The 72089-nt window shown below is 38.2% G+C and overlaps 3 protein-coding genes across 4 annotated transcripts; 2 read left to right on the forward strand and 1 right to left on the reverse strand.

Moving 5' to 3' along the window:
* The first annotated feature begins 8522 nt into the window (after positions 1 to 8522).
* On the forward strand, positions 8523 to 10089 carry LOC145946910 (uncharacterized). The gene is made up of 3 exons (XM_083056662.1): positions 8523 to 8737; positions 8978 to 9061; positions 9517 to 10089. Exons 1-3 carry the CDS (start codon positions 8542 to 8544, stop codon positions 9729 to 9731), a joined length of 495 nt encoding a protein of 164 aa, XP_082912788.1. The 5' UTR covers positions 8523 to 8541; the 3' UTR covers positions 9732 to 10089.
* Positions 10090 to 29362: 19273 nt separating this feature from the next.
* LOC145946911 (uncharacterized) lies at positions 29363 to 35473 on the forward strand. 2 transcript variants are annotated; one of them, XM_083056664.1, is made up of 4 exons: positions 29363 to 29569; positions 34829 to 35030; positions 35125 to 35333; positions 35416 to 35473. In XM_083056664.1, the coding sequence occupies exons 1-3, from the start codon at positions 29540 to 29542 to the stop codon at positions 35331 to 35333; spliced, it is 441 nt and encodes a 146-aa protein (XP_082912790.1). In that variant the 5' UTR covers positions 29363 to 29539; the 3' UTR covers positions 35416 to 35473. The 2 variants fall into 2 exon arrangements, with proteins under 2 accessions (XP_082912790.1, XP_082912789.1); XM_083056663.1 differs by lacking the exon at positions 29363 to 29569 and adding an exon at positions 34350 to 34681.
* Positions 31580 to 33640, reverse strand: LOC145946909 (uncharacterized). Its single transcript, XM_083056661.1, has one exon. It carries the CDS (start codon positions 33638 to 33640, stop codon positions 31580 to 31582), a length of 2061 nt encoding a protein of 686 aa, XP_082912787.1.
* Positions 35474 to 72089: the final 36616 nt, after the last annotated feature.

Here is a 72089-nt window from a genome sequence, read left to right on the forward strand (position 1 = left end):
AAGCAGTGGTATCAACGCAGAGTACTAGAGATAGAAGCAGTCGACGTTCGAGTGGCGTCCCATTGAAAAGTACTCTCTTATCGTATTTTGTTTGTCACACGCCACGTCATCGAAAACGAAAATCGAGTTTGGACATGCTTCGCTCGGTGGAATGACGTCACTGTTATTGGAGAATTTGTTGACGTCGATCGATGAAATCGGCTATTTTACATTCTCCAATAACAGTGACGTCATTCCACCGAGCGAAGCATGTCCAAACTCGATTTTCGTTTTCGATGACGTGGCGTGTGACAAACAAAATACGATAAGAGAGTACTTTTCAATGGGACGCCACTCGAACGTCGACTGCTTCTATCTCTGTCAGACATACGCAAGAATACCGAAACATCTTATACGCGACAACGCAAACCTGCTAATCATGTTTAAACAGGACGGTACCAACTTGAAACATGTGTACAACGATCACGTGAATACCGACATGTCATATGAGGATTTCAGTGAATTATGTCGTACTTGTTGGCAGCAAAAGTATGGATTTCTAGTGATAGATAAGGATAGCTCGCTTACGAACGGCCGATACAGAAACGGATTTAACGTGTTCGCGATACCGCAAAACAATTAGTCGTTGCCGATGTTCTGTCGAGAGAGGTGAAACACGAGCGTTCGACACTCTACCGACATGGCTGAGAACGATAATATTCGCGAACGTGAAAAGATAGCGAAGGAGATTGCGAAAACGAGTGAAGCAATCCGCAAGAAACATCGCGCTTTGAAGACCGGTAAGATCGATGACGATATCGCGGTCAAGACCCATTTTAGACCTATTATTGAGCCGCTACAAAAGATTGTCGACAACTCGATCGCGATGAAAAACGAGCCGGAAAGTACCGCAAAGATTAAAATCTTACCCATCAAGCGGTACAAGGAGGAGGAGGAGGAGGAGGAGGAGGAAGAGGAGAAGGATGATGCGACACCGAAAAAGAGGAAACGGTCAAACCCGAATCGCTCATCGACACCGCGTACATCGAATGCTTTATTGGATGAACTGATGATAAGCTCTACACCGTTCGCGACAACGAGAATCGTACAACCTATGATACCCGAAACACTAGCAAACGAAAATGTTTTCGAAACCTCGGGCAGCACGCTCGAAACATCGTTTGTTCGAAACACATTACAAACGCTGGAAGGTCAAGAAATGTTGCGACAGCACTTGGGACCACTGGGACAAGAGTACATGAGCACTCTCCTCGGTGGCGACAAAGAAAGGAAAATCGATCACGTGTACGGTGTCTATTTCGACAAGAATGAAATGCGTCTCGGTAACAAACGATTCGACATTGACAAACATGACTCTATAATTATAGACGAAGTGAAGTACATTGGTACACCAGGATTATACGAATTGATCTTCAAGAGAATTCCCGATGATGACATTTACACGGAGGATGATATGTATAAGTACAAGAGCATATTATTGGCGACGAACGCACATAAACGCAATTATGACACACAAGGCCAATTACGAAGCAACAGGGGATACAAGTACAAACATATAATCGCACCATTGATATCGATTGAAAAGAAAAAATCTGGAAAGGGAGTATTCATGCCTCACGCGATGGCACTAACCGACAATAAAATCGATTACATACACTGGGATGACCCCAACGAGCTAGTGGATCGGGTACGATTGCTGGACGCTTCGCGCCGAGCTGGCCACAACGCTCACGACAATGAGATCCTGTCGATCATCGAGGAACTTCGCGAAGCAGGCATTATTATAAATTGAATGGTGTCTCGACAAATCTAATCAGTCGATCAGCGTCACTTGTATCGGGAGAAAAAAAAAAAATGCCTATCAACAAATTTGGATTATTCGAACCAAGAAATGATGCAACCGGCACAAGCGATCATTGGGATAGATTGATGAAAAGTTACGTGCGCGGAAACGCTCTGTGTCGTGTCGCTACAGACTATGATGCAAGATCGCGCAAGATTCGTCGTGTAGCGCAACCTGAAGCTGACACTGATGCCGTCAACAAACTGTATGTGGAATCCTGCGTTAAAAGATTGATGAATCAACAGAAAGAATCAGATGAGAAGCTGACTTCGTTCGAGAAGGATGTGCGGGCAATACAGATTGTGATAAACGAACTTCAACGCGCGGCTAACGCTAACTCAGAAACGGCTATCAACTTGAATGAAAAGCAGTGAACGGGTTAGGAGCGGCTATCGAACGGTTATCGAACGGCTACGAACAATTATCGAACGGCTACGAACAATTATCGAACGGCTACGAAGGATTATCGAACTGCTATCTAACTACAATGAGTGGTAGTGGTAGTGAACGGCCTAGCAACAGCTGCGAACGAGGGTACGAACAACTCAAGCAGGGTTGCGAACGAGGCTACGAACAAGTCATTAAAGACTACATACAAGGCTACAAACAACTCAAGCAGGGCTGCGAACGGGTCAGTAACGGCTGCGAACGGGTCAGGAGAGGCTACGAACGGGTTAGAAACGACTGTGAACAAGGCTGCGAACGAATCAAGAACGATTTTCGAATGGGTCAAGAACGGAAGTAAACAACGCAAGAACGGCTCAAGAACGGCTCAAGAACGGCTCAAGAACGGATCAAGAACGGATCAAGAATGGCTACGAACGGGTTAGAGACGGCTACGAACGGGTCAAGAACGGAAATGAGCGTTAAAACAAGCAGCGACAAACGGCGATCGAGAAAAACCGACGAAGCGATGAAACAACATAGTTTGGAGAGACGGCAGTTGGTGAACGAAGTGCACGCGCCGGCGAGAAAAAATTTTCCCCGAAGACACGTCATAGTGCGGGGATACGATGATCTGTGGCAAGCCGACATCGTCGAGATGCGTCCGTATTCTCGTTTCAACAAAGGTTATCACTACATACTCACCATCATCGATGTGTTGAGCAAGTACGCGTGGGCCATACCACTCAAGAGTAAAGGTGGAAGCGAGACGGCTGACGCTATCGCCGAGATAATTCGAGATAGCAAGAGATCCCCGAGAAATATGCAAACCGATATGGGGAAAGAATTTTATAACGCCGACGTGCAACGGCTTATACGGAAACATAACATCAATCACTATTCTACATATTCGGTATTGAAGGCATCGGTCGTCGAGCGATTCAATCGCACGCTGAAGAACGACATGTGGAAGATGTTTACGCTGAATGGAACTTACAAGTGGATCGACGCGTTGCCGCGGCTCGTATCGGATTATAACGCGCGCAAGCACCGAACAATCAGCATGCGACCCGTCGACGTCACCCCCGCGATCGCTGATAAACTTTTAAAAACAGTATATAGTAACATAAAGATTGCCGCTCCGGCGAAATTCAAAGTAGGTGACCCGGTACGCGTTAGCAAGTACAAGAAACTTTTCGAGAAGGGTTACACGCCAAATTGGACGACGGAGGTTTTTAAGATTGTTAAAGTGCAGCGTACTAATCCCGTAACCTATCTACTCGAGGACTATCGCAAAACATCTGTCGCTGGAGCGTTTTACGAGCACGAGTTGCATAGCGCGAATTATCCGGACGTATATCTCGTGGAGAAAGTACTGCGCAGGAGGGGTGACGAGGTTTACGTGAAATGGCTGGGATTTGACAATTCGCACAACTCTTGGATACATAAGGATAATACAATTTAATTCATACAAACTGTATTTATTAATTACTCAAAAAATTAAAAAATATATATAATATGTACAACATATAAAAATATATAAGATCTTTATTAATACATCCTTTCCGTTACTATATGAAATACATACACATATGTTACATAACATTATATCACACATACATTATATTACATTATATTTTATAAGGGTATCTGGTAATGTCCCCATGGTAATGTGTCGGTCGAATCAGGTATGATATACCGCTTATCGTCGTACGGACTTAGAGCAATTTTCGTCTCGCGAATGGTGTATACTTCATGCAATTTCGATCTAATACATGACTGACTACGTGTCATTTCAATCTCTTCATTCAGGCACCGCGTATAATCGTTGAATGTTATCGTTCTCGCGACAACGTTACTTTTGACACCTTTAACCTTTTTTGTATCTTTCTTACCATCTACTCGCAAAGCGTACATTTTTGCTCTAAGTCCTACAAATTCAGTCATTATCGTACCGTTATTTTCATCTTTCATTAGACCTGGCACCTTTTTATTCACAAGCGGTATACCGTACGCGTTGTCAATTGGATAATCGCTCGTATCGAATCTAGCGATATCGCGTTTCATATTTTCATACACGTCTTCGCATTTAATATGATATATTAAACTATCTGTATCGGTGTACATTACCCGACATCTGTCACGATAGAGCGGTGACATGTACTCGTAGTGAAATTCATACAGACACACTTTCGATATATCGAGTATACACATACCAACATAGATTGGTTTGTTAAATTTTACTTCTAGTTTACGTAATTCTACAGCAATTAAATTTTCCGAAAAGACGCTCCTGCTATGGAAATTTGGTTTAGCAATCATCGCCTCTGCTCCGTATCGTCCGTCCCACTTTGTCAATAATTTTACATCGACACGATTACGCACATTTTCCATCGTTTTGCCAAATACCGCATTATTCATCAATTTGTATAAATTTTTTTCGAAATCATTTTTTGCTTGCGTTCTAAATTGCGTATTAAGTTCAATGTAACCGCGAAGCCATGTGGATTGAGTGAATTGTAATATGCGATGTATTTTTGTAACTTGAATGCCGTGATGCGTACATTGCTGCAGGTTACGGTAGTGTATCACGTAACGCTTTTTATCGTATAATGTCGCGAGCAGCTTATCTTCCCGCTTACCGGGTGGTTTATCGCGTGTCGGGCAAAACGGTAGGTCAGTGTGCGCGTCGTGAAGACATTGTGGATATTCTAAATCTACTTCGAGGATATAGCCTATAGGCGAATCGAGCGTGATAGATGATATATCAAAATTAGATATGTCATCGACCCATCGAAAATCGGCGTAAGGCAACGGTTGGCACATTGCCCATCCATACAAATTATTTACATCTAAATACATTAAATATGATGATGGTTTCGACGGATCATACGATTGCATGTACTTGTTATTAGCATGGGTGTATCTATTAGAACATTGACTTAAACCACCGCGTATTCCCCGTTCGATAAACATAACCATATCGATATCGGTAAGCAATTCGAATGTTATATTTGTGTGTTTTAACATGGCATCCCATGTATACCCGGGAAGAGTATAATAATACGCAGGGTCGAGTCCATAACTCGCGATGCAAGTGTCGCGAAAGTTTTCAAAAATATCTGCTAATAACATGACATCAATTTTTAAATATAGATCACTATATTCGCCTAGCGTTCTAAGGGAGAATCGGTTCCAGACGTTCTCGGCGTGCGCGTAATCGCTCTCGGATATTGTGCTACCGGTCAAAGAACTGTAAAATGATTCGCGCGGCGGTAAACATGTATCTTGCAATTTGTCGATACAATCTATATATTCGTATGGAAAGACACCCTTCCGTGTTAATAGATTGAAATTTTCTGTCGGTAAATTTTGAAATTCCGATTGTAAAATTTTTAGTTTCTCTTTATTCAAAAAAGATGCTAATTTATCAAGACTTGCAGCGAGAAATTTATATGAATCGATAAAACGTAATTTTATATGATTTTTCGAATTGTCTTGTGTCAATTTAACAGTCTTTGTAAATGAAATATATTTTTCCTTCGTTATCGGAAGTAATTCGATTTCCCCTTCGAACGCTGTAGCTATATCCTCGATAATGAAATGCGCGTCGTAACCGGATAGATTATGGAAAACTATTGGAATACAAAAAGTTTCTTTATAATTTAGATTGCAATTTGAGTGCGCGGGACCTCTGTATCGTCCAGTCAGATGGCAATGATCGCGTACGCGTGTATCGTCTTGTACGAATGGTTTTTCGCATATATGACAATGCGTTGCGCTGTGAAATTTTTTCCACTCGTCTAATGTTAAATTTACCATGGGAACATTTGTCGTTAAAACAGTCTTTATACGTAACGCTAAATTTTTAAGTTCTTCAGCGAACCATGAAACGCAATCAACGCTACGGCGAGAATTATACGCGGATAACGAGTTGTCGTACGAACAATGCATATAATAAGCGATGCTGAATACCTTGTGATGTTGATGTTGATAATTTGTCGCTTCTTCGGTCTTTGCCAAAACGCATTCCAAGTCGGCGTACACTACAAATGGAAGTCGCTCCTTTCTGTTGTAGTTGTCAAACGATAACCACTTGTCTTTATCGCTTGGTAACCGGATAGCGCAGTCGTTTATCTTTCCGCAGTCTACTGTATGTGACTGCAACTTGTTCTCCGATCCGAAATAGTGCAAGCATCTATGAATGAAAAAAAAAAAAATTACAATTTTATTTACAATTATATTTTAATATATAATTCGCAATAAATATACACACCGATCGCAGATATATTTCTTGTGACCATTTTTGCTCAATTGTGTATTCACAAGGCGGGATAGATTCTTAATCCACGCGAAATGTCCAACGCTGTTACTGTCTTGCACATACAGCAAGTTGACATGCTTGTCTTTCTTTTGCTCCGAAAGACGTATCGGGACGATGTTATTATTCTCAATACTATATACATTGATGGAGATATTATTTGCTAGTTCAAACTTTTTAATTTGATTTATGGTCATTGGAAATTCAATGTCTTGGAGATTCAGCACTGTCGTGTAATGAGGATATGACGATGTTCTCTCATTATATTTTGCAACTGGATGCAGAGCGGCCACCACTGACCACGCGAAACATGCATTGTCCGTTGATCGCACGTTCACCACCGCTCTCTTTGTCACAATTTGTCGCGGCAAGTTTAGATAACACCCTGCGCGCATTGAATTATACTTGTTTATATTTATAGTCAAGTTAATTATTTGTGACAACGCCCAACCACTATCGCGTTCTTGAAACTCTTCTAGCGATGCTAGCGTGGGCTCGATAACGCGGCGCTCGTACCACTCGTGTAAATCGGACGTGCGAAAGAGTTCATAGTTTTTTGTATTGACACTTTTGTTGGCGCGTTTATCACCGGACACAAACTCACCATTAAACACGGTGTTCACTTTTACATTAATGTGTTTTTGCATCACTTTCTGCACGTGTTCGATCACAATGTCTTTGGCATCTTCGAGAAATTGACGAGGTTCGATGTAATTATTGTTTATTACCGTACCGGTTAAGATGCGGCTCTCGAACGCCGTATCAATCTCTCGCCAAACTAGTCTTTCCGCGTTATTGTCGCCACTGTATTCACCACCACTGGATATAAATTGTTTCTGCAATCGAATTTTTGCACCCTCGAGTCGCGCGATTCTAGCCACCAAAGACTGTCTATTTCCAATCGAGAGTCGCGGACGCTTGTTACGGCTGTATCCTTCGAGCAAATTGATAAATTCCTCGCAGCGCAGCGCCCATGCAAAATATTCACCCAAGGTGGTGACTTGGCGGGACCGCTCCAACAGATCGCGTTCGTTCTGCTCGATGTTTTCCATTATTTCTTTTATTCACTATTATACCACTAACACTTTTAATACAAGAAAGTAGCCACTAAACTTTTTTCACCGCTACATCTATGCGCTTTCAAATCGTACTATGGTTTGACGCGCTCTCATCCTCCTTATATATTTCACCTAATTCTATCTTCTTTTCTAACATTTGGCGTATCTCAAAAGATAGTTTCCCGAGATATTGGTTTTATGGATAGAGGAGTAAGGACACAAGCAGCCGAACGTTTGCGCCGATACGTTGCATTCTTCCTTTAAAAATATTAAGAAAAAATGTTTCGCTATCTGTTTACGACCGATTTTCTGCGAGGGTACAAAGCAGCCGAACGTTGGCGCCGATACGTTGCATTCCTCCTTAAAAATATTAAGAAAAAAATGTTTCGCTCTCGTTTATGGAGGATTTTCCGCGAGGGTACAAAGCTGCCGAACGTCAACGCTTTTGCACCTAATCACGTTTCAACATGTTCGTCGCAGCGTTGGCCCTAAAATCTTCATTTCTTTCCTAATGTCCATAAAATGAAAAACATAGTTTTATGGATTCTAGAACGCTCCGTTGACAAGTTCGAGCAGCCGGACATCGGCGCTTCCGTAATAAAATTATTCTAATGAGGATACAAAATTGTCGATCGTCGGCGCTTGTTCTATACCTTTTTGGGAAAATGTCTAGGATCCCTCATAAAAAAAAAAAAAAAGTCGTAAAGATATCCATCTACAAATATTGCACTCAGAAAACTCTCCTCCCTCCTTTGTCGAAACATCCCCTCCACCCGCGTGACGTCAGCCCCCGCGCCTACGAGTTCCCCCGCCCCGCGTGACGTCATACCCCTCGCCACGGAGAACCCCCCGCGCCCCGCATTCCCCTCGGAGCCCCATGGGTTAGAATTGGCATAGTATACCTACTTACTGATGTTTCCGATCTTGCCACCTTTATGGGTCATGCTGATAAAATACACAGAGATCATTACAGGCAACCAATAGCAAGCAGAGATATACTGAAAATCTCCCGCTACTTAGAAGCAGTATCAGAAGGAAATGCACAAAATACGAATAATAAATCGATATCGGACAGTGATTCTGAAATAGAAGATAACTTAGTTGAAGTTAACAATAATAGTGATGAAAGAAGTAATGTTATTTGCTTAAATCATTATGTAAAACATAGAATTTATAATATTAAGATTTACATTATTTACATTTTTAATTAGTTTTATGTTGTTTTGATGCTTATTTATTTTACATTAAAGTATTCTTTTTGTATATTATTTTGATATCGTAATGATATCATGATAATAAAACGAGCATTACAATATTATAATTTCTATATTGTAATTTCGTAAATGTTTTAATAACTGCTGTTTATTATAGATATTTCATTATGTGAGACATCAAATCATTTCAAAAATTCTGACAAGCAAACGGATGAACAAGGTGGAAAACGGAAACGTAGTAGTAAGTAATTTTTCATATCTGCTTTCAATCAATAACTGTACGAATTACAATAATATACAGTTTCTTTTATTATGTCAATTTGTTCTTAAAAATGATTTACATATTTGTAATATAACTCTTAAAAGTTACCTATTTAATTAGTGCCTGCAAGTAATTATATTTTGTCATTCCTTTTTTATTATCGAAATACAGAACTTAGTTTTGTTTACATAATCTATAACATTTGCCAATATTTATACTAAAACTATTTATAATTGCGATTCAAAATTAAAAGTAAATAAGTAAAATAAAATAGCATTTCTATTTAAATAATTTATTATCGTTGAATATGGGATATAGGAATGATCATAGCAATCAACGTATTATTTTTATTAAACGTATTATGTCAAAGTCGAGAACAAATAGTATAGTTATTTCGTTAAATTATTTCAATAATATTCTCTATGCTCCTCTAGCATCTCCTTATGGACAAACAAAAAGAGTACGATGGACAGAATTTGAGAAAAAAGCAGCTCTTTCTGCGTTTGCACAACATATGGAAAATAATACATTGCCGTCTCTAAAAGAGATTCAAGAAGTAAAGAAAAAATATATTTCTCTGGCTCGTCGTACATCGCCGCAAATCAAAACGTGGTTGCATAATAAGCAGAAAAACCTGAAACAACAATAGTGGAAGAGTTTGCAATTTCGTACAAAACATTTTATTAACGCCTGTAAAGAAATTCTGATTTTTTTTAAAACAATATAAAACGTTTTCATATCACTTAAATTTTAAATTTTTTAATTAAAATTTATATAATTTAATACTTTATATAATATATATATATAATTTTAAATTAATTTTATATGTACTATACACAGTATAACTCTGATTCAATATCTTTTTTTTGTTTTTGTACACCTGTACATTGAGATATGCTAATATATAGATGTGTGCGTTAGTTCGTCAATGTTATAGATGTTCATAAGTAAATCTTATTCTATCTTTTGGTTTCAATTTAACTACCTCATTCTAGAAGGACCTTGTGAAGGCGTAGTTACTATAGTACAATATATTATAATAATCTGATCTCGTATATTATATTATATTAATTAATTTATCACATGTTCTTTATGATTTATATTATTGCTAAATTTTAAGGATTAAAGTTTAACTTTAAGGATGTTGCGAATTTAATCAAACATGATTGATGTATCAAGGTCCTATTACTTTTGCTGAAATCGAGAATATTAAGTTTTCTTATTTATAACTAGAGAAAAAGATATCAAATTTTGTGTTGTCATAAAAATAAATAAATAAACATGATTAATGTATCAAGGTTCTCTTATTTTTGCTGAAATCGAGAATATTAAGTTTCCTTATTTATAACTAGAGAAAAGATATCAAATTTTGTGTTGTCATAAAAATGAATAAGTAATTACTTAAAATAAGTTCTACATACATTGTGAGCAATGATTTTAATTACCATTCTGTTGTATAATTATCATTTTCTGTTGTATTACTATATTTATTACATTTTTTACTTGTTTCTTTATATGATTAGAGGTATTACAAACACATCTTAATAATATTTTCAGATTATTATAATTGAAAATTTTATATTACACTATATTAATACGTATAATTAAGATTATTATGTATTTCTTAATCTTTAGCACCGTAATTTTGTCATTTTAATGTACACAATACACATGTTTCTTTTGAATCTAATTGGAATTGTGAACACCTACACATATTTTTCACAAATTCAATATCTATGTAAAATTTCTATGAAAAACCATTCAAGAAAACAAAAAATGTATATTATTATCTTACATCACATATCATTATGAAATACTACATGAATATAACCTCTTTAATAAAAGATATTGAGTAATATATATAACATTCAGTTTCATTATTTTCATCTTTACATATTTATACATTATCTTTCCCTTCATGTATTTACTATGAAATACATATGAGATTTCCATATAAAAAATCTGTTACAGTTAGATACATATTATTTTGTTCTCTCCCTGCACCATCTTAAGAAATAAGTATAATAATCTCTTTCGCGCGGACGCCGAATTGAGATAGATTTCATGTTAAATTCGGCAGCGTTAATGTTAAATTACATGTTAATGTTCAAATAAATACGTCGGCAAATTGCAAATAATAAAGGCTCCACGCTGTTTATAAAACAATCTAGTAGCATAAATCGTGCGTGCATGATCGTATTCGTCGTTCTCTCGAATAAATCATAAATGGAATTATTATAAATATATAATATTGTATGTAAATGCAGAATGTCCTATACACGACACGTGACATTGTCATCATTTTCATATCATTTTCATATCGCCGAAAAAACAAAGTAATAATACTTTTTCGGCGCGATATTATATACGTCGCGTGTCTTTCGTCGCTCATCGCTCAAAGCGTGCGGTCTACCGTTTCGAGCGGCGAGCGATTAGAGACGCACGACATATAATACACGCCGAAAAAGTATTATCAATTTGTTTTTCCGGCGGTAGAAAAATGATGTGAGAATTATGACGATGTCGCGTGTCGCGTGTAGGACACCGCTGCATATATATATACAACAATGTATATTTACAATGATTTCATTCTAGATTTAGTAAAGAGAACGATGAATACGCTCATATACGCACGACTTTATGATACTAGATTGTTTTATAATCAAGTGGATCTCTTTATCATTTGCAACTTGTCGACGTATTTGTTTCAACGATCATGTAGTTTAACATTAATATTGCCTAATTTAACATGAAATCTATCACAATTCGGTGTACGTGTGAAAGAGAGAGAGAGAGAGAGAGAGAGAGAGAGAGAGAGAGAGAGAGAGAGAGAGAGAGAGAGAGAGAGAGAGAGAGAATGAGAGAGAGAAAGAGAGAAAGAAATAGATAAACAGAGAAAGGTAAGTATGTATAAATTAATCATATAGTACTTTTTGATTTGCGGATGATGCGTATAAATAAGCGACAGAAAATCTGTAACTCCGGCATTTTATAGATTTCCTGTCGCTTTATACGCATCATCTGTGAATCAAAAATTACCATATGATTAAATTATATATACATATATCTCTCCGTTTATCTATTTCGCTCCCTCTCTCCTCCTCTCTCTCTCTCACTCTCCCACTCTCCCACTCTCTCTCTCTCTCTCTCTCTCTCTCTCTCTCTCTCTCTCTCTCTCTCTCTCTCTCTCTCTCTCTCTTTCACGCGTACACCGAATTCCGACGAACTTCATGTTAAATTACGCAGTGTTAATGCTAAATACGTAAAACTTGAAATTATTATGTAGACAAGTTCCAAATGTGTGACAAATATTTTTCGGCGCGGTATCATATGTCGCGTCTCTCCTCGCTCGCCGCTCGAAGCGTGCGGTCAACCGTTTCTGATGTGCCGCGACATATGGTACCTAGCCAAAATGTACTTGTCATTTGTAACTTACCTACATGTAAATTCATGCTGTTTAGCAATCATGCTGTCTATTTTAACATGAAATCCGTCACAATTCGGCGTGAGCGCGAAAGAGAAAGAGAGAGAGATAGAAGGAAAGAGAGAGAGAGAGAGAGAGAGGGAGAGAAAGAAAGCGAAATAGAGAAACGGAGAGAGATGTAGGTATATATAATTTAACCATGATACTTTCTGATTAACGCGAAAGGCGTATAAAGCGACGGAAAATGTATAAAATGTGTATCGTAAATAGATTTTTTTTCACTTCATACGCATCACGTGTTAATGAGAAAGTATCATGATTAAATCATATATATCTCTCTCCGCTTCTTTATCTTACTCTTTTTCTATCTCCCTCTTTTTCTCTCTTTTTCTATCTCCTCCTCTTTTCCTCTTTTTCGCTCTTTCTCTCTCTCTCTCTCTCTCTCTCTCTCTCTCTCTTTCTCTCTCTTTCACGCGCACACCGAATTGTGACGAATTTCATGTTAAATAAGGCAGTGTAAATGCTATACAGCATGTTAAAGTTGAAATTAATATGTGGACAAGTTGCAAAGACAAATATTTTTCGGCGCTGTATCATATGTCGCATTTCTCCTCGCTCGCCACTCAAAGCATGCGGCCAACCGCTTTTGATGTGCCGCCACATATGATATCACGCCGAAAAGCATTTACCATTCGCAACTTGCCTACATTTTAATTTCAACTTTAACATGCTGTTTAGCATTCACACTGCCTAATTTAACATGAAATCTATCACAATTCGGTGTACGTGTGAAAGAGAGAGAGAGAGAGAGAGAGAGAGAGAGAGAGAGAGAGAGAGAGAGAGAAATAGATAAACGGAGAAAGGTAAGTAACATGTAAATTCATGCTGTTTAGCAATCATGCTGTCTATTTTAACATGAAATCCGTCACAATTCGGCGTGAGCGCGAAAGAGAGAGAGAGAGATAGAGAGAGAAAGAGAGAGAGAGATAGAAGGAAAGAGAGAGAGAGAGAGAGAGAGAGGGGGGGAGAGAAAGAAAGCGAAATAGAGAAACGGAGAGAGATGTAGGTATATATAATTTAACCATTATACTTTCTGATTAACGCGAAAGGCTTATAAAGCGACGGAAAATGTATAAAATGTGTATCGTAAATAGATTTTTTTCACTTCATACGCATCACGCGTTAATGAGAAAGTATCATGATTAAATCATATATATCTCTCTCCGCTTCTTTATCTTACTCTTTTTCTATCTCCCTCTCTTTCTCTCTTTTTCTATCTCCTTCTCTTTCCCTCTTTTTCGCTCTTTCTCTCTCTCTCTCTCTCTCTTTCTCTTTCTTTCACGCGCACACCGAATTGTGACGAATTTCATGTTAAATAAGGCAGTGTGAATGCTATACAGCATGTTAAAGTTGAAATTAATTATGCGCTGCTAATGCAGCGGAGTGGCAAGGGCATGTTAAAGTTAGTAAACGTGGACATAGTTCTTCCAACTTTTTTTTGAACGATAAATATTTCCCTGTCATCACAGATGCGTTATCGCACGATAAGGCGACAATATTTGGAAATGGTATCTGCAGTTTCCACATTTCACATTTAAATGCCTGAAACAACTTTTCTGCGCTTGGATCTTTGGCATCAATATCGATTAATTTGACTAATTGCGAGCGAACATCTAATGTCTCCGAATCAACGCATCGGACAAAAAAAGTCATCCATTGTCTGATGTTTCGTCAATAAAAACTGAAAACTTTGTATTTTGAATTTTATTGACGACACGATCCGTCTCAATCGGACACAAAACGTTTGTAATAATGCCTTTACATTTCGTTCGACTCATGCTCATGCTTTTCAATACGTCAGAATCTTCTCCTATTTGTTGAAAAAATGTAAGAATCTCTGTTGTATTTTGATGAGAAATGTTTTTATCAGCAATTAATGCTGCATATCTGATTTCCGCGGATTTTTTACGCTCATTAAATGGCAAAAGAGATTTATTTTGCATATTTAAATCTTCTAAATTTGATTGATTTTTTTCTAGATATTTTTTATATATATTTATGTGTGTTTTGGATTCTGCATGACGATGGATTTGCGATAAACTACTAGCGATAGATTTATCGCAAATCAAACAAAAAAATAAACTTTCGTCATGTGGCACTTCACGCAACCAAAGTTTAAATTCTTCAATATCTAACCATTCTTTTTGTATTATAAATATTGATTTACGCGATTTTTTTATTGGTATAAATCGGGAATAGATTGGCTATTCGAGCCGTACGCGGATGTCGGTGCGTCGATTCCAACGAAAATTAATTTTTCGTTGGAATTAACTAATTGTGCACGGGGCACACATTTTGCTTGGTACACCGCCAAGACTTTATTAAGGAACAATCTCAATTCGAGATTTTTAATTCCAAAGATCCCCTCTAACCCCCCTACAGAATTATAGGCGAGAAAAAGGCGTTATTTACAAATAGTTATTTTATTAAGGCAGAGAAAAATATAGGGTCGAAGGGTCTGAATAGCTCAGATGGTGAGAGCAGTCGCCCGGCAAGCGAAAGGTCTCGGGTTCGATTCCCGATTCAGCGACTTTCGGATCTATATTTTTCTCGCCTTGATAATTCTGTAGGGGGGTTAGAGCTCTATTCTATCAAAAGAAAATAAAGGACAAAAGATATATACCTGTCCTCTTCTACATATGTTCGAAGGACAAGGGTTCTCATCTTTTCGGTGCGCTCTGCGCTGCCGACCTACCCCCTCCACTGCAAGATGGCTGTCGCGAAGTGGCTGTCGCGCGTGAAATCTTGCATCACTGCTCTGGAGGTGTCGGGACCTCCACCCGTGTCAGGGGTCGTCTCGGTATCTGCCTAGGCTCCCCCCCGATCGCCCCCTCTTCCTCTTTCGGTTCGTCTTCGGAGGAATTATCGGATATTTCGGGGGTAGACACGTGTTCCTTCCCGGCTAAGTTCGCGGCCTCGAATCTAAGCAGTCTACTCCGGAGAGTGGGGAGAATCCCTTTTACTGACAATTCCCTAGCCGCGAGTTCCTTCTTTAGTTCGTCCACCTTAAGAGCGCATATCCATCCCAGGCTCTTCTTAGTGGTCATTGTTGCGAAATATCGCGAGAGAAAGAAATATTGTCGATAATCAACGCGCATCTCTCGTTATTAAACCCAGTATGGACGTCGCCGAGCGATAAGAGACGGAACCAGTACGCTTTAAATATTTGGCCGTCAGTAGGGATACTATGAGAGTTCTAACTCAGGTCCTCTGAGGGGGGTGCGGGGCGCGGGGGGTTCTCCGTGGCGAGGGTATGACGTCACGCGGGGCGGGGGTATCTCGTAGGCGCGGGGGCTGACGTCACGCGGGTGGAGGGGGATGTTTCGACAAAGGAGGGGGAGTTTTCTGAGTGCAATATTTGTAGATGGTATCTTTACGACTTTTTTATGAGGGTTCTTAGACATTTTCCCCAAAAAGGTATAGAACAAGCGCCGATGATTAACAATTTTGTACCCTCGTTAATATAATTTTATTACGGAAGCGCCGATGTCCGGCTGCTCGAACTTGTCAACGGAGCGTTCTAGAGTTCATTAAAACTATGTTTTTCATTTTATGGACATTTTATCATTAGGAAAGGAATGAAGATTTTAAGCCGACGCTGCGACGAACATGTCAAACGTGATTTAATAGGCCTCTACCTATTTGCGTTGACGTTCGGCAGCTTTGTACCCTCGCGGAAAATCTCCCATAAAAACGAGAGCGAAACATTTTTCTTAATATTTTTTAAGGAAGAATGCAACGTATCGGCGCCAACGTTCGGCTGCTTTGTACCCTCGCAGAAAATCGGTCGTAAACGAGAGCGAAACATCTTCCTAAATATTTTTTTAAGGAAGAATTGCGATAATTTTGAGAGGGATGGGGGTTGAAACTTATGGAGAGAGTCTGTCTCCGCGTCAAAAAGTCTTTAGCATTCGACGAGTTAAAGTGTCGAAAGTGCGAAGTGTCAGTGGCACAGTGTAGTGAGTTAAAAAGAAATGGAAAATAATAATTTCGAGAGAATATTAGACGAGTCATCTGATGAAGATCACGAGTTGTCGGATAACAATGTAGACGAATCTGACGAAGATCATTGTTGTTGAGTGACAGTAATTATATTAGTGATCGCAGTGAGGACCTTACGGATATTCACGACAAGGTAGTGTCTAATTCACAAATCCTTGCGCTAAACGGACGTACAAAAGTTTGCGCCATATACTTTTATTATTCTACGGGTGGTGCTCTGGCTTTATGTACTTCATGTATGATCTCTATTCAAGATTTCGGACACATGTATGCTGTACGAAAGCATGTGATTAAATTACACAATGCAGTGGATTGTCGATGGTGTTGCTATTGTAGAAAATCATTGTGTCAGATATTTCCATGTGATATGTGTCCTATTTGCACAAAATAAACTTTTGGAGATTGTGCTGGGACACTTAAAGTGAGAATTCTACAAGTGTTGTGAAAATGGCGAGTCAGAAAAAATCGAAGGTGTCTTCGGTGGTACAGTTTCTACGAAATCGTGAACTCGGTGTACAGAAACCCCAAACAAAAGATTTGGCCCATTTTATAGAAATTCATGAAGATATTTTAAGAACAACTGGAGGTTTATCTAAATGCTTCAGAGCACACAACAATATCAAATGCTTTCGACGTCGCTATAAAAGCTGTGTGGTTTACTTTAAAGGATCTGAGGACCCATATATTGGTCGAATGGATATGCCATCACCATCGGCATTATGCGAATCATCGGATTATGATTTTTCGGACCAAGATATTGAGGAACCATTAATTTTTCAGACCGAGATATTGAGGAACCATATTCTCCCTAACCTGTCATGGAGGTAGTATGTAATACTTGTAAGTATTTATTTAAATAAATTAAAATATTTATAAATTAATAAAAAAAAATTTTCTGTTATGCAGAAGGGATCCCTTGCTGTCCCATAATGGTCCTCTACCGCCTCGCTGCCACCGCCCCACCACCTCGCAGCCGCTGCTCAACCGCTTGCCGCCGACGCATTAAAAATTTTTATATTTTGTATTTTAAATTTATATTGTTTATCTATTTATCTTATTATTTGTATTTTTCTTATATATTCATATTATATTATTATATTTTTTATATTTTTATATTATATTCATATTATATTATTATATTCTTATATATTCTTATATTTTAAATTTTAAATTCACATACACACATATTCATACGCACACACACACACGCACACACACACACACACACACACACACAAAATTATAAATATTACACATACCTATTTTATGAATAAAAAAAAAATTATTTTAAACATAAAAACACATATTTTACTTTAGAATAATTCCTCTCCTTCCTCCCATTTATATTAAGAATATTATTATAAAAGAATTATTATTATTAATATTGGAAAAAAATATTTTAAAAAAAAATCTCCTTTGCATGCACCTCGCGCTATCTCTTTCTTCTCTCTCGCGCTATCTCTCTCACGGTTCCTAGTCTCGCGCTATCTGTCACTCTTTCGTGTACCTCGCCGCGACATATCTCTCCTTCACATGCGCTATCTCTTTCTTCTCTCTCACGCTACCTCTCAATCTCTAGCCTGGCGTTTCCCCTTCCCCGTATGACGTCAGACCCCGCAAGGACCCCGCAACAAGTTATGTATGAGAGCTGCTTACGGGTGGGAGAAAGATGGAGAATGGAAATGCATGCAAAAATTACATCATAATTTAGACTTTAAAAACTCTTTATTTATATATTTTTTCTTACATATTATGGACTAAAAATGAAAGCTGCCAGCTCACAATCGATGAGTTGATGTTTATTGAAGGCGTCGCTAGCGCGTATTACATTTGATACTTCTTTAGGATTCTCGTTACATTGGACGCGATATTTGAAAATTGTGTAAATTTAACATCGACTGGCTCGGTAATTTTAACCAATCGATCAAAAGATACATCAATGCATGGATCGAGATCGAACATACGGTGTAACGTCGATTCGATCATCATCATGCATACATTTGAAGATTCGAGACTTATGAGTTTGGCGTTGTTAATCGTATGAACTCGCATTGTTAGCGGTCCAACGCTTATAAAACTGTGGACATCATTAGAGTCGTTCCGAAGAAAATTTTAAAGTATCATCGAATATGAAATTTTTATGCTTTTATTCCATATATTCCTACAATTTTTTGAAGATCTTATATTGAAAATTATTGTACGGAATTCACAAATTTGACATAATAACTTTATAAAAGCGTATTTATTTCGTTTTTAAATCGGATTTTTTTTATGCAAAGAATAATATTATAAAATCGTAAATCCCCTTACTAATCTTGATCATTGAATAAATCTCACCATTTATCTACATTTCCCTTCAATCAGAAATTTATATAAATTTAAAATCATACTATATTATCGTATGCAATTAATTACAATTGCGATTTAGTGCGATTATTTATATTTATAATAAAAAATGGAAAAATGTTTATATTTGTTTTATTTGAATATAAATGCATAACGAGAAGACTAGAGGAGACCGGGGCTAGTAGGCTCAGTTCAAAGATATTATAAAATATCTCTTTTGTTATAAAATATATTTTTTTTTGTTTTGAACACGCGTTTAGATTGGTCATCACTAATTAAATAAAAATATATTATATAACTAATTTTTATCAGATCTATATTGATGTTTTATTTCTTCTCATATAACAATATTGATATGTGTGCAATTGAAAACTATTAAAATCATCAAAAAAGCCCGATCTCTAAAAGTTAATAAATTATATAATTTTTTTCCGTGATTCACGTATATGGCACCACTGTGCGACATCTATACAATCTCCGACACCGCAAAGGTTTTACCCGAATAATCTATATCACACACCGAGTCGCAAAGGAAACGTATAAGGATACACAACATTATTGTATGTAACTGATACGCGGTGTTTACCGTGCCGCGCGCGAGCTTCAATGGAATGCGTGCTCGAGCCCGCGCAGCGGTTCTCCGCCTCGAGGGAGAAACAATGTATACGCGATGGCACTCTAAATTCGGGGTTTACTCGTCTCGGCAAGAACCGTCTCACAGGAAAATCTTTTTCCCAGCTCAAAATATATCAATAAATACAGGCGGGAAATACACATAGATAACAGAAAAAAATCTTGAGGAAATAATAAGGCAAACGAAAAATGTTTGGGAAATACGGAACGGCCGTGTGATGGCGATAGCCAACGCAAAGAAATCTCCTATCTCTCTCCTGACTCCTCTCCTTATCTCCGTCGCTTAAGCCAAGTCTCAAATTTCTTAATTAACCGAAGTTAAAAATAATTTTCCCTTGGGCCCCACGTTGGGCGCCAAATTTGCAACGGACTTTTCTTCCTAGTGCCGCGCAACTTCGTCACTTTTCTCGGTATCTCTATACACAAAAATTCGACAGATTGCTTAGGCGCCAGGTACGGTCAGGCCGCACCACTCAAAATAACACGATAATTAATTCTACGATAGTGACGGCTTAAGCTCGGTAACTCAGTTTCTTAATTGGCAAAGGGGCGGGATTCTTAATGCGGGGAATCGTACTCGGGGCTTCGGAGAGAAGGAGAGTCATTAAATCAGCAACTCGGAATCTTTCAATAAAAATTAAGAAAATATATTTCGTATAAGAAAATGGATTAATGCTTCATATTATTCATTTACGGCCTCGTGACTCGGTAGATCCTCGACACTCGAGGTATTACAAAACAATTGTGGTCTGATATTTATCGCTACCAAGGGGAACATATTATATTTCCCGTATTATATTTCAATCGAGGAGGCGAGGGAGAAAGACATCTCCCAAATTACAAGACTCAAATACTCGATACAAGACAATCAGAGAGACGAAACTCGATAAATAATTAGACTAACATTTATACACAAAATTCTGGACTGTCGACTCGGTACGACTCTCCACGGAGAGAGAGAGGCGGCGCAATTCTTACATTAATGGCGAATCTCGGTACGGGCCTCGCGTTTTGCACACTCCCGAGTGCTCGGTAACGAAAGTAATTAACAATAACCTAGGTAACAATTTTTGCCGTGTTACTAGAGACGCGAGTCCCCGCCGAGTTCGCTCTTACCGAGATTTCGAAAGTGGTGGCCTTACAATATATGGAGGTCCGTCAGTGTCTCACGTGGTTCGCACGCCGCAGTCTCGTCGAACAGTGTACGACTCACGGCACGCCGGTAGCCGGCGTCGGTGGCGCTGCGCGCGCCGCCTATAATCGATCCTTGATCCTCTGTCGACGATAGTCGATCCTTGTGGGCCTCGTGGCCCCGGTATTTTCGGAACTGCTCTCGGTACTTTTCGGAATGTTGGTGCGGATAATGTAGCTGCTCGCTGCACGTTCCGAATAACTGCTTCTCTCCTTCTTTAATGGCTGTCGACTTACTGGGGAACCCGCCGAGAGGTGATCAGTCTCCGACGGTTCCGCTTTCTTCGGGACGATGCCGGCGGCCCCACTGGAGTAGCCATCCCTGTCTCGAGATGTCGGTACCTTTTTATGTGCTGCTCCGCTTAGTTCCGTCCGCTATCCGAGGCTGTAAAACGTATCCGGCAGTAACGGGTCCTTGCGTATTTATTCTATTTATTTGACAATAAATACCTTACTTGATCGTGTTATCCGGCGTCCCCGAGCGCACCGCTTCCACCCAGGTCGTCCACTCTTGCTGCAAATTCCGCCATCCCACGATGGCTGCTCCCTTTGATACATTAGAGCCTTCTCCGACCACTCACTTCCACTCGGTAAACCTACGGGACTTAACTAACTAAAGGCGAGTCGACGAAGAAAAGTTCGTCGCTCGCCGACCCAAAATTCGTTTCCTCCCTCTCGACCCTTTCTCGGCCGGGCCGTTCCGGCCCTGTGACGGGCGTAAAACCGTCACGTCACAAGGTGTAACCGAAACCACGCATGCCGGCCTTAGCCGACCAGAGTGGCCGCATCCTCCATGTTCCCTACACATAGACAATGGGAGCAGGGATGACCGGCAATTATGCCAATCACCCCTGCATCCAACTAATGGTCCAAGGACCACCACTGGACAACGACGATAACGAACGCCACCTCATTAAAAGGACGTAACCGGACCTAACATACCCGCGAGGCGAGTCAGATAGGCCGCAGTCCTTATCCACATTAAATAAATAAATAACCACGTACAAAAATGGACCAACTAACGAAGGGCGTAACCAGACCATACAGACCGGCCGAAGCCGTCAACATAGGCCGCAGCCCCCATAACATTAGACGAAACATTACATACCGAGTATGGGAGAGGGAGGCAGACCCACGTCCACCGGGTTCACCTCCATATCCCCCTGCTCTTCTCCCTCGGTGGATGTGCCCTCGCAAGAACCCCCATCCGGGCGTCCCGAGGCCTGTCTTTTATCTTGAGAAGCGGCACCCATCCGCTCCTCACCGTGCCTTTTTGGAAGGGCGGCCAACTTGGCACACACCCCTAAGCCCAACCTGTGATTGGCAAGTTTGCCCCTGCCCGCGCAGACAACGCAGTGTGGCGGCGCCGAACAGCCGGCAGCCCTATGCCCCACCTTGCCGCAGCGATAACAGTCCCCTCGATCCAGATGAGGAAACTGTATCTCAGGGCCGCGTGTCCAAACTCTAAGCAACGGTAGCATTGTATGGGGCGGCGGGCCAACGGAACTACTGCCAGTTCCGACTACACCACACGAAGCCTTTCCTTCGCCACCAACTTGCGCGCCACCTTAGAGGGGCAGCGTAACCAAATTGTGCTGACGTCAGTTTTTGGGGTACCTCGGACTAACCCAGCCCGGATGTTCCCAAAATCGCATTCTCGACGTCAGCAGCCTCCCTCAGGATGTCCTCGCGAGAAGAAAAGGCCATGACACCCTTTAGACGCACCTCCTCCAGTCGTACCGGACGTGATATCCAGACGTATCGAGACCCGTCGAAGATCTGCCTTAGCCGACCAGCAAGCTGGTCCGCCTTGGCAAACGCATCCTGACTGGGTATTTGCATTAGCGAACCCCCGGTTACCGTTCGACACATCCCCATCCCCGAGATGCCAATCTTCTTAAGGTCGATCCACTCCTTTGCCTCGGACAGAACCGAGGCATAGGTGGGCCGATCCTTCCCCCCCCGACCACAGTCAACGCCACCGCCGCCGTGGACAAGGGACGAATACGGACTCGCTTGCGAGGAGCCCCCGCATCCGAAGCCGCAGCGCCAACGCGCATTCTTTTCTACCCTGTACGGAGCCTCCTGGCTCTCCTCCTAGTCCTCCCCCCGATCCCAGGGGCATCCGAGGACCCCTCCGCAAACGCAGAGGGCACAGAGCCCCCATGAGCGGGAGAAGCAACGGGCGCAATAGAGCCCGTAACACTGCCCGTCGGACCCAAAAATCTGGAAACTCCTTCAGGAGGAGGAGCCCCAGCCTGAGCACCGACAGGCTCTAGTCGAAAAGCGGCCGCCATCGTCGAGACAATATCGCCTCTGAGATCGACAAGTTTTCGATCCAGGAGCAACGAGATCTCCTCCGCAAACGGGGATCTATCCGCTATGGCAGCGGTCAGAGGAGGCCCTTCCACAAGCAATGGAGGGGGCTCTCCTTCCCCCTTGCCGGCTCCACGCTCTGCAACTCCCCACTGTAAAGTAGAGCATCGTATTTTGCCCCCAATGAAAGGAGGCTAGCCCGAAGGGCTCCTAGTTCACCGTTAACACGGTTGACCTCCTTGTCCTAATATGCGCCACCTTAGGCCCTCATTTTCGGACCATAACCCCTTTACCTGCGAATCCGCAGCAGCATATAGGCGTTCTTCGAAAGCTCCCACGATCTCATCCAGCCTGGAAGATGAGATCAAAAGCTCCCTAGCCAAGGAGTTATCCAGACCCTCGGATACCTCAGATACTTTTTCAATCTGGCACACAAACTTCCGCGCCAGATTCCGTAAATCCAGCGGGGAGACGTTCGCAAGACCCCCGCGAAACGTCTCCCGAGATGGAATATTCCCCCGGCTCACAGCGGAGAGGACGGGACCAGTGGACGGATCCAAAATCCTCTCAATCTCTTTAAGCAGGATCTCCTCTTTCTTGGCAACGTTAAGCCGCTCCTTGGCTTCGGCAATGCCAACATAATCACCGGTCTTAGCCGAACGACCGCGTTTTTTTAATAGAGTGGAGGTTGTACTCACCCTTATCCGCTTGTTTCTCCACTACTGGCTACGGAAACGTGTCGGACGAAATCACCATCGGAGCCTCCTCATCCTGGCTCACCGATGGTGAAATATCCGTCGACGGTCCGGGAAGCGGCGACTTCTTCCCCATATGAACCGCGAGCCTTTCCAGAACAACAAAGGGAATCTTCCCGCTGTCCGCCAAACACCGTAGTGCCGCACTTCGGGGTTGCTGCTCTTCCACAGCGCTTTGAGCGATAGCCACTTCCTCTGGCACCCTCGCTGGCAAAGTACCAGATGGCTCGACGTCTGATGACGACGAGGAGGTGGCCGGGACAATACCCCCCGGTCCTTAAGCATCCGTGACTCTAAGGCAGTCTTCTCTTGTTTCTTTTCCATCATGGTTTCTGAAACATTGGTTTTCTGTCAGGGTTTTTCTTCCCTTAGGAGATTCTCTTACCAGACTAACGGAGTCTCCACTCCGGGTGTTTTTTCGGTGTTTTCCTTCATCTAAGCTCCGGTATCTCGGGCGCGCTAATGCCCGTACATCTTAGACTCGTCTAAGATGCCTGTGAGGGGATCTATCTATTTATCTATCTATCTATCTTGTTTTTTTTTCGAATCCTGCATAGAACACCCTCTACCTCGGGGGAGGCTTCGGGTAGTGCCGGACTCTTACCGACTAAACCCCACCGGTGGCAACCTTGCGCTTGCGACGACACCCCGGAAACTGCTCTCGCATAACTTCCGGGATGTCGCTTCGCGCCTTTTTTTACTCGCTGGGGAAACCTTTTATAGGTACCCATGCCTCCGGGATGAGAACATGGGTTATGTGGGACTCATTCTGCTTATCCCAAGAAAAACCGAAGTTTTCCCCGTGATAAATCACAGAATATTACCGCACTAAAACCCCAGCGGGTGTCCTTCTCGGGCGTTGGTTGGGGGGCGCCCGGGATGCTGGTATCCCATGCCGTCCGGACGCCCCCCCGCCCAGCCTTCTCCAGGGAGATGCCTTAACCTTGCGGCCAAGACATCTCCCCGTCCGTCATCGTGCGGATACCACCGGGTTGTGACGCGGAGCGGACACCGGCTCCACGTCACGCCCTCCCATTGGTATTGGGGGGCGGGGTCGGGGCTCGAGTGTTCCCGCTCGAGCCCCGGCCCCCCGCCCTTCGGCCGCGGCCCCCTCCGTCCCCCACAAGGTGCAGCGGATCCGACCGTCAGCCGGAGGGCCCTCCTCGAGGTTCGGGCGACTCCCCAGGACTTACGCCGTGGGAATCCGCCCTTATCCCTCCCTCGAGGTCTCCGGGAGCAGAGCGCCAGACTTAAACGTCCAGCACTCCCCCCCGGTGACCTTATCCCACCCCAGTACTATCTAGGGCGAGACGGGGCCCGACCCTCCCCCGGCCTCCACCACAGCGACCTCTTCGCCTGGGCAGCCAGGAGGGGTCGTCCCGGGATTCAGGGAAGAGAACAAGTCTCCCCCTTCTCCCGCTCTTTTTCCTCTCCCTTTCCGTCTTCTCCTCCTTCTGCGACATGACTTTTTCGACATGACATGTCCGGTGAATACCTGGGTCATCCTGTAGGACACCCCTCCTCTGGATCTGTCCAGCCAGTGGACGAGATGAGGTCTAATAGCCTCGACGGTCCTCTGGCCGGGCAAGCTGGGGTGGAATCCTCCAGCATGCCCCGCCATCTGTCTATGAGGACTCGTCTGGCTTGTCCCCTCACTGTACGTCTGATACCGTCGGTGATGAGAACTCCTGCCCGCTGTAGCTCCTTTATCCTGGAGTATACCTCTGAGTACATGCGGGCCAGGAGCTCCGCAGGGGGCACTCCGGAGAGCACCCCCACTGCCGTCCAGCTCACTGTCCGGTACCCCCGGCATATGCGGTTGGCCGCCCGGCGCTGCAATTGCCTTAAGGCGTCACGCAGGCGTCGAGTGGCCCCCACCTTTTCTGCCCAAACGGGGGCACCGTACATGAGCATGGCGTGCACGGTACCAGCGTACAGTCGACGAACATTTTCTGCCGGTCCCCCAAGGTTTGGTAGTAGGCGGCCCAAGGCCATGGCCGCCCTTTCTACTTTGGGGGAGATTCGTCTGAAATGCTCGCCGAACGTCCACCGACTGTCCAGGTGGAGGCCCAAGTATTTAATGTGGGCCCCCACCTCGATCGGGGTGTCCATTACCCTTATTCGGGCTCTTGGTGGCGCCCCATGTTTTCCGTTGTGGAAAAAGGCTGCCTCTGTTTTAGGGGGCGCCACCATGAGCCCTACCGTCCTTATGGTGTTTATCACCCTTCCCGTGGCCCAGTTGGCCCTTACTATTGCTTCCCCCCAGTTTCTCCCTCCGGCTAGGAGTCAACAGTGTTGTCTGCATAGCAGACGACATGACAGCCGGAGGGGAGGGCAGTTCGCAGAACCCCGTCGTATGTGATGTTCCACAGGAGCGGACCCAACACGGATCCCTGTGGAACACACACGACATACTTCGTTCCGTCCTCTCCGCATCCCGGTCGTAGCAGGAGACTTTCCTACCCCGGAAATAATCCCGAACCATGGCTATCAGGTAGGGGGGCACTCGGTGATGTTCCAGCGCTACCCCTACCCGACGCCAGGGCAGGGTGTTAAAGGCATTGGAGATATCCAATGACACCGCCACCAACACCCCGCCCTCCTCCATGACGGATCCCGCGATTGAGCGCACTCTCTTGACTGCGTCAATTGTCGAGCGCCCAACCCGGAATCCGTACTGATCATTATTGAGGTTCGGGCCCTCCCGAGTCAAGTGCCAGACGAGGCGGTCGCAAACAATCCTTTCAAGGACTTTGCCCGCCTCGTCTAAAAGGCATATCGGCCGGTATGCGGAGGGCTGGTCCCGCGGCTTGCCCTCTTTCGGAAGGAGGACTATGTTTGCCTCCTTCCATACTGGGGGGAATTTGCCTTCCCTGAGACATGAGGTATAAAGGTTCCTCATATCATCCTGGAGATCCTTGTGAGCAAGGCGCCATGTCCTTCCTGGGATGCCGTCAGGTCCGGGCGCCTTGGCGCTCTTGATTTTCCTGACGACATCCCGCAGCTCTCCTCTAGAGACGTGCATCAGCTCCTCGTCCCATTCTATATTCCTCTCGGGGATTGGGTCATTGTAACCATCCTCCATTATTGGAAACAGGGTATCAATGACCCGTCGGACGAAGAGCGGATCCATGGTCTCTGTGACCGGGGACGCCACCTGTTTAAGCTTGCCAAGCACTAGCTTATAGGGGCGCCCCCATGGATCTCTGTCTAGAGAGGAGAGCAGTTCTCCCCATGACTTCGTTTTCGCTGCCCTGATCTCCAGTCTGAGTTCGTCCCTGAGGGACCTATAATCTTCCCATGCCTCTTCGTGTCCTTCCTGGTTGCGGCATCGGTTGGCCCGTCTTTTGGCTCGGACCAATCTTTGTCGTAGCTCCGCTATCTGTTCCGACCACCAGTAGGCTTTCTTTGGTGGCCGGAACTTGGTCCTGGGCATGGAGGCTTCGCACGCAGCCTCCAGGGTGCCCATGACCCAGCGGAGCTTGTGTCGTCCAATTCTTCCAGTACGCCCTTCTTACAAGGGGAGGCTACGACGTGATACCAATCGATTTGAACGAAACTCGTTGTAGCGATAGATATTGATGTCGAGTAATATTGGGTAAAAGGATAAGTTGCAATACTCAAGCGTTTACGAGAAAACCTAAAATGAAAATTTTGAGCGCGTTATAAGCAAATGGAATAGAACGTTTTTTCGAAGAGCGCGTGGTCCAGCGGCTAAGTACCAGACACGTAACGTCAACATTGCGGGTTCAAATCCACAAGTAGAGTGTCTAGAGAGAAAGAACGTAAATAAAAAGATTCATTTTTGTAAAATAAAATAAAATAGACGTATTAATCCATTAATCGTATTTATTGTGTGTCATAATAGCATTTTATTATTAAAAAAAAAAAGTTAAAAAGATTTGAACCCGCAACGTTGACGTTACGTGTCTGGTACTTAGCCGCTGGACCACGCGCTCTTCGAAAAAACGTTCTATTCCATTTGCTTATAACGCGCTCAAAATTTTCATTTTAGGTTTTCTCGTAAACGCTTGAGTATTGCATCTTATCCTTTTACCCAATATTACTCGACATCAATACCTATCGCTACAACGAGTTTCGTTCAAATCGATTGGTATCACGTCGTAGCCTCCCCTTGTTAGTCATGAGGGCGCACTGAATGGATGCCATGAAGGCATCTCCGTCTAGTTTCCTGAGGGCCTATCGCTTGGCACGGGACTCCTTGTCCCGGCGGCGGGCCACGGTCTCTCGGGGGATGGCAGCAACGGAGAAGGTTATATGCTCATGATCGGAGAGTGTCTCCCTCTCCGCCGCTACCCTCCATTCCCTTATGATTCTGGCTGCGAGGGGGTTCGCCCAAGTCAAATCGACTATTGAACCCTCTCGCATTCTGATGCACGTATTATGTGCGCCAGAATTTATCACATTGAGACCGAAGTCCGCCGCCCAGTCCAACACCATGCCCCCTCTCCTGTCCTGCCGCGGGGACCCCCAGACGCCTGATTTAGCGTTGAAGTCTCCCGCAACGATGATTGGAGAGAGTCTTCTGGTCAATCTGCCCACTGTCACGTCTGGGTGATCTCCCTTCTCTCTCTATGCCTAGGCTAGTGAGAAAACGGGCGCTCTCTATTTTTGTGAGGCAACCTGCTTACACCGGCTATACCTCTGGGACGCCGAGAGCTAGGACCGAAGTTACGGATCTAGGGAATGTTGTAGGTCACAGGAGTGGGGTATTAGTTACTAGTTGGGAGTATCGAATCTATTAGCGATATCTTCGATGTCGTTTAAAATAGTTATGACTTGATCGAAAGTTATTTTACCATTCAAATATTCATAGATCAAATTGAGTATTAATTGGTAAATTGTATTGCAAATTAAGCCTTGAAGTTGTTTATTCATCTGGATGATAATAATAATTCAGGGGCTAATTAATAAAATGAATTTGATATTTATTTAATCGTCTGTGAATTCGACGCTTATTTGAGCACCAGGGATATGAAGATTATCTAAGCAGACTATGAGTTGATCGATATCAATAGTTCCTTCTAAAACGTCAGTTAGTAGCCCGATAATTATATTTATAATTGAATTTGCATCATCGTTTGTTAATCCTTGGACGTCTAATTCAGTAGATCTGGGTAGCATTTGAATTAATTGGTAGAGGCAATGATGAGAATAATATATTTATAATGAGTTAGATAAGGATTATCGTGAGATAACATGAAGGGGAACTAGAGAGAGTGAGATATCAATATCCGATACGTCTATTCATTTGGTTTTAAATATGAATTCAAAAGGAAGGTCGATGGTTAAGGAGAATGTCTTCGGGCATACGAAGGATGCCTGTCGTCGACGATGGAAATAACGTAGGGTGTTGATGGGAGCTTTGTCACCAGGCACTATCGCTGGGTGCTCGACAACGAAAGGAAGTTGAGGAAATGGCAGAAAGTTGCTTGTGCCTACGGTAAAAGTATGCGTTGCAACTATAGGTAAAATGAGGATTGGACCACGTCCAGAGCGAAATTAATTCTAGAATTCTATTTAAGAATTCTTACGCGATATATTGTCTCTTGTTATCGATATTATTAGGCGAGAGAAGGTAATGAGAAGTTGTCTTCGGGCATACGAAGGATGCCTATCGTCGACGATGGAAATAACGCAGGGTGTTGAGGGGAGCTTTGTCACCAGGCACTATCGCTGGGTGCTCGACAACGACGGGATGCTGAGGAAATGGTAGAGAGTCGTATGGACTTACGAAAGGTACGTCCAACGGCTAGAGGTAAAATGTGGATTGGACGACGTCCGAGTGATATCAAGAGTACTGTTTCTACACGTTAATATTGCTAGTTTCTGATATTGATACCTTGAATAAATTATGGAAAGGTAGTTAGATTCTAATTTGATAAATACCGATTGACAACGGGAAACTGTTAGCTGCATGCAATGCTTAACAGTGGATTTCGTTTATTTGTTTTAGGAGAAGGTAGTGATTGAAAGAGAATTGTCAGTCTAACGTAACTTAGAATTAAAATTGGCGTGTTAAATAGTCTGGGTAATTATAAGTACTTACCTTGTGATAGACTGTGAACTTCAGGCAGTGGATCGTAATACGCTCGTTCGCCTTCTTCCCTTCTCTAGGACCTCGGTCGCGGGATGTTTAGCAAAATCAACGTATTCGAGTTTTGAAGCACAAGAGTTCTTTATTTAACTTTTACTTTATAATTCTATGCGCGACTAACAATTTGAGTATGTCGACGCAGTTGACGGCAAACGCGTGACTTTATACAGAGTATCGTAAGGCTACAGAAATTATGTACTGTAGAGCTACGGTGGGATCTCGATAATGAGATGCCGTAGAGTTACGGTGAGATGCTAATGATGGTATGCCGCAATGAAGTTAAGAATTAAGGGTTTATATACCCATTAAATCGAGAAAAATCTGAGTGTCGTGTGCAATTCCCTTTTGGTGGGGATTTCTAAGAAAGACGTTTTCTTGGAATATGTCACAATAAATTGTACTAAGAGGTCACGATACGGTGACCCGCAGGAGCGAACGCTCTAGGTGTCAACTATCAATTTACGAGTTTTAGATAATCTGGACCGGATATCGAAGTTAGGCGGTGAGCTTGAGATGAGGAGCGACGATTCCAAGAAGTGTCTAATTTATTATTCTTTTGTGGTTTGAACGCTAGCATCCGATAACGCGAGGGAGATAACGGACGGAAGCGGCTTGTCACCTACGATCGGCACTTAATTACTTGCTGATTATGAGCTGATTTTAGAGAGGTCTGCGCATAGATACATGTTAAAGTTTCTTGTAGTTCGCCAAATATTCATTTGTACGTTTATGGAATCATTTCTTATATAATTTATTTTATATTATTAGTTAGAATTCTTAATGATTGATAATTTATAATAAAACTTGAGTTTAATGCAATAGGGTAAGATTAGGTTATTTCTAAATTATAGAATTATGATTCCATAACGTAATATCGAGACTTTCTTGTTCTCGTTTGACTTAATTCTGTAATAAAATATTCTCTTTAATTATATCCACTTGGGCCTTATTTATAAGTCTCTTCATTTAATAATTTACTCAATAAATCTTAATAATCTTGGGTTCGTTATCGAAATCATTTAATGACTGAAATAAGGCTTCGTAAATATAATTGCGGATGAAATCTTAAAATATTAAGTGTTTGAACACTTTTAGTAATTCATCGAGTGCTTGTCGCAGGCTTGTCGTTACAATGCATCGCAAGATAAGGATTTATGGAACCTTCCTCATAATAATTCTGTCAGTGATTAAAATACTTCTAAAACTCATTACTATAAGTCTTAAATCGTTAAGTAAAGTTCGACAAGTTATTATGTTTCTGATTCCATAAATAATATTATTATATTGTTTAATTAATATTGAATATTCATATATAGGTGGGTTAGTCATGATTAAAATATATTCTTATTGCTAAGGGTTAGTTTCATATAATAACAACTGGTTAGTTGAAGTATACGCTCAGGGGTCTCGGATGACGTTTGATTGGTCGGATCGCTAGTTCCTGGTAGCGGCTAGTTAGAACTAGATAACTGGAGACCCTAGATTTGGTATGGTTAGTAATTAATAATATAAATGCTTGATTTTAGTCTAAACAATTATATGTAAAGAGGAAAATCATTAATTATCCTTAAATTTTAAGTATTGGCGCAGGAAAAACAGTAGCGCGCAAAAATATGGTTTCGCGAAAATGACGGGACGTTACACCTCCCCCCTTATTTAAGAACAAATTGCGATGTATTCGAAGGAATTTGTTCGAGATCTTTTAAACGATCTCTTAAATTCTGATATGAATTAATATCAGAAACATTATTAGTAGTTGCTGATTCGATGTTGGATGAGGCATTATCATTTGGTCTTGAAAACCCATTAATGATTACGGTAGGTTCCCTGGAGAGGTCTTCAGGAGCAGAAGGTGACGGTGGTCCCTTGGCTGGTTTTTTATTATCGGTCTTATCGACAGGTCCTCGTGCGAGATGAAGTAGTAGATGAGTGAGAGAGCTCCAAATGGCTCCAACCAAATGCATGCTCCATCCATAGGCGGAATGTAAGGCATAACCGTGAATAGCTGTATCGACGAAGACTTTTATGATGCGAATAATTATTAGAATGCCAAGGATTCCAGCAGTTGCGGATCCGAATGAAATAAATCCGGTCCATACTCGTGAGGCGGCACTCTCGGCAATTTTATTGAGAGAGGCTTCGTCCAATAAATTATACATGGAGACAGCGTCGGAGTTAATGGAGTATCCCGTAATTCCTCTTGCAATTGTATTTAGAAGAGCGGGTTTCTCTGCGGGGAACATAATGTGATCCCTCAGTTTTTCTATATCTTCTTCGGAGTATATTCCGCTGACAGCGAGGGCTCCTGGCGTCAAATAATCCCAGGTTAATGTCGTCATTGGTTTTAATTGTTGCGGAGGTAACTGTCTGATTTGAGGTTCAGGTGTAAATTGAACCCATGTATCCTCGATACGGTACATAGTTGGTAATTCAAAACTGCATTCCCTTTGATTTCCATATTTAGAAATTATCCGGGATTTCGGGGTGAGAAACAAGGAAGTGTTGCGGGTGGTTACAGGTAATTCCGTGTAACATTCCTTTGTTTTCCTTACTACAACATCTACAGGTATGCATTTGACGATGTGCGTGGTTTCCCCGGTTGTAACTGCCATATAGCCGGGTCCTTTCATAAGGCGATATGCGAATTCATCTGGTTGAAGAGTAGCGAAAGACAGGGCGTTGGTGATTACCTGTCTTTCTAATTCGCATTTTTGTTGCATAACATTATAATATAATGAAGTCATTTGTTGTCGGATGTGTTTTTCCACATACACGAATTTAGAATTCATATATGTGAATATATCCAGGTTGTCCACGGGGATGATACCTCGGCTGGCGAAGGTATCGCCTTGCTTTGTCTCTAGGATAAAGAGCTTAGGGTGCTCTGTGCGAAATAAAGTGTATCCGCACAAGGGTTGTTCTTTTGTCTTCGTAAGTGCGAACGTGACGTCCTGCGTAGTCAGACTATAAATAATTGGAGAAAGAGGGTTAGTTGAATTATCTGTAATTTTAGTTGCTAAACCCTCATAAAGAACGTCATATTGATGGAAATTGCAAGCAGATGTTGGCAAGGATTTCCAATACGAGTATCCGTTTTCGGAATCGATGCAAAATCCTTCGCTCAAGAGACAAATGGTTCCGGATTTTAATATTATTTTTCCGGAGTTTAATTGTACGGGAACGTGCGATGTCCTCAAGGAGATCTTGACGACGGCTTGAACAACGACGTTGTCCCAGGTTCCGTAAGGGTCGGAGTACTGAGTGCCTTTGCAGGTTCCGTCGTTATTAGTGCGTCCGGCTAAGGTGAGACTATGATAAGTAGTCTGATTAGCTCTTAGTCCGTGAATGATATTGCTATCTCCGAGAGAGAATGTTCCATCTTGGAATGCCCTTCGGCACACTGTATATCCGGTTTCGTGGATATAATCTGCCTTTCCGTTATGGACTGTGGAGACATGCGAGTGCATTCCGCAGTGGTAAATTGTCCGTGATATTTCCACCTTGCACTGGATGACTTCTGCATGATTGTAGTCCGAGAGTTGTAAGAGTTGCATGTAGACGTCAGTCGAATTGGGTTTCCGTATATCAAGATTGCATTCTCCAACATCGAGCAACGATACCGAAGTAATATTCAGGTGTTGTCCGCCACAATCGAATCCAATAAGAGCGTGAATCGGATTAACGAGAACGAGAATCGCGAAGTACGACAACATGTCTGTAATAATGCATAGTGAAGTATATATATATAGATATTCTTAATCTAATTGTTCGTGTATGTGATATTGCTTTAAAATTATGGTTATATGTGTATGTTTGTATTCCTATAGCTTTGTAATCAAGTAGGATATATATATATGTGATTATTATTGAATATATATATATTCTTATTCTAATTATACGTAAATATATATATATTGTTTTATTATTATTATTTTTTTTTTTTGTGTGCTTTTTGGGTTTTTTTTTTTCTTTATATATATATCTATATATATATATAGTATATGAGGTATCCTTTTGTCACCGAGTAAAGTATGGAATTATAATAGATTATATGCACGTTTTATTCTAAAATTATGAATATGTAAATTATTTTTTCCCTTTTTTTTTTATATATATATACTATATGTCTTATAACTTTATTTTGCAACTGAGTAAGATATAAGAATTGTACTTGGGTATATATGTACGTTCTATACTTAAGATATATATATTTCATTAAAATTACTTTAATTAGATCAGTTAGAACCAATGCGTAGATGTTAATTATTTAGGGTGAAGCTTATCGTAGCGAGGAATATATACTATATTAACTTACATAGATGCTTAATGATAAATAAAAATTCTCTTCTCTCTTTTTGTTATTATTTTTTCGAGGACGCTTTCGTATTTTGTTAGTTCTCTGAATCAGGCCGCCAAGCTGCGAGGGTCTGATATTGCATCCATATGTGTAGTTTTTCGCTGGGAAAGGTTGTGTTTTAACGTCTTTGGTAAGTTAGAAAGGGCGTGTCAAGTCGTAAACATATCATAGGTAGAAGTGTATGTGAGTAGAGGGGGAATGGGAGGAAAAAGAAAATGGTTTTCCACGTGCAGGTCAACGAAGAAGAATCGCACAGTCGCACTTTAGTTTTTGCAGTGGTAAGAGTGTTGTGAGAAAAGAAAAATTTATAATGGAAATTGAAGTCCCGTATTCGAAAACGAGGGTGGTGATCAGGCGATTACCGATAATTCTGGTGATGGAGTTTGATAAGGAGAACGTAAGTAGTTATTCATGAATGTGTATGAGTCTGTTTTATTATTAATGCTATTACCTCTGATATTAATGATATTTGATATTTGCTTAATAATTTGGAACGGGGCGATCGAGATAGGGAAATATAATAATTAAGGGTTTTCTTTCTCAGCCCGACGTTATTCTTTCTGTGTATCAATACACGAAGAAGGATCGCGAAGATCGGCGAGTGAGAGCCGAAGAGAGACGGCGCTGGGAGGCTTTCCTGGAGGAGGAAGGGGATGATATTTTCTCCCTGAATAAATTATTTGAGGAATGGAGCGAGGAGGAGAGATTGTTCAGAGAGAGATTTCTGATCACCGATGAGATGCTCAGTAAGTTCTTTAAAAATTTTTTTTTTTTTTTATGACGCGGTTTGTTAATATATAATTGATAATTCGATGTATGTAACCTTTATTTGTTTGTTAGAGGACGACTGGGATTGTGGACCACCGTGGAGGGTATGCTTGTGGAAGAACGTAGTGAAGATGAGTAGACTACGTGCTGAAAGAAGGGTGCAGAGAATGATCGATTTCGCGGCGCCGGTGAGGAGGTGTGAGGACGCGGGGTACGATGATTTTGAAGACGCGGAGTACCGTGAAGAAGTTTTACGCCAAGCGGGATTCTATAAGAATTAGGTAAGTAAGCTTTCTTTTACTTTGTTTTGCCTTGGGTTTATCTCATTGCTTGACATTACATTATTTTTGTGCATTGTTTCAGAACTGCCTTGATAGCGTCATCGATTCAGGTTATTCTGAAGAGCGCGCGCGCGATTGCAAACGTATATATTTTTAATAGTTCCTTTATAATAATTATTATCGCATGTATTTTACGTAATTATTAAAATTATGCTTATCGAGAAACTGCGTTATTTTATTTCATACTGCCTTCATAAGTACTTTATATACTCGTAAGATTAGAGGAAACACCGTAGAAGCATTTTATTGTTTATGATTAAGATTCATTAATTAAAATATATATATTCTTATGATTTAAATCCATATATATATGATTCGTAAGAAGCTAAGAATGCACTTTGTTATATTATTATCGTATTAATTATCGTATATATATATTTTGTGTTTTTCTTTTTTTTTATTTTTTTTTATTATTATTATTATTATATTTTTTTTTTTATTTATTAAATAGGACGAGCACTTTATTATCTACGATCAAGATTAAATAAATCAGATATTTGTCAGCCATATTTGCTTAAGACTAGTTATTTGTCGTAATGTAATTGTTTCGCCAGAATAATTATAGTAGTAAGATCGAAGGAAGCTATAAAGAGACATTTTATCATTTTATATATATAAGATTAAATAGATAGGACACTTTATCGTATTAGGATTAAATAGATAGGACATTTTAAAGTTACTTAAAGTATAGTATATTTTCCAAAATGTTTTCGTTCAATGTCTTCATTAAGTATTAAAATACTTAGAGTTAAAAGTAGTAATATAGAATATATATTTTATATAATTTTAACGATATATTATCATTTAATATATATATATGTATTATCTCTATAAATTTGAACACTAATAATGATTAAATGCTGCGTATAATTTTCATATTACGTTTTAGACTGTACGTTTAACGAAATGTAGTATAACTAGTTTACTGTATCTCCTAATTTTAGTTAATTACGCGGAATTGCATTTGCCTTGGACTTAAGTATTTATAAGGTTATAATAAAGATATAATTTATTCTATACTTTGTTATAGATTATTGATTTATTTAGTTAATAAATGTTAAGCTAGAGACCGTTTATAGAATTGTCTTAGTTATGACTAGATAACTCATCAAGGTTATAATATAGGTTACGTAGGAGTATGTAAATGTTAGAAAATAGATTTTGTTTTAGTAAATAGATTATTTGGTTATTAGGTTGGGGTTCTCAATTCAATTTCGAAGCCAGTGTCGTTATCGTACACCGAGAGGTAAAGAACATCCAGGGTAGCAGTGTCCAGAACTAGAAGTGCGATTTTGTTAGAATAGTATGTTTTAAAGGCGTTCATGAATTCTATATAAGCGATAAAGCAATCGTTACATTGTAAAACAGAGCGTTTTTCTATGGCTATTTCGCTGCTGCAGATTTGACAGTCGGCAGGGCTCATATCTCCGTCTATAACTCCGTGACCAATTATATGTTTATAACCCTTTGGGGTTGTGCGGTTATAGCATTTAATACAAAGTCTATTGCCACTTTCTTCAGCTTGGTAGCCAGATATTCGTAGGCATTTTATTTCATATAATTCTGGAAAGTGCTTTAACAAGGGATGTGGGTTGTATTTAAAATTCTTCCCGATGCACATTTTGCAATTAGTAAGTATAGCGTTAGTATTTATTGTTGTTAAAGTTTTTTTTTATGCGTATAAAGTAGAAATATTTAGTACGGTTGCTGCATTTAAGCAGAAATTAAGATGGTTTATTGGAAATGGAAAATTTGTTAATTAGTTAATTAATAAAAGATGTCAGGTGATCCGTAAAACAGTGTTGATAAAAAGGAGAACTGTTTCCACCTGAAGTTGATCCGGGGCCTTAGGGGCAGTTCGTAGTCACAGACGATGGAGAGCTGTTAAAGAGGATAACTGCTTTAGGCCCTGGAATAATGTTTCGTTGGCGCTGCCAACATCTGTAAACAAAGATGATACATGTTATTTTATCCTGGTTCAACATGTGCAATTTTTAACTTGTTAACGTGAACAATTCTGGGTTTATTTTTGACTAATAATTTGACGTTGCACTGCGGTAGAACTTCTATAATTTCATGGGGTCCGGTATATTGGTCGGCGAATTTTCCTTTTGCAGGTTCCTTTAGTAAAAATACACGTGATCCTACTTGAAAATTTTGTTCGTTAACTTTTCGATCGTAATAATGTTTACTTCGTTCTTTAGAGTTTATGAGGTTTTTGCGTGCGTCTTCTTGTGTGTCATGTATTCTGTTAAATAAATCAGTCAGATAATCTCGATAGGTAGTCTCTAGATTTCCTTCGACAGGTGGGTGAGCGGAGGGTAATCGGGCTATTCTACCGAAGATTAACTCAAATGGTGGGTATTTAGTTCCTTCATGAACACTAGTGTTATAAGAAAACATTGCCATGTTAATATGACTATCCCAGTCTCTCTCTTTCTGGACCTGAATTTTAAGATATTCTGTCAGTACATGATGTGATCTTTCAAGAGAACCGTTAGATTGAGGATGATAGGCGGTAGTTTTAAAGTGTTGTATATTAAACATTTTAGCTAAATTTCGTATGAGACCAGAGAGAAAATTAGTTCCTTGGTCCGTAAGGATGGCTTTAGGAGCGCCGTATATGCAAATGAAATTTCTAGTGAGCGCAATAGCAATGGATAAAGAATTAGCTTCTCTTAAAGGAACGGCTACAGAATATTTAGTCAATAAATCTTGCATAGTTAATATATATTGATTTCCAGAATTTGTTATAGGGAGAGGACCTACTATATCGAGAGCTACTTTGTCGAATGCGGCCCTAGGTGTATCTGTAATTACCATGGGTTGTCTTGTTTTTACACGTGTTAATTTCTTTAACTGACATTGACGACACCTCTGAATAAGATGCTGTATATCTTTTTTCATAGTGTTCCAATGGTAATAAGGTCTTAATCGGTTATAAGTTTTAGTTACTCTTTTATGACCACCGTGAGCGGAGGAATGATTCTCGATAATGAGCGTTTCGCGTTCTTCGGCAGGGGGAATTCGAACTAAGTTTTCGCAGACTGTAATGTGGATGGGTAATTCTCTCAAAAATTCTTGAATTTGGCTAATCACGTATCGCCATGGTATATCGTCGAAACGATCAGTTTTACTGATACTAAAGGAGGCTAAACGTAATTCGGTTACGGCATCTAAAAGGGAACGCATACAATTTTTTAACGTTTGTTGTTCTAAGCGCGAACGATTATTTAATCTTATAGGAATGGATATTAATGTTTTTGATTTAACTGTTTGTACATTTACTCTTTCAAACGTGAGGTTCTCATATACAGGTAGTAAATTTGCTTGTTGATATTCTTTAGCGCCGTTATCATAAGGAGTTCCATCCATTTGAATAAAAATTACGTGATCGTCTTTTTGTCTTAATAAACAGTCGCGGCTTTCGGTTACTAGAATTAAATCTGTTTCCCGTGGTTCTGCGAGTTGGAGTACTTCTTCATATATGTGATCTCCTTCGCGTAGGTCAATAACTGTTCTTCGTTTATTGTCGCCGTCTTCGCTGCTGTCGTCGTCACTGGAATATTCTTCTACTATTACGTCAGGTTCCTGAGGATGTGGATTAGGTGGAGGAGTCTTAATAACTTCGCAATAAATATTAGGGTTACTAGAAACAGGTTCGACTAATGATTCGTTTGGAGGTTCATCATACTCGTGATTTACGAATAGAGGAATGGCGAGATTAATAGGTGGATTTCTGGATAAAGCATCTGCATTATTATTTAAACTCCCTTTCTTATATTGTATTTCGTATTCGTATTCAGCCAATTTTGTTCTCCATTTCCATAATCTAGAGGAAGGGTCCTTAATAGAATGTAACCATACGAGGGGTTTATGATCAGTAATAATAGTGAATTTCTTTCCGTATAAATAAGGTCGAAAATGATTGACGCAATAAACTATGGCTAAGCATTCTTTTTCGATAGTAGAATAATTTTGTTCGGCGTTATTTAACACGCGGGAGGTATAAGCGATAGGTAAATCTTTTCCGATTTGCCCTTGACTGAGTACTCCTCCGACAGCATATCCGGATGCGTCGGTTGTTAAAATGAAAGGTTGAGTGAAATCGGGATATTGAAGTATAGGTTCAGAGCATAAAGAGCGTTTTAGAATGTCGAAAGCCTCTATTTGCTTTTGTTGCCAATTAAACGTATTATTTTTCTTTAGTAGGTCTGTGAGTGGTTTGGCGACCTTGGAAAATTGAGGGATAAATCGTCTATAGTATCCAGCTAATCCTAGAAATTGTTTTATGTGTTTTTCATTTTTCGGAGGGGGAAATCTAACTATAGATGCTATTTTCTTTGGATCGGGCCTGACTCCGTCATCTCCGATAATATGACCGAGGTACGCTACTTCGTGATGTAGAAATTCGCATTTATCGGGTTGTAATTTTAAATTCGCGTTTCTTAATCTTTGCATCAATTTATTAAATTTAATTTCATGCTCTTCTAGAGATCTGGCGTAAATAACTATGTCGTCCATATATACGAATAATTCATTACCCTGTAATCCAGAAAGAACGTTATCCATTAATCTTTGAAAAGTCGCTGGAGCATTTTTTAGACCGAAAGGCATTCTTTTAAATTGATAATGACCGTATGGAGTTGAAAATGCGGTTTTAGGGGCATCTTTAGGAGCCATGGGGATTTGATGGAAACCGGAGGCTAGATCGAGAACAGAGAAATATTTAGCGGATCCTAATTGATCTAAAATATCAGTTATATTTGGGAGAGGGTATGCGTCTCCTATGGTTTTTTCATTGAGACCGCGATAGTCGATGACCATTCGCCATCTTTTATTTCCCTGCGAATCTGATTTTTTGGGTACTATCCACACGGGGGAATTATAAGGGGATGTGGAATATTCGATTAAATTATTGGATAATAATTCATTAACTTGTTTGATCTCGTCTTTGTGGACAGGAGGAAATCGATATTGTTTCGTATGGATAGGGATCTCATTAGTAGTGGGTATGAAATGCTGAGTGGCGTTAGTAGCTCCGAGATTATCGTCAGGAAGATGAAATCTGTCGGCATGATTATGAATTAATGATTTGACATTATTGAACTCCTCGGAGTTTAAATGTTCTAATCGTAGAAGCTGCATGGTAGCAGATGTGCGATCGCGAGAAGCTTCGTCATTGCGAACTTCTTCGAGATATGAAGGGTTATTAATATATAAAGGAGAAGTCGTTACGAGCCCTCGGGTTGCAACGACTTGGGTAGAATTGTCTTCAAAATCTAATTGATCATTATGAATCACTGGGTGCCCTAAGGTTGCAGTGATATTTTCGTATCTAACCTTTTCATTGCATTCAGAAGAAGGACCGTCGGTCGTCTCATTCCCTCGGGTTTTGACGACACCGTCTGGGATCGTGGATCCAGACGTATCCGCAAAGTCAAAATCTTCTAATTCGGCAGAAGGGACCTCTACGTGATAAGCACGGTCAGAGGTATTAATAATGGGTAGGTAAGCTTTACCGTTAATATTAGAGACTATAGCTTCTCCGAGATATACATCTTTGTTATACACGAAGCGAGGTATATATCCGTATGATTTATCTGGGTTAGTGATATTAATGAAAAAGGGCGAGACGGATCGCGGTCCGACGCGGAGAAAACTTGCCTCTGAGAATGGAATTCTAATATCGTCGTAATGTAAGCATCGATTTTTATAATCGATAGTAGCGGCGCGTGTTTTCAAAAAGGTGTTTCCTAAAATTCCATCCTGAGGAAAAGTGACGGTATCGGGAATTATATGAAAACAGGTAGGGAGACCAAGAAAATTTATAACAACGGAGCCTAAAGTCGGCATCACTTCTGAAGATAGTCCCTGAAGAGCTAGGACATCTTCTTCGCGAATTTTTATTTTTCGATCAAGACAGTGTCGTTTTATGAGATTTACTCCAGAGCCTGAATCGACCATGAAGAGGCAGTCTCCCTGAAGGTCTGGGGATGAAAGGACAACAGTGGGTAAGCTATGGGGTTTTGCTTTTTCTTCTATTCTTCCAATACTGGTGATAAGGTATGAGTCGGGCTTAGAGGTCGCACTGTAGTAACTGGTGCGCGTTGGAGAAGAGAAGGGCGTCCCGGTTGAGCATCGTTCCGGCGGGCGCCAATTGTTACCGGAACGCTCTGGGCGTTTCCCTGATTATTGTTACTGGTAGAAGGGTGAGGAGGGGAAGAATTATTTCCGAGGGAGCGTCTGTACGCGAGCTTGCGACATTCGTCAATAAGATGTCCGGGGTTTTTACAGTAGCGACAGATTTTCTCGGTAGGGTAATTAGGTCCGGGTTGTCCTGGGATAAGAGGTTTTATAAAGGGGATATTATTTCGTGATGATTTTGATAGAGAGGATTGTTGTGGATCATGAGTTATTGTTTGTTGCAATGGTCCGGATCTATTCGAGAAATCAGCGCGAGGAGGAATGTTAGCTCTATGCATGGACGTAGCCCGTTTGCGCGCATTTTCTGCTTCTAGAGTTTTTGATAATTTTATAGCAGTCTCGAGGACGTGGTCGAGTGAGAAGGCTCCTTCTAATTTAACTCTAATCAACAAATCAGTAGGGAGACCGTTAACGAAACTAGTACTAACACTACGGTCGATGGTATCTTTGGTGGATTCGTTGATATCTCCGTAACAGTCGCTTTCTCCGTCGATTATAGCTGCACGTAATTCTTTTACTCTGGCTATATAATCGAAAATATCTTCGTTAGGTTTCATATAGATGTTTGCGAGTTCACCGCGATACTGATCTACAGATTTATTTGGACCGAAAATAGCTTTTAACTGTTTTGTTAATGAAAAAACAGAGTTATATTCTCTTCCTTCTACTGCGGAGTAAGCATGTCCTTGTAATTTATTAATTATAAGTTGCACTAAGTAATGTTCGTGATATTGTGGTATTAATTCGCGGGCACGTTCGCAGATTTTACTAAATTGAAAAACAGACATTTTGTGTCCGTCGTATTTAGGGATAGAATCGACTACGTCTTTAAAACGGATCGGAGAAGGTATGTCGACGGGACTAGTCGCATGAGTGTTTTCTGAAGGGAGGTAATCAAAATGAGCTCTTCTTTGATTGGATGCATCAGAAGTCAGACTATTATTAATACGTTGGTTTAAAATCTCTACTTGTCTGGGTAAAGCACTAAGGTGAGAGATTTGCTCAACTAAGGTAGTTAATATTGAGTCATGCTGGTCGTCTGATTTTTTTGTTTCGATTTCTCGTAATAGTGCTTTAAATTCGTCTGTCTTTTCCTGCAGTAATTTGTGTTGTTCTTTGAGTGATTTTTCTTTTTCTGTTAACATTTGACTAAAAATTTCAAGTTCGGATCGTGATACCTTCCTCAGCCTCGGAGGGAGGATTAGAACTTTGCGATCGTGTAGTCGGCATGGCGCACTTACCTTAGAGAGAAATAAGAGGCTGAAAGAAAATATATTAATAAGATTAGTTACAGTGTTCGGTCGCTTAATCGGGACCGAATAGATGTCGAATTTTATAGATTTTGCGACGGGGATCTGTACGTTCAATTGTTTTGTAATCAGGATATTTGCATTCGAATTCTATTGGCGTTGGGTTGTAATCGATACTCTTATTTTCGTTAGATAGTGGTTCGGGGTCGTTTGTATTATTAGTTAAATTGTATAATTTGGTAAATAAGGGAAGGGGATTTTGGAAAGAGGAGATTGTTTCTTTGATCTGGAAATTAATCCTTTTAATTTGAACTCGACGCCCGCCTTTCCTGGGCATGAGGGAAAATAAAATGTATTTGAAATTTTAACTTATTTCTCAACTGTTGCCACACTCTTCGTCAGCGACAGCGATAATTGTTGCCACACTTGTCAGCGACAATTTGATCAAATTTCAAGTTACACTCGTTATTCACTTTCGATTTAAATTTTTAGAATTTTAACGCGAAAGAGGATTAATTCCTGAGACCTTTACACAGGAGGATCCTTATCAGTCCTTTAGGCAATCCCACCGCTGCCACCAAAGTTTTTGAATTGTCACGTCTGGGTGATCTCCCTTCTCTCTCTATGCCTAGGCTAGTGAGAAAACGGGCGCTCTCTATTTTTGTGAGGCAACCTGCTTACACCGGCTATACCTCTGGGACGCCGAGAGCTAGGACCGAAGTTACGGATCTAGGGAATGTTGTAGGTCACAGGAGTGGGGTATTAGTTACTAGTTGGGAGTATCGAATCTATTAGCGATATCTTCGATGTCGTTTAAAATAGTTATGACTTGATCGAAAGTTATTTTACCATTCAAATATTCATAGATCAAATTGAGTATTAATTGGTAAATTGTATTGCAAATTAAGCCTTGAAGTTGTTTATTCATCTGGATGATAATAATAATTCAGGGGCTAATTAATAAAATGAATTTGATATTTATTTAATCGTCTGTGAATTCGACGCTTATTTGAGCACCAGGGATATGAAGATTATCTAAGCAGACTATGAGTTGATCGATATCAATAGTTCCTTCTAAAACGTCAGTTAGTAGCCCGATAATTATATTTATAATTGAATTTGCATCATCGTTTGTTAATCCTTGGACGTCTAATTCAGTAGATCTGGGTAGCATTTGAATTAATTGGTAGAGGCAATGATGAGAATAATATATTTATAATGAGTTAGATAAGGATTATCGTGAGATAACATGAAGGGGAACTAGAGAGAGTGAGATATCAATATCCGATACGTCTATTCATTTGGTTTTAAATATGAATTCAAAAGAAAGGTCGATGGTTAAGGAGAATGTCTTCGGGCATACGAAGGATGCCTGTCGTCGACGATGGAAATAACGTAGGGTGTTGATGGGAGCTTTGTCACCAGGCACTATCGCTGGGTGCTCGACAACGAAAGGAAGTTGAGGAAATGGCAGAAAGTTGCTTGTGCCTACGGTAAAAGTATGCGTTGCAACTATAGGTAAAATGAGGATTGGACCACGTCCAGAGCGAAATTAATTCTAGAATTCTATTTAAGAATTCTTACGCGATATATTGTCTCTTGTTATCGATATTATTAGGCGAGAGAAGGTAATGAGAAGTTGTCTTCGGGCATACGAAGGATGCCTATCGTCGACGATGGAAATAACGCAGGGTGTTGAGGGGAGCTTTGTCACCAGGCACTATCGCTGGGTGCTCGACAACGACGGGATGCTGAGGAAATGGTAGAGAGTCGTATGGACTTACGAAAGGTACGTCCAACGGCTAGAGGTAAAATGTGGATTGGACGACGTCCGAGTGATATCAAGAGTACTGTTTCTACACGTTAATATTGCTAGTTTCTGATATTGATACCTTGAATAAATTATGGAAAGGTAGTTAGATTCTAATTTGATAAATACCGATTGACAACGGGAAACTGTTAGCTGCATGCAATGCTTAACAGTGGATTTCGTTTATTTGTTTTAGGAGAAGGTAGTGATTGAAAGAGAATTGTCAGTCTAACGTAACTTAGAATTAAAATTGGCGTGTTAAATAGTCTGGGTAATTATAAGTACTTACCTTGTGATAGACTGTGAACTTCAGGCAGTGGATCGTAATACGCTCGTTCGCCTTCTTCCCTTCTCTAGGACCTCGGTCGCGGGATGTTTAGCAAAATCAACGTATTCGAGTTTTGAAGCACAAGAGTTCTTTATTTAACTTTTACTTTATAATTCTATGCGCGACTAACAATTTGAGTATGTCGACGCAGTTGACGGCAAACGCGTGACTTTATACAGAGTATCGTAAGGCTACAGAAATTATGTACTGTAGAGCTACGGTGGGATCTCGATAATGAGATGCCGTAGAGTTACGGTGAGATGCTAATGATGGTATGCCGCAATGAAGTTAAGAATTAAGGGTTTATATACCCATTAAATCGAGAAAAATCTGAGTGTCGTGTGCAATTCCCTTTTGGTGGGGATTTCTAAGAAAGACGTTTTCTTGGAATATGTCACAATAAATTGTACTAAGAGGTCACGATACGGTGACCCGCAGGAGCGAACGCTCTAGGTGTCAACTATCAATTTACGAGTTTTAGATAATCTGGACCGGATATCGAAGTTAGGCGGTGAGCTTGAGATGAGGAGCGACGATTCCAAGAAGTGTCTAATTTATTATTCTTTTGTGGTTTGAACGCTAGCATCCGATAACGCGAGGGAGATAACGGACGGAAGCGGCTTGTCACCTACGATCGGCACTTAATTACTTGCTGATTATGAGCTGATTTTAGAGAGGTCTGCGCATAGATACATGTTAAAGTTTCTTGTAGTTCGCCAAATATTCATTTGTACGTTTATGGAATCATTTCTTATATAATTTATTTTATATTATTAGTTAGAATTCTTAATGATTGATAATTTATAATAAAACTTGAGTTTAATGCAATAGGATAAGATTAGGTTATTTCTAAATTATAGAATTATGATTCCATAACGTAATATCGAGACTTTCTTGTTCTCGTTTGACTTAATTCTGTAATAAAATATTCTCTTTAATTATATCCACTTGGGCCTTATTTATAAGTCTCTTCATTTAATAATTTACTCAATAAATCTTAATAATCTTGGGTTCGTTATCGAAATCATTTAATGACTGAAATAAGGCTTCGTAAATATAATTGCGGATGAAATCTTAAAATATTAAGTGTTTGAACACTTTTAGTAATTCATCGAGTGCTTGTCGCAGGCTTGTCGTTACAATGCATCGCAAGATAAGGATTTATGGAACCTTCCTCATAATAATTCTGTCAGTGATTAAAATACTTCTAAAACTCATTACTATAAGTCTTAAATCGTTAAGTAAAGTTCGACAAGTTATTATGTTTCTGATTCCATAAATAATATTATTATATTGTTTAATTAATATTGAATATTCATATATAGGTGGGTTAGTCATGATTAAAATATATTCTTATTGCTAAGGGTTAGTTTCATATAATAACAACTGGTTAGTTGAAGTATACGCTCAGGGGTCTCGGATGACGTTTGATTGGTCGGATCGCTAGTTCCTGGTAGCGGCTAGTTAGAACTAGATAACTGGAGACCCTAGATTTGGTATGGTTAGTAATTAATAATATAAATGCTTGATTTTAGTCTAAACAATTATATGTAAAGAGGAAAATCATTAATTATCCTTAAATTTTAAGTATTGGCGCAGGAAAAACAGTAGCGCGCAAAAATATGGTTTCGCGAAAATGACGGGACGTTACACCACCCTTCACAATCTGCGCGCGTATTCCTCGTGCGACAGACTCGGTGAAAGGTAGACAGATATGACTGCGATGAGCCCCCAAGTCACTGCCACGAATCCTTTCCCCCTGGTATGCGTCGCCATTGGGGAAGAGTTTGTGGCTCCTCTCCACGTGATGGCCGCCGTGCCATCCAAACTAACGGCCCACCTGGGACCCTCTCGGGCATTGTACGGCTCCGAGAGGATCCCTAGGCCACAGTTCTCCTGCGCCATGTATTGTAGCAGGAGGTCTTGCGCCGGCCCCGAGTGGTTAAGATTGGCCTGTATTACTCACCTATGTGAACTTGGCATCTGACTTTAAGAAAATGGATTTTTTTAAAAAGCATTCGATTACGCTTCGTTTGCACCCGTTTGTACCGTCTTTGATTTCGTTTGTACCCCAAAGTTATTAAGGGTTGAAAAATCGCCAGCACCCCACTTTAAGATAACGTAATTTTTTTGATGCAGTTCGATTCAGCATCATTTGTACCCGTTTGTACCGCCTCTCGTTTCGTTTGTACCCTCACGGGGATGGAAATACCAAATTTTTAAAATAGGGGTAAGAGCCAACTGTTATTTTGAGAGATATTTTAATTCTGTAAACGGGTGCTGTTTCGTAATCGTTTGTACCCGTTTGTACCGCTTTTCGTTTCGTTTGTATCCCTACGGGGGTGGAAGTACCGGATTCTAAATGTAGGGGTAAGAGCTAACTTTTTTATTTTTAAAGATATTTGAATTGTGAAGCGGATGTTGCCTTCTAATCGTTTGTATATTTAATTGCGGAATCTTTTATATCAAATCTACGGTATAGATGTAAAAAAAATAAGTTGCAGGTTTGATATAAAATTAAATTAAAATTAAACTGAAATAAAATTCTCAATCTGAACTCAAACTAAAATTGAACTAAAAAATTAAACTGAAATAAAATTCTCAATCTGAACTCAAACTAAAATTGAACTAAAATATTAAATTGAAATAAAATTCTCAATCTGACCTCAAATTAAAATTAAACTCAAATTAAAATTCTCAAACTGAACTCAAACTAAAATTAAATTAAATTTAAACTTAAATTAAAATTCTCAAACTGAACTCAAACTAAAATTAAACTTTAATTAAACTCAAAATAAAATTGAAAAATGAATATTCTTTGATTAAAAATTTATGTCTTATTAGTTAATCATTTTTTACTTCTGCGGAACTAAATAACAAAAACTTAAATGTAAATGCTTTGACATAATAAAATAAAAACGTGTGTGTGTGTGTGTGTGTGTGTGTGTGTGTGTGTGTAAATTGTGAAGTGTAAATATATATAAATATATTAAAATGTAAATAATATGTTAAAACTTTACATATATTTTTTTATTTTTTTTATTTTTTTTTAGGTTTTTTAATTTTTTTCCTTTTAAACTTTAAAACTATTTTTGTTTCATAGACATTAAACAAACTTAAAATGAATAATTAAGATGTGGCACATATGTATAATAATAGTGTGTTTTATATTTTAATATATATTAATAAAGATAATTTCTTTTTTTGTAACATCATTCTTTGTGATGCCAGTAGCGGCTTTTTATCTCTACAGAGATCATTATGAACTTCCCATTTTTCTGTCAGCCTGCGTATGTTTGCAATATAATGCCCTACACTTTCTGCATCTGATGTGCCTTGATACTCTATAACGGAAAGCAATTTATACATGCAATCATGAAATAGGAGATCTACGGGTACGTGGCTCAATGTGAATGTTCCTTCCCAATCTGATATATTTAAGTTTCTTGCTAGATGTGTCGATTGTAAACACTCTGTATCAATAAAAAGCAGTTGACCACAAATAACTGAACATTCTATGTTTTCTCCGTCACAACGAATACATCTTTTGTTCTTGTAAATATATTTTTCATTTATCGAATGTTGTAAAGCGCGCATATTTTCTTTATAAAAGGGCTTGACATTAATATCTATAATATTAAAGTTGTTATTTTGTGCGTGTTGGCAATTCTGACAAGTTACATTTATGCTTAAGGAGAATTCGTCCTTTAATAAATGTTTTGCAACTAAATTACAGATATTATAGCAGCAATTCATAGTTCCATGTACAGGAGTGATAAACTTATTTAATATTAGTGCTCTTTCTTTATATATTTTTGTGGAAGGTCCACATGTCGATAATTTTTTAATAAACTGGAACATGTCACTTTGAGCTTCTTCTACATAACAATGGAAGTTTGTCCAATCATAATAACCGACTAGTAACGTCTGAGCAATTGCATCAAAAGGGCATGTATTAATAAGCATAGTAGAATTTTTTCCAAGAACTACCGGTGCTAAAGTGTTACCATTTTTTAATAAGGGTACTGAGGTTGTGAATTTTGGTTTTAGATGAATATTTTCAATGTCCGGGCACACAGTTAAATATTTTCCACGCTTCTTTGGACTATTATTTTTACCTCTCCAATTTTCCATTTTATTAAGATAGGTAAAACTTAAGTTAGCGCTAGTATCTTCTATATTACTGTCTGAGTCAATAGGCTTAATATCAATAGGCGCGATAGAATTATCAGACACGCTAATATCGTTCTCAGTGGTAATTTTAAAATCTTTCGAGCTATTTGGAGGATCATTTATGTCATCGGAAATGTCATTATTATTTATAGTTGTTTGGAAAATGTCTAAACTCCTAAACGACCTCTTCCTTGTTCGTTCTCACTCCCACTCACCCGCTATCACTCGCTCTCTCATTTTCTCTCTTTCTGACTTCACACATCGCATTCTCGCTCCCCCTTTCCCACGGCCCACAAATCACGGGCTATCTCCCTGAGGTAACTAGGCCAATCAAGTAGCAACACATCAATCATCGTGCGCACATGTCGTCTCTCAAAGGATCTCGCTATCATCGTTTCTGTACTTCGTTTTCTGGCAACAACGAGCGGTTCTCTCGCAGCTACACACGTGTGAACAAGAAAGTGAAACGGATCAAAAGGTGAATATCAGGAACTCTACAACGGATCAGTGCTATCTCTCGGACTCTCTATCTCCAAGGAACGATTATAGGATCTCTCATAATGACAACGGACTACGACAAGTGAATCTCAACGAACAGATCAAGTGCGACATAACAATCAGTGCGGCCATTACCGCTCTCCTCGGGCGGCCACGTGTCGCGATATCCTTCGGACTTCTCCATACATTTTTCTCGTCATAAAGACCAAAGACATTTTATTTTCCATTTTGTATATTCTAACGTTTCTTGATTGGCAGAAGGCTGGTATTCAGTGCCGCCGTACATTATTATAATAAATTAGAATTATATTGTTGTGTGAAACATCGCCCGTTTTGATTTTGTGGTTTCTGCCCATATTTCCGCCTCACTCCAACCAACCAGAATTCTCACCGGACTTTTATCTCAATAGTAGTATTGTTAGTAATACAGAAAGATTGAACATTAGATTTATTTAGATTAATATTATCATCGGAATTATCCGAGTTATTTTGTGCGGCATGCAAATTAGTACTTACTAGCTTGTAAAATTTTTACCGCGCCTGCAAGCGATTTAATGTGTGTAACAAGAAATTTGTCGATACGCGTACACTTAGCATCTTTAAAAACAAGTTGTTTTAATTCCCTAAAATATTCTTCGCTGCAAGCGGAAGATGCTATGCTGGCCGACATTATTGCTGTCCATAAAGGAAAGTGTCTAACAATTTTTAATAAATTGTTGCCAACTTGAGGACACCAGTATGGATTCGGTTTTTCGCCAGTATCACTTGGTTTACTTTCAATTTGTATAGATTGCAAAAAACTTGTTATTTTCATACCGCATTTATCATCTAAATCATCTATCAAATCTTCATTTGTAAAGTCTGTATCATAATTAGTATCATAATTAGTATCATACATTTTATCGTTTTTTATTAATTGGATTAATCTTCGTTGTGCAGTAAGGCATCTAATTTGTTCGTCGGTAATTTCCTCTTCAGTATCTGATGCGCATACAATTAAAATGTCACGACAAATCTGACGAAATTGATATTAATCCTATTGACTCAGACAGTAATATAGAAGATACTAGCGCTAACTTAAGTTTTACCTATCTTAATAAAATGGAAAATTGGAGAGGTAAAAATAATAGTCCAAAGAAGCGTGGAAAATATTTAACTGTGTGCCCGGACGTTGAAAATATTCATCTAAAACCAAAATTCACAACCTCAGTACCCTTATTAAAAAATGGTAACACTTTAGCACCGGTAGTTCTTGGAAAATATTCTACTATGCTTATTAATACATGCCCTTTTGATGCAATTGCTCAGACGTTACTAGTCGGTTATTATGATTGGACAAACTTCCATTGTTATGTAGAAGAAGCTCAAAGTGACATGTTCCAGTTTATTAAAAAATTATCGACATATGGATCTTCCATAAAAATATATAAAGAAGGAGCACTAATATTAAATAAGTTTATCACTCCTGTACTCGTACATGGAACTATGAATTGCTGCTATAATATCTGTAATTTAGTTGCAAAACTTTATTAAAGGACGAATTCTCCTTAAGCATAAATGTAACTTGTCAGAATTGCCAACACGCACAAAATAACAACTTTAATATTATAGATATTAATGTCAAGCCGTTTTATAAAGAAAATATGCGCGCCTTACAACATTCGATAAATGAAAAATATATTTACGAGAACAAAAGATGTATTCGTTGTGACGGAGAAAACGTAGAATGTTCAGTTATTTGTGATCAACTGCTTTTTATTAATATAGAGTGTTTACAATCGACACATCTAGCAAGAAATTTAAATATATCAGATTGGGAAGGAACATTCACATTGAGTCACGTACCCGTAGATCTCCTATTTCATGATTGCATGTATAAATTGCTTTCCGTTATAGAGTATCAAGGTACATCAGATGCAGAAAGTGTAGGGCATTATATTGCAAACATACGCAGGCTGACAGGAAAATGGGAAGTTCATAATGATCTCTGTAGAGATAAAATGCCGCTACTGGCATCACAAAGAATGATGTTACAAAAAAGAAATTATCTTTATTAATATATATTAAAATATAAAACACACTATTATTATACATATGTGCCACATCTTAATTATTCATTTTAAGTTCGTTTAATGTCTATAAAACAAAAATAATTTTAAAGTTTAAAAGTAAAAAAATTAAAAAACCTCAAAAAAATAAAAAAAGGTAAAAAAAATAAAAAATATATGTAAAGTTTTAACATATTATTTACATTTTAATATATTTATATATATTTATACTTCACAATTTACACACACACACACACACACACACACACACACACACGTTTTTATTTTACTATACCAAAGCATTTACATTTTAGTTTTTGTTATTTAGTTACGCTGAAATAAAAAATGATTAATCAATGAGACATAAATTTTCAATCAAAGAATATTCATTTTATGTTCAATTTTATTTTGAGTTTAATTAAAGTTTAATTTTAGTTTGAGTTTAGTTTGAGAATTTTAATTTAAGTTTAAATTTAGTTTAATTTTAGTTTGAGAATTTTATTTCAGTTTAATTTTTTAGTTCAATTTTAGTTTGAGTTCAGATTGAGAATTTTATTTCAGTTTAATTTTAATTTAATTTTATATCAAACCTGCAACTTATTTTTTTTACATCTATACCGTAGATTTTATATAAAAGATTCCGCAATTAAATATACAAACGATTAGAATGCAACATCCGCTTCACAATTCAAATATCTTTAAAAATAAAAAAGTTATCTCTTACCCCTACATTTAGAATCCGGTACTTTCACCCCAGTACTAGGGGTACAAACGAAACGAAAAGCGGTACAAACGGGTACAAACGATTACAGCACGCGCTTTCAGATTTCGAATATCTTTGAAAATAACAAAGTTAGCTCTTACCCCTATTTTAAAAATGCGGTACTTTCACCCCCGTAGGGGTACAAACGAAACGAAAAGCGGTACAAATGGGTAGAAACGATTACGAAACAGCACCCGTTTACAGAATTAAAATATCTCTCAAAATAAAAAAGTTAGCTCTTATACCTATTTAAAAAATTTGGTATTTCCACCTCCGTGAGGGTACAAACGAAACGAGAGGCGGTACAAACGGGTACAAACGATGCTGAATCGAACTGCATCAAAAAATTACGTTATCTTAAAGTGGGATGCTGGCGATTTTTCAACCCTTAATAACTTGCATCCCTTTGGGATACAAACGAAATCAAAGACGGTACAAACGAAGCGTAATCGAATGCTTTTTAAAAAAATCCATTTTCTTAAAGTCGGGTGCCAAGTTCACATAGGTGTATTACTCTACAGGTCATCTTCCTCGGAGCCGGTGTCCTGTCCGCCCTGCGCTTCCATTTCAGAAGCGGAGTCCTTTTCCTCCAAATTTTCTCTTAGCCTCTTCCTCTTTCCGCCTCTCATTGCTTGAGGGGTGTTTTCCTCCTCCTTCGCTTTCCTCCTTTCGGCGTTCGGGAGGGGCGTCGAAGCCCTAGTGGAAGAAGAAGAAGTTGTGGGTCTCCTCTCCTCCTCTCGCCCTTCTTGTGTAATGGGCTGGCTTCTACTTAATGTAGTAAGAGCCAGCCCTCTTGTGCCCTTTCTCACTGACGGGCATGATTTTCCTCCAGAGCGGTGTCCTGCTGGGAGATTTTTGTCCTTACATATTGGATATTCTTCTTTCTCCCGACAGGACCTCGCTTCATGTCCCTTGCCGCACCTAAAGCACTGCCCGCTGCGGTTTTCTTTGTTGGGGCACCGCTGCCTGACGTGGCCTCCCTCCAGGCATTTATAGCACTGGAGGGGCCTGTTTTCAAGCAGCTGTACCCCAACTATCGCCCACCCTATCCTTATTCTTTCCGCAGTCGCAATTTTGTTCGCCGCGGTTAGGAGGCATCTGGCTCATGCCGTTCCCATGCCATTTGGGGACATTCGTATGTCCCCAACCTTGACCTCTTCCTTTTCACATCCCCCGGCTAGTGATATCGATGTGGCTATTTCCGGAGGAGTGATCGATTCCTCGAGTCCTCTTAGCCGGATCTCCGCCATTTTGGTGGGTCTATCCACCCTGACGCTGTCCTTTCCCGCGAACACCTTTCTAAGGTTTAGTGCCAGCTTATCAGCCAGCGCATTACCATTCTTGCCGGGGACCTCAATTATGAGGGCCCCGGTTATTGCTCTCCTTATTTTGACTCCCTCTGTGATGCCGAGGGAACCAAGGCTTATTCTTGTTCTTGCCTCTCGCATAGTCTCCTCATACTTGCCAGGAGGGCACGTAACGGTTACTGCCGCCGTTTTTGGTTCCCTCCTGGCCTTTGTCTCGATTTTGGGTTTGGTCGGTTGTCCCTTCCTCTTCTCCTCCATCGTTGTCTGTCCTTGGGCAGTAGTTTGTGTCGCTTTTTTTGCCTTTTGGGCTGTTTTGCGACTAACTACTGTAGCCCATGTATTTTTGTCTTCCTTTCCTTTCTGTTGTGCCGCTTTTGCCGTTTGTTGTTGTTGCTGCTGTTGTTGTTGTTGCTGCTGTTGTTGTTGCAGCCTGGCGTTTTGCGGTTTCTGTCCTTCCTTCATGGCCTTTGGTTGTTGCCTTGCTGCAGTTTCCTTCTCGTTCTTCCTCGTTGGGGGGTTTTGCGACCCTGCTCTTCCCCGGATTGGCAGGGGGATTGAGCGTGGTCGCAGTCGTTGGTTTCCCCTTCTTTTCCTCCTTATCCTTTCCTTTGTCCCCTCCCCTGGTCTTCGTCAGGGGGGCCGGTCTAATTATCTGAGAGGTGTCAATGCCTCTCAGTTTGTCCTTCTTCCATGCGTCATGGTTGTTAGTTGGGACGCCTAGTCTCTTGTCGAGTAGGCGTTCCATCACGTCTTCCAGCATGGCCATGAAGCGCTCCTGATGCTCCATTTCCCCGCCCATTGACTTGTCGGCTGTTTGCGACAAGATTCATCGGTGAGGGGTTCCACGTGGCCATGGGTTCGCTGTCCTCCTCCATCATTACATCCTCTTCTTCTTCCTCCCTCCTTGAGGGGCTCGAGGTCTCCCCACTTAATTGTGGAAGTGAGATTCCGGGTTCCTCCCGATGCCTGGAGGCCCGCCGTCTTCCGACGGGGAAGTGGGGCTTCCTCGCATCCCTCCTGTTCTCTCCTCGTCCTTCTTATCTCCCTCCTCGGCCTCTGCGATAGAGGTATTTCCTGTGTTTGTTCCAGGATTTCTTCGTCTAGGGATGGTTGCGAAGTCCCGGAATTTCTATCCCAGAAGTCCTCTCCATCTCCCGTTGCAGGAACCTTCTTCTTCTTCTCTGTGTTCTTGAACTTGTTTAGAAGAATCTTGTTTAGAAGAAGTTCCTGTTCTCGTGCCTTATTTTGTCCATCTGGGCCCTCGTCCAATTGCTGGTCGATTGGTGTATCTATCGGGTTTTGGGCCCTGATGGCCAGAGCGGTTGCTGCCGCGCATATACTCGTGGCTGCGTCTTTCGTCCCTTTTGTTAGAGTGCCCTTTATTTGGCCACTCTTCACGGCTATCTTGTATAGCGTTGTGGCCTGTTCGGCCGCTAACGCTTCCAGGTCTGATGTAGGCCTATGCCTATATTCTGCCTCCTTGTCTCGAATTTCTTCGAGGAACTCTTTATACGACTTAGTCGTGTCCGGTTTCTCTAAAGATTCGAGTATGTCTCTCTCCTTTCTCGCTACCGCCTCTGCCTGCATCTTCTTCTCCTTTTCCTTCTTTTTCCGGAGTCCTCCGGAAGAAGTGTTTCCGGTCTTCCACGATCCCTCTTTTCAGGGATCTCGGGGACCTCGACGTCATTCTCCTCCCCGCTGGTGATCAACTCGGTGTATATGGTCCGAGTCTCGTCGTTCGGATCTCCTTCTTTTGGGCCTCTGAGGGCCTGCGGCTCTTGACTGCCGCTACTTCCTTGAAGAGGTTCCCCCTTCATTTCTTCTGTGCGCCCATACAAGGCTGCTGTGCGCCTACAAAAAGTGGCTGCTGTGCGCCGATAAATTATTACATATTTACAAAAAAATGGTATCTTTGTAATTATTATATTTTTATCGAATATATATAAATAATGTCTGTAAAGACAAAAAAGCATAGAATTCTATCACCTAAGGATAAAGATATAATCATTCGAGGTGAATGGTTAACCGATATACATATGGAATATTTTGACAATTTATTGCAAAATTGTTCAGATTATAGACGTGTCGAAACATGACGATTACAACTTCCTGATACTATTCAGCCTATGCCAATTGATAAAAAGCATATACAAATATTACATAGTTCATCAGGTCCATCAGATGGACATTGGGTGTGTAGTTATTACGATACAAAAAATATATTTATTTATGATTCATTATTAAAATGTACTATTAAAATGTATAATCGATGAATTTTTGGCTCGTCTTAAAATATTAGAAATCGATACTTTTTTACCGCTGACCCTATGCGACGCATCCTTAATTTATGTATAGCAAATGAAAAAGTTTGTACGCTGTTGTCTGCTTGGTACCAAAAGATTCTGTAATCAATGTACTATTAAAATGTATAATGGATGAATTTTTGGCTCGTCTTTAAATATTAGAAATCGATACTTTTTTACCGCTGACCCCATGCGACGCAACCTTATTTTATGTATATCAAGTTAAAAAATTTGTACGCTGGTGTCTGTTTGGTACCAAATGGTTCTGTAATCAATGTACTATTAAAATGTATAATCGATGAATTTTTGGCTCGTCTTAAAATATTAGAAATCCATACTTTTTTACCGCTGACCCTATGCGACGCAACCTTATTTTATGTATATCAAGTTAAAAAATTTGTACGCTGGTGTCTGTTTGGTACCAAATGGTTCTGTAATCAATGTACTATTAAAATGTATAATCGATGAATTTTTGGCTCGTCTTAAAATATTAGAAATCCATACTTTTTTACCGCTGACCCTATGCGACGCAACCTTATTTTATGTATATCAAGTTAAAAAATTTGTACGCTGGTGTCTGTTTGGTACCAAATGATTCTGTAATCAATGTACTATTAAAATGTATAATCGATGAATTTTTGGCTCGTCTTAAAATATTAGAAATCGATACTTTTTTACCGCTGACCCCATTCGACGCAACTTTATTTTATGTATATCAAGTTAAAAAATTTGTACGCTGGTGTCTGTTTGGTACCAAATGGTACTGTAATCAATGTACTATTAAAATGTATAATCGATGAAATTTTGGCTCGTCTTAAAATATTAGAAATCGATACTTTTTTACCGCTGACTCTATGCGACGCAACCTTATTTTATGTATATCAAGTTAAAAAATTTGTACGCTGGTGTCTGCATGCTATCAAAAGATTCTGTAATCAATGTACTATTAAAATGTATAATCGATGAATTTTTGGCTCGTCTTTAAATATTTGAAATCGATACTTTTTTACCGCTGACCCCATTCGACGCAACTTTATTTTATGTATATCAAGTTAAAAAATTTGTACGCTGGTGTCTGCATGGTATCAAAAGATTCTGTAATCAATGTACTATTAAAATGTATAATCGATGAATTTTTGGCTCGTCTTAAAATATTAGAAATCGATACTTTTTTACCGCTGACCCTATGCGACGCAACCTTATTTTATGTATATCAAGTTAAATAATTTGTACGCTGGTGTCTGTTTGGTACCAAATGATTCTGTAATCAATGTACTATTAAAATGTATAATCGATGAATTTTTGGCTCGTCTTAAAATATTAGAAATCGATACTTTTTTACCGCTGACCCTATGCGACGCATCCTTAATTTATGTATAGCAAATGAAAAAGTTTGTATGCTGTTGTCTGCTTGGTACCAAAAGATTCTGTAATCAATGTACTATTAAAATGTATAATCGATGAATTTTTGGCTCGTCTTAAAATATTAGAAATCGATACTTTTTTATCGCTGACCCTATGCGACGCAACCTTATTTTATGTATATCAAGTTAAAAAATTTGTACGCTGGTGTCTGTTTGGTACCAAATGATTCTGTAATCAATGTACTATTAAAATGTATAATCGATGAATTTTTGGCTCGTCTTAAAATATTAGAAATCGATACTTTTTTACCGCTGACCCCATTCGACGCAACTTTATTTTATGTATATCAAGTTAAAAAATTTGTACGCTGGTGTCTGTTTGGTACCAAATGGTTCTGTAATCAATGTACTATTAAAATGTATAATCGATGAAATTTTGGCTCGTCTTAAAATATTAGAAATCCATACTTTTTTACCGCTGACCCTATGCGACGCAACCTTATTTTATGTATATCAAGTTAAAAAATTTGTACGCTGGTGTCTGTTTGGTACCAAATGATTCTGTAATCAATGTACTATTAAAATGTATAATCGATGAATTTTTGGCTCGTCTTTAAATATTTGTAATCAATACTTTTTTACCGCTGACCCCATTCGACGCAACTTTATTTTATGTATATCAAGTTAAAAAATTTGTACGCTGGTGTCTGCATGGTATCAAAAGATTCTGTAATCAATGTACTATTAAAATGTATAATCGATGAATTTTTGGCTCGTCTTAAAATATTAGAAATCGATACTTTTTTACCGCTGACCCTATGCGACGCAACCTTATTTTATGTATATCAAGTTAAAAAATTTGTACGCTGGTGTCTGTTTGGTACCAAATGATTCTGTAATCAATGTACTATTAAAATGTATAATCGATGAATTTTTGGCTCGTCTTAAAATATTAGAAATCGATACTTTTTTACCGCTGACCCCATTCGACGCAACTTTATTTTATGTATATCAAGTTAAAAAATTTGTGCGCTGGTGTCTGTTTGGTACCAAATGGTTCTGTAATCAATGTACTATTAAAATGTATAATCGATGAAATTTTGGCTCGTCTTAAAATATTAGAAATCCATACTTTTTTACCGCTGAACCTATGCGACGCAACTTTATTTTATGTATATCAAGTTAAAAAATTTGTACGCTGGTGTCTGTTTGGTACCAAATGATTCTGTAATCAATGTACTATTAAAATGTATAATCGATGAATTTTTGGCTCGTCTTAAAATATTAGAAAGCGATACTTTTTTACCGCTGACCCCATTTGACGCAACTTTATTTTATGTATAGCAAGTTAAAAAATTTGTACGCTGGTGTCTGTTTGGTACCAAATGGTTCTGTAATCAATGTACTATTAAAATGTATAATCGATGAAATTTTGGCTCGTCTTAAAATATTAGAAATCCATACTTTTTTACCGCTGACCCTATGCGACGCAACCTTATTTTATGTATATCAAGTTAAAAAATTTGTACGCTGGTGTTTGTTTGGTACCAAATGATTCTGTAATCAATGTACTATTAAAATGTATAATCGATGAATTTTTGGCTCGTCTTAAAATATTAGAAATCGATACTTTTTTACCGCTGACCCTATGCGACGCAACCTTATTTTATGTATATCAAGTTAAAAAATTTGTACGCTGGTGTCTGTTTGGTACCAAATGATTCTGTAATCAATGTACTATTAAAATGTATAATCGATGAATTTTTGGCTCGTCTTTAAATATTTGAAATCGATACTTTTTTACCGCTGACCCTATGCGACGCAACTTTATTTTATGTATATCAAGTTAAAAAATTTGTACGCTGGTGTCTGTTTGGTACCAAATGATTCTGTAATCAATGTACTATTAAAATGTATAATCGATGAATTTTTGGCTCGTCTTAAAATATTAGAAAGCGATACTTTTTTACCGCTGACCCCATTCGACGCAACTTTATTTTATGTATATCAAGTTAAAAAATTTGTACGCTGGTGTCTGCATGGTATCAAAAGATTCTGTAATCAATGTACTATTAAAATGTATAATCGATGAATTTTTGGCTCGTCTTAAAATATTAGAAATCGATACTTTTTTACCGCTGACCCTATGCGACGCAACCTTATTTTATGTATATCAAGTTAAATAATTTGTACGCTGGTGTCTGTTTGGTACCAAATGATTCTGTAATCAATGTACTATTAAAATGTATAATCGATGAATTTTTGGCTCGTCTTAAAATATTAGAAATCGATACTTTTTTACCGCTGACCCCATTCGACGCAACTTTATTTTATGTATATCAAGTTAAAAAATTTGTACGCTGATGTCTGTTTGGTACCAAATGGTTCTGTAATCAATGTACTATTAAAATGTATAATCGATGAATTTTTGGCTCGTCTTAAAATATTAGAAATCGATACTTTTTTACCGCTGACCCTATGCGACGCATCCTTAATTTATGTATAGCAAATGAAAAAGTTTGTATGCTGTTGTCTGCTTGGTACCAAAAGATTCTGTAATCAATGTACTATTAAAATGTATAATCGATGAATTTTTGGCTCGTCTTAAAATATTAGAAATCGATACTTTTTTACCGCTGACCCCATTCGACGCAACTTTATTTTATGTATATCAAGTTAAAAAATTTGTACGCTGGTGTCTGTTTGGTACCAAATGGTTCTGTAATCAATGTACTATTAAAATGTATAATCGATGAATTTTTGGCTCGTCTTAAAATATTAGAAATCGATACTTTTTTACCGCTGACCCCATTCGACGCAACTTTATTTTATGTATATCAAGTTAAAAAATTTGTACGCTGGTGTCTGTTTGGTACCAAATGGTTCTGTAATCAATGTACTATTAAAATGTATAATCGATGAAATTTTGGCTCGTCTTAAAATATTAGAAATCCATACTTTTTTACCGCTGACCCTATGCGACGCAACCTTATTTTATGTATATCAAGTTAAAAAATTTGTACGCTGGTGTCTGTTTGGTACCAAATGATTCTGTAATCAATGTACTATTAAAATGTATAATCGATGAATTTTTGGCTCGTCTTTAAATATTTGTAATCAATACTTTTTTACCGCTGACCCCATTCGACGCAACTTTATTTTATGTATATCAAGTTAAAAAATTTGTACGCTGGTGTCTGCATGGTATCAAAAGATTCTGTAATCAATGTACTATTAAAATGTATAATCGATGAATTTTTGGCTCGTCTTAAAATATTAGAAATCGATACTTTTTTACCGCTGACCCTATGCGACGCAACCTTATTTTATGTATATCAAGTTAAAAAATTTGTACGCTGGTGTCTGTTTGGTACCAAATGATTCTGTAATCAATGTACTATTAAAATGTATAATCGATGAATTTTTGGCTCGTCTTAAAATATTAGAAATCGATACTTTTTTACCGCTGACCCCATTCGACGCAACTTTATTTTATGTATATCAAGTTAAAAAATTTGTGCGCTGGTGTCTGTTTGGTACCAAATGGTTCTGTAATCAATGTACTATTAAAATGTATAATCGATGAAATTTTGGCTCGTCTTAAAATATTAGAAATCCATACTTTTTTACCGCTGACCCTATGCGACGCAACTTTATTTTATGTATATCAAGTTAAAAAATTTGTACGCTGGTGTCTGTTTGGTACCAAATGATTCTGTAATCAATGTACTATTAAAATGTATAATCGATGAATTTTTGGCTCGTCTTAAAATATTAGAAAGCGATACTTTTTTACCGCTGACCCCATTTGACGCAACTTTATTTTATGTATAGCAAGTTAAAAAATTTGTACGCTGGTGTCTGTTTGGTACCAAATGGTTCTGTAATCAATGTACTATTAAAATGTATAATCGATGAAATTTTGGCTCGTCTTAAAATATTAGAAATCCATACTTTTTTACCGCTGACCCTATGCGACGCAACCTTATTTTATGTATATCAAGTTAAAAAATTTGTACGCTGGTGTTTGTTTGGTACCAAATGATTCTGTAATCAATGTACTATTAAAATGTATAATCGATGAATTTTTGGCTCGTCTTAAAATATTAGAAATCGATACTTTTTTACCGCTGACCCTATGCGACGCAACCTTATTTTATGTATATCAAGTTAAAAAATTTGTACGCTGGTGTCTGTTTGGTACCAAATGATTCTGTAATCAATGTACTATTAAAATGTATAATCGATGAATTTTTGGCTCGTCTTTAAATATTTGAAATCGATACTTTTTTACCGCTGACCCTATGCGACGCAACTTTATTTTATGTATATCAAGTTAAAAAATTTGTACGCTGGTGTCTGTTTGGTACCAAATGATTCTGTAATCAATGTACTATTAAAATGTATAATCGATGAATTTTTGGCTCGTCTTAAAATATTAGAAAGCGATACTTTTTTACCGCTGACCCCATTCGACGCAACTTTATTTTATGTATATCAAGTTAAAAAATTTGTACGCTGGTGTCTGCATGGTATCAAAAGATTCTGTAATCAATGTACTATTAAAATGTATAATCGATGAATTTTTGGCTCGTCTTAAAATATTAGAAATCGATACTTTTTTACCGCTGACCCTATGCGACGCAACCTTATTTTATGTATATCAAGTTAAATAATTTGTACGCTGGTGTCTGTTTGGTACCAAATGATTCTGTAATCAATGTACTATTAAAATGTATAATCGATGAATTTTTGGCTCGTCTTAAAATATTAGAAATCGATACTTTTTTACCGCTGACCCCATTCGACGCAACTTTATTTTATGTATATCAAGTTAAAAAATTTGTACGCTGATGTCTGTTTGGTACCAAATGGTTCTGTAATCAATGTACTATTAAAATGTATAATCGATGAATTTTTGGCTCGTCTTAAAATATTAGAAATCGATACTTTTTTACCGCTGACCCTATGCGACGCATCCTTAATTTATGTATAGCAAATGAAAAAGTTTGTATGCTGTTGTCTGCTTGGTACCAAAAGATTCTGTAATCAATGTACTATTAAAATGTATAATCGATGAATTTTTGGCTCGTCTTAAAATATTAGAAATCGATACTTTTTTACCGCTGACCCCATTCGACGCAACTTTATTTTATGTATATCAAGTTAAAAAATTTGTACGCTGGTGTCTGTTTGGTACCAAATGGTTCTGTAATCAATGTACTATTAAAATGTATAATCGATGAAATTTTGGCTCGTCTTAAAATATTAGAAATCCATACTTTTTTACCGCTGACCCTATGCGACGCAACCTTATTTTATGTATATCAAGTTAAAAAATTTGTACGCTGGTGTCTGTTTGGTACCAAATGATTCTGTAATCAATGTACTATTAAAATGTATAATCGATGAATTTTTGGCTCGTCTTTAAATATTTGTAATCAATACTTTTTTACCGCTGACCCCATTCGACGCAACTTTATTTTATGTATATCAAGTTAAAAAATTTGTACGCTGGTGTCTGCATGGTATCAAAAGATTCTGTAATCAATGTACTATTAAAATGTATAATCGATGAATTTTTGGCTCGTCTTAAAATATTAGAAATCGATACTTTTTTACCGCTGACCCTATGCGACGCAACCTTATTTTATGTATATCAAGTTAAAAAATTTGTACGCTGGTGTCTGTTTGGTACCAAATGATTCTGTAATCAATGTACTATTAAAATGTATAATCGATGAATTTTTGGCTCGTCTTAAAATATTAGAAATCGATACTTTTTTACCGCTGACCCTATGCGACGCAACTTTATTTTATGTATATCAAGTTAAAAAATTTGTGCGCTGGTGTCTGTTTGGTACCAAATGGTTCTGTAATCAATGTACTATTAAAATGTATAATCGATGAATTTTTGGCTCGTCTTAAAATATTAGAAAGCGATACTTTTTTACCGCTGACCCCATTTGACGCAACTTTATTTTATGTATAGCAAGTTAAAAAATTTGTACGCTGGTGTCTGTTTGGTACCAAATGGTTCTGTAATCAATGTACTATTAAAATGTATAATCGATGAAATTTTGGCTCGTCTTAAAATATTAGAAATCCATACTTTTTTACCGCTGACCCTATGCGACGCAACCTTATTTTATGTATATCAAGTTAAAAAATTTGTACGCTGGTGTTTGTTTGGTACCAAATGATTCTGTAATCAATGTACTATTAAAATGTATAATCGATGAATTTTTGGCTCGTCTTAAAATATTAGAAATCGATACTTTTTTACCGCTGACCCTATGCGACGCAACCTTATTTTATGTATATCAAGTTAAAAAATTTGTACGCTGGTGTCTGTTTGGTACCAAATGATTCTGTAATCAATGTACTATTAAAATGTATAATCGATGAATTTTTGGCTCGTCTCTAAATATTTGTAATCGATACTTTTTTACCGCTGACCCCATTCGACGCAACTTTATTTTATGTATATCAAGTTAAAAAATTTGTACGCTGGTGTCTGCATGGTATCAAAAGATTCTGTAATCAATGTACTATTAAAATGTATAATCGATGAATTTTTGGCTCGTCTTAAAATATTAGAAATCGATACTTTTTTACCGCTGACCCTATGCGACGCAACCTTATTTTATGTATATCAAGTTAAAAAATTTGTACGCTGGTGTCTGTTTGGTACCAAATGATTCTGTAATCAATGTACTATTAAAATGTATAATCGATGAATTTTTGGCTCGTCTTAAAATATTAGAAATCGATACTTTTTTACCGCTGACCCCATTCGACGCAACTTTATTTTATGTATATCAAGTTAAAAAATTTGTACGCTGGTGTCTGTTTGGTACCAAATGGTTCTGTAATCAATGTACTATTAAAATGTATAATCGATGAAATTTTGGCTCGTCTTAAAATATTAGAAATCCATACTTTTTTACCGCTGACCCTATGCGACGCAACCTTATTTTATGTATATCAAGTTAAAAAATTTGTACGCTGGTGTCTGTTTGGTACCAAATGGTTCTGTAATCAATGTACTATTAAAATGTATAATCGATGAAATTTTGGCTCGTCTTAAAATATTAGAAATCCATACTTTTTTACCGCTGACCCCATTCGACGCAACTTTATTTTATGTATATCAAGTTAAAAAATTTGTACGCTGGTGTCTGTTTGGTACCAAATGGTTCTGTAATCAATGTACTATTAAAATGTATAATCGATGAAATTTTGGCTCGTCTTAAAATATTAGAAATCCATACTTTTTTACCTTTGACCCTATGCGACGCAACCTTATTTTATGTATATCAAGTTAAAAAATTTGTACGCTGGTGTCTGTTTGGTACCAAATGGTTCTGTAATCAATGTACTATTAAAATGTATAATCGATGAATTTTTGGCTAGTCTTAAAATATTAGAAATCGATACTTTTTTACCGCTGACTCCATTCGACGCAACTTTATTTTATGTATAGCAAGTTAAAAAATTTGTACGCTGGTGTCTGTTTGGTACCAAATGGTTCTGTAATCAATGTACTATTAAAATGTATAATCGATGAAATTTTGGCTCGTCTTAAAATATTAGAAATCCATACTTTTTTACCGCTGACCCTATGCGACGCAACCTTATTTTATGTATATCAAGTTAAAAAATTTGTACGCTGGTGTTTGTTTGGTACCAAATGATTCTGTAATCAATGTACTATTAAAATGTATAATCGATGAATTTTTGGCTCGTCTTAAAATATTAGAAATCGATACTTTTTTACCGCTGACCCTATGCGACGCAACCTTATTTTATGTATATCAAGTTAAAAAATTTGTACGCTGGTGTCTGTTTGGTACCAAATGATTCTGTAATCAATGTACTATTAAAATGTATAATCGATGAATTTTTGGCTCGTCTTTAAATATTTGAAATCGATACTTTTTTACCGCTGACCCTATGCGACGCAACTTTATTTTATGTATATCAAGTTAAAAAATTTGTACGCTGGTGTCTGTTTGGTACCAAATGATTCTGTAATCAATGTACTATTAAAATGTATAATCGATGAATTTTTGGCTCGTCTTAAAATATTAGAAAGCGATACTTTTTTACCGCTGACCCCATTCGACGCAACTTTATTTTATGTATATCAAGTTAAAAAATTTGTACGCTGGTGTCTGCATGGTATCAAAAGATTCTGTAATCAATGTACTATTAAAATGTATAATCGATGAATTTTTGGCTCGTCTTAAAATATTAGAAATCGATACTTTTTTACCGCTGACCCTATGCGACGCAACCTTATTTTATGTATATCAAGTTAAATAATTTGTACGCTGGTGTCTGTTTGGTACCAAATGATTCTGTAATCAATGTACTATTAAAATGTATAATCGATGAATTTTTGGCTCGTCTTAAAATATTAGAAATCGATACTTTTTTACCGCTGACCCCATTCGACGCAACTTTATTTTATGTATATCAAGTTAAAAAATTTGTACGCTGATGTCTGTTTGGTACCAAATGGTTCTGTAATCAATGTACTATTAAAATGTATAATCGATGAATTTTTGGCTCGTCTTAAAATATTAGAAATCGATACTTTTTTACCGCTGACCCTATGCGACGCATCCTTAATTTATGTATAGCAAATGAAAAAGTTTGTATGCTGTTGTCTGCTTGGTACCAAAAGATTCTGTAATCAATGTACTATTAAAATGTATAATCGATGAATTTTTGGCTCGTCTTAAAATATTAGAAATCGATACTTTTTTACCGCTGACCCTATGCGACGCAACCTTATTTTATGTATATCAAGTTAAAAAATTTGTACGCTGGTGTCTGTTTGGTACCAAATGATTCTGTAATCAATGTACTATTAAAATGTATAATCGATGAATTTTTGGCTCGTCTTAAAATATTAGAAATCGATACTTTTTTACCGCTGACCCCATTCGACGCAACTTTATTTTATGTATATCAAGTTAAAAAATTTGTACGCTGGTGTCTGTTTGGTACCAAATGGTTCTGTAATCAATGTACTATTAAAATGTATAATCGATGAAATTTTGGCTCGTCTTAAAATATTAGAAATCCATACTTTTTTACCGCTGACCCTATGCGACGCAACCTTATTTTATGTATATCAAGTTAAAAAATTTGTACGCTGGTGTCTGTTTGGTACCAAATGATTCTGTAATCAATGTACTATTAAAATGTATAATCGATGAATTTTTGGCTCGTCTTTAAATATTTGTAATCAATACTTTTTTACCGCTGACCCCATTCGACGCAACTTTATTTTATGTATATCAAGTTAAAAAATTTGTACGCTGGTGTCTGCATGGTATCAAAAGATTCTGTAATCAATGTACTATTAAAATGTATAATCGATGAATTTTTGGCTCGTCTTAAAATATTAGAAATCGATACTTTTTTACCGCTGACCCTATGCGACGCAACCTTATTTTATGTATATCAAGTTAAAAAATTTGTACGCTGGTGTCTGTTTGGTACCAAATGATTCTGTAATCAATGTACTATTAAAATGTATAATCGATGAATTTTTGGCTCGTCTTAAAATATTAGAAATATTAGAAGATACTTTTTTACCGCTGACCCTATGCGACGCAACTTTATTTTATGTATATCAAGTTAAAAAATTTGTGCGCTGGTGTCTGTTTGGTACCAAATGGTTCTGTAATCAATGTACTATTAAAATGTATAATCGATGAATTTTTGGCTCGTCTTAAAATATTAGAAAGCGATACTTTTTTACCGCTGACCCCATTTGACGCAACTTTATTTTATGTATAGCAAGTTAAAAAATTTGTACGCTGGTGTCTGTTTGGTACCAAATGGTTCTGTAATCAATGTACTATTAAAATGTATAATCGATGAAATTTTGGCTCGTCTTAAAATATTAGAAATCCATACTTTTTTACCGCTGACCCTATGCGACGCAACCTTATTTTATGTATATCAAGTTAAAAAATTTGTACGCTGGTGTTTGTTTGGTACCAAATGATTCTGTAATCAATGTACTATTAAAATGTATAATCGATGAATTTTTGGCTCGTCTTAAAATATTAGAAATCGATACTTTTTTACCGCTGACCCTATGCGACGCAACCTTATTTTATGTATATCAAGTTAAAAAATTTGTACGCTGGTGTCTGTTTGGTACCAAATGATTCTGTAATCAATGTACTATTAAAATGTATAATCGATGAATTTTTGGCTCGTCTCTAAATATTTGTAATCGATACTTTTTTACCGCTGACCCCATTCGACGCAACTTTATTTTATGTATATCAAGTTAAAAAATTTGTACGCTGGTGTCTGCATGGTATCAAAAGATTCTGTAATCAATGTACTATTAAAATGTATAATCGATGAATTTTTGGCTCGTCTTAAAATATTAGAAATCGATACTTTTTTACCGCTGACCCTATGCGACGCAACCTTATTTTATGTATATCAAGTTAAAAAATTTGTACGCTGGTGTCTGTTTGGTACCAAATGATTCTATAATCAATGTACTATTAAAATGTATAATCGATGAATTTTTGGCTCGTCTTAAAATATTAGAAATCGATACTTTTTTACCGCTGACCCCATTCGACGCAACTTTATTTTATGTATATCAAGTTAAAAAATTTGTACGCTGGTGTCTGTTTGGTACCAAATGGTTCTGTAATCAATGTACTATTAAAATGTATAATCGATGAAATTTTGGCTCGTCTTAAAATATTAGAAATCCATACTTTTTTACCGCTGACCCTATGCGACGCAACCTTATTTTATGTATATCAAGTTAAAAAATTTGTACGCTGGTGTCTGTTTGGTACCAAATGGTTCTGTAATCAATGTACTATTAAAATGTATAATCGATGAAATTTTGGCTCGTCTTAAAATATTAGAAATCCATACTTTTTTACCGCTGACCCCATTCGACGCAACTTTATTTTATGTATATCAAGTTAAAAAATTTGTACGCTGGTGTCTGTTTGGTACCAAATGGTTCTGTAATCAATGTACTATTAAAATGTATAATCGATGAAATTTTGGCTCGTCTTAAAATATTAGAAATCCATACTTTTTTACCTTTGACCCTATGCGACGCAACCTTATTTTATGTATATCAAGTTAAAAAATTTGTACGCTGGTGTCTGTTTGGTACCAAATGGTTCTGTAATCAATGTACTATTAAAATGTATAATCGATGAATTTTTGGCTCGTCTTAAAATATTAGAAATCGATACTTTTTTACCGCTGACCCCATTCGACGCAACTTTATTTTATGTATATCAAGTTAAAAAATTTGTACGCTGGTGTCTGTTTGGTACCAAATGGTTCTGTAATCAATGTACTATTAAAATGTATAATCGATGAAATTTTGGCTCGTCTTAAAATATTAGAAATCCATACTTTTTTACCGCTGACCCTATGCGACGCAACCTTATTTTATGTATATCAAGTTAAAAAATTTGTACGCTGGTGTCTGTTTGGTACCAAATGATTTTGTAATCAATGTACTATTAAAATGTATAATCGATGAATTTTTGGCTCGTCTTAAAATATTAGAAATCGATACTTTTTTACCGCTGACCCCATTCGACGCAACTTTATTTTATGTATAGCAAGTTAAAAAATTTGTACGCTGGTGTCTGTTTGGTACCAAATGGTTCTGTAATCAATGTACTATTAAAATGTATAATCGATGAAATTTTGGCTCGTCTTAAAATATTGGAAATCCATACTTTTTTACCGCTGACCCTATGCGACGCAACTTTATTTTATGTATATCAAGTTAAAAAATTTGTACGCTGGTGTCTGTTTGGTACCAAATGGTTCTGTAATCAATGTACTATTAAAATGTATAATCGATGAAATTTTGGCTCGTCTTAAAATATTAGAAATCGATACTTTTTTATCGCTGACCCTATGCGACGCAACGTTATTTTATGTATATCAAGTTAAAAAATTTGTATGCTGGTGTCTGCATGGTATCAAAAGATTCTGTAATCAATGTACTATTAAAATGTATAATCGATGAATTTTTGGCTCGTCTTAAAATATTAGAAATCGATACTTTTTTACCGCTGATCCTATGCGACGCAACCTTATTTTATGTATATCAAGTTAAAAAATTTGTACGCTGGTGTCTGTTTGGTACCAAATGGTTCTGTAATCAATGTATTAAAATGTATAACCGATGAAATTTTGGCTCGTCTTAAAATATTAGAAATCCATACTTTTTTACCGCTGACCCCATTCGACGCAACTTTATTTTATGTATATCAAGTTAAAAAATTTGTACGCTGGTGTCTGTTTGGTACCAAATGGTTCTGTAATCAATGTACTATTAAAATGTATAATCGATGAAATTTTGGCTCGTCTTAAAATATTAGAAATCCATACTTTTTTACCGCTGACCCTATGCGACGCAACCTTATGTTATGTATATCAAGTTAAAAAATTTGTACGCTGGTGTCTGTTTGGTATCAAATGATTCTGTAATCAATGTACTATTAAAATGTATAATCGATGAATTTTTGGCTCGTCTTAAAATATTAGAAATCGATACTTTTTTACCGCTGACCCCATTCGACGCAACTTTATTTTATGTATATCAAGTTAAAAAATTTGTACGCTGGTGTCTGTTTGGTACCAAATGGTTCTGTAATCAATGTACTATTAAAATGTATAATCGATGAAATTTTGGCTCGTCTTAAAATATTAGAAATCCATACTTTTTTACCGCTGACCCTATGCGACGCAACCTTATTTTATGTATATCAAGTTAAAAAATTTGTACGCTGGTGTCTGTTTGGTACCAAATGATTCTGTAATCAATGTACTATTAAAATGTATAATCGATGAATTTTTGGCTAGTCTTAAAATATTAGAAATCGATACTTTTTTACCGCTGACTCCATTCGACGCAACTTTATTTTATGTATAGCAAGTTAAAAAATTTGTACGCTGGTATCTGTTTGGTACCAAATGGTTCTGTAATCAATGTACTATTAAAATGTATAGTCGATGAAATTTTGGCTCGTCTTAAAATATTGGAAATCCATACTTTTTTACCGCTGACCCTATGCGACGCAACCTTATTTTATGTATATCAAGTTAAAAAATTTGTACGCTGGTGTCTGTTTGGTATCAAATGATTCTGTAATCAATGTACTATTAAAATGTATAATCGATGAATTTTTGGCTCGTCTTTAAATATTTGTAATCGATACTTTTTTACCGCTGACCCCATTCGACGCAACTTTATTTTATGTATATCAAGTTGAAAAATTTGTACGCTGGTGTCTGCATGGTATCAAAAGATTCTGTAATCAATGTACTATTAAAATGTATAATCGATGAAATTTTGGCTCGTCTTAAAATATTAGAAATCCATACTTTTTTACCGCTGACCCTATGCGACGCAACTTTATTTTATGTATATCAAGTTAAAAAATTTGTACGCTGGTGTCTGTTTGGTACCAAATGATTCTGTAATCAATGTACTATTAAAATGTATAATCGATGAATTTTTGGCTCGTCTTAAAATATTAGAAAGCGATACTTTTTTACCGCTGACCCCATTTGACGCAACTTTATTTTATGTATAGCAAGTTAAAAAATTTGTACGCTGGTGTCTGTTTGGTACCAAATGGTTCTGTAATCAATGTACTATTAAAATGTATAATCGATGAATTTTTGGCTCGTCTTAAAATATTAGAAATCGATACTTTTTTACCGCTGACCCTATGCGACGCAACCTTATTTTATGTATATCAAGTTAAAAAATTTGTACGCTGGTGTCTGTTTGGTACCAAATGATTCTGTAATCAATGTACTATTAAAATGTATAATCGATGAATTTTTGGCTCGTCTCTAAATATTTGTAATCGATACTTTTTTACCGCTGACCCCATTCGACGCAACTTTATTTTATGTATATCAAGTTAAAAAATTTGTACGCTGGTGTCTGCATGGTATCAAAAGATTCTGTAATCAATGTACTATTAAAATGTATAATCGATGAATTTTTGGCTCGTCTTAAAATATTAGAAATCGATACTTTTTTACCGCTGACCCTATGCGACGCAACCTTATTTTATGTATATCAAGTTAAAAAATTTGTACGCTGGTGTCTGTTTGGTACCAAATGATTCTGTAATCAATGTACTATTAAAATGTATAATCGATGAATTTTTGGCTCGTCTTAAAATATTAGAAATCGATACTTTTTTACCGCTGACCCCATTCGACGCAACTTTATTTTATGTATATCAAGTTAAAAAATTTGTACGCTGGTGTCTGTTTGGTACCAAATGGTTCTGTAATCAATGTACTATTAAAATGTATAATCGATGAAATTTTGGCTCGTCTTAAAATATTAGAAATCCATACTTTTTTACCGCTGACCCTATGCGACGCAACCTTATTTTATGTATATCAAGTTAAAAAATTTGTACGCTGGTGTCTGTTTGGTACCAAATGGTTCTGTAATCAATGTACTATTAAAATGTATAATCGATGAAATTTTGGCTCGTCTTAAAATATTAGAAATCCATACTTTTTTACCGCTGACCCCATTCGACGCAACTTTATTTTATGTATATCAAGTTAAAAAATTTGTA

This window comes from Prenolepis imparis, unplaced genomic scaffold (genome assembly GCF_030444845.1).
Source record: "Prenolepis imparis isolate NDT839.2.m4 unplaced genomic scaffold, iyPreImpa1.0 SCAF_27, whole genome shotgun sequence".
Lineage (NCBI taxonomy): Eukaryota > Metazoa > Arthropoda > Insecta > Hymenoptera > Formicidae > Prenolepis > Prenolepis imparis.

What these genes read in the sequence shown, in the direction of transcription:
- LOC145946910 (XM_083056662.1), top strand. Translation starts at nt 8,542, where the DNA reads ATGGGTCATGCTGATAAAATACACAGAGATCATTACAGGCAACCAATA. An exon ending in CAATAATAGTGATGAAAGAA is followed by an intron (nt 8,738 to 8,977) that starts GTAATGTTATTT and finishes TGTTTATTATAG; the next exon opens with ATATTTCATTATGTGAGACA. An exon ending in TGGAAAACGGAAACGTAGTA is followed by an intron (nt 9,062 to 9,516) that starts GTAAGTAATTTT and finishes ATGCTCCTCTAG; the next exon opens with CATCTCCTTATGGACAAACA.
- LOC145946909 (XM_083056661.1), bottom strand. Translation starts at nt 33,640, where the DNA reads ATGTTGTCGTACTTCGCGATTCTCGTTCTCGTTAATCCGATTCACGCT.
- LOC145946911 (XM_083056663.1), top strand. Translation starts at nt 34,595, where the DNA reads ATGGAAATTGAAGTCCCGTATTCGAAAACGAGGGTGGTGATCAGGCGA. An exon ending in TGGAGTTTGATAAGGAGAAC is followed by an intron (nt 34,682 to 34,828) that starts GTAAGTAGTTAT and finishes TTTCTTTCTCAG; the next exon opens with CCCGACGTTATTCTTTCTGT. An exon ending in GATCACCGATGAGATGCTCA is followed by an intron (nt 35,031 to 35,124) that starts GTAAGTTCTTTA and finishes TTTGTTTGTTAG; the next exon opens with AGGACGACTGGGATTGTGGA.